The sequence below is a fragment of the Nyctibius grandis genome, chromosome 11 (genome assembly GCF_013368605.1).
Source record: "Nyctibius grandis isolate bNycGra1 chromosome 11, bNycGra1.pri, whole genome shotgun sequence".
Lineage (NCBI taxonomy): Eukaryota > Metazoa > Chordata > Aves > Nyctibiiformes > Nyctibiidae > Nyctibius > Nyctibius grandis.
In genome coordinates this window covers 15913421-15984563 of record NC_090668.1, presented here as the reverse complement: position 1 = coordinate 15984563, position 71143 = coordinate 15913421, and the positions used below count along the sequence as shown (strand labels likewise).

At 35.4% G+C, this 71143-nt stretch overlaps 2 protein-coding genes across 7 annotated transcripts; both read right to left on the bottom strand.

The window, feature by feature from the left end:
• Positions 1-230: 230 nt before the first annotated feature.
• DTWD1 (DTW domain containing 1) lies at positions 231-16299 on the bottom strand. 3 transcript variants are annotated; one of them, XM_068410499.1, is made up of 6 exons: positions 16217-16299; positions 13486-13767; positions 12236-12379; positions 10677-10953; positions 6033-6274; positions 231-2052 (listed from the first exon to the last, which is right to left on the bottom strand). In XM_068410499.1, the coding sequence occupies exons 2-5, from the start codon at positions 13759-13761 to the stop codon at positions 6048-6050; spliced, it is 924 nt and encodes a 307-aa protein (XP_068266600.1). In that variant the 5' UTR covers positions 13762-13767; positions 16217-16299; the 3' UTR covers positions 231-2052; positions 6033-6047. The 3 variants fall into 3 exon arrangements, with proteins under 3 accessions (XP_068266600.1, XP_068266601.1, XP_068266599.1); XM_068410500.1 differs by having other exon boundaries at positions 13486-13790; positions 16217-16284; XM_068410498.1 differs by lacking the exon at positions 16217-16299 and adding an exon at positions 15958-16042.
• A 17624-nt stretch (positions 16300-33923) lies between these two features.
• On the bottom strand, positions 33924-64447 carry FGF7 (fibroblast growth factor 7). Of its 4 annotated transcripts, none has more exons than XM_068410583.1 (4): positions 64251-64447; positions 63147-63385; positions 35354-35457; positions 33924-34960 (listed from the first exon to the last, which is right to left on the bottom strand). In XM_068410583.1, the coding sequence occupies exons 1-4, from the start codon at positions 64313-64315 to the stop codon at positions 34766-34768; spliced, it is 603 nt and encodes a 200-aa protein (XP_068266684.1). In that variant the 5' UTR covers positions 64316-64447; the 3' UTR covers positions 33924-34765. The 4 variants fall into 4 exon arrangements, with proteins under 4 accessions (XP_068266684.1, XP_068266687.1, XP_068266685.1 ...); XM_068410586.1 differs by having other exon boundaries at positions 63147-63341; XM_068410584.1 differs by having other exon boundaries at positions 63147-63731; positions 64251-64330.
• Positions 64448-71143: the final 6696 nt, after the last annotated feature.

Here is a 71143-nt window from a genome sequence, read left to right as displayed (position 1 = left end):
GTAATTCAATTTTTAATTGAGTAGAAGTAAGGTTTTCCATATGGAAACCAGCCTAATTCATTATGATGAAAGCCTCAAGAGCCCTGAAGTATGTTTAAAACCAGGACTTGTAGACATTAACAGATATAGACATTAACATGACTATAGCGATTACATCCAATTACTGTTGATAGAAGTCTGTTGAAGATGATACGGAGACATAAAATGTCACAAAAAATGAAGAGTCCATGTTATTTACCTCACAGACAACTTGTTTTATTACAGTTGTATGTTATTCCAGACTATAAGCACAAAAATGTATTTTCAGAGTAAAGGCCAGGTCTTATCTCAGTTTGGTAGAACAGAAGGTATATCATACAATTTACAGTTATGTTAATAGGCTTACATGCTGCTGTTTGTAATAAAATTACATTGAAATAGAGTAAATACTAGCATAAACCAAGGAATTTTTTATAAACTAATTGCATAGTATTAATAAAAAAAAAAAAAACAAAACATCAGAGAATCACTAACTCTGGGTTGATTATTTTGTTCTCCAGTAAGTAACCAAAACACAGCAAAGAAAACATCACATTGCATTATACATAATATGAATTTTCTGTTAATGGTCATATATGTGTGTGTTCACTGTAGGTGTTCATGCATGTGATTACTTAAGGCAAATGCATTTTCCTTCACACCAGGGCGGGTGCGCTCTTGCTCCTTTCTCCTCTTGTCTGCTAAACAAACAGCAGAGCATGATCCATGGCATTTCCTCTGTGCAGGTGAGTCAGAATTTCTGTGTAGTTCAACATTCTCTAAATTTTTCTTTGCAGTTTGACTCTTTTAATTGTTTTAGAATAACCTGTTTACCCCTTTGGTGTGTTTTGGCATGCCCGGTTAAGCCTGGATGGATGTGCACATCCACAGGGACAGGGAGCTGGTTTTGCAGCAGTGGGTAGCGCTTTTTTTTTTTTTAACAAATCTAGTACTTTGGTGCTGCTTGGAGATGCAAAGAAAACATGGTACTTCATGAGACAAGAGTAGGGAACTACACTAGACTCAGCAGCGATATTCAGAATAGTGAAAAGGTATGAAATATTATTTTTTCTAGTCTATTATTTCGAGGGATAATACTGTACTTGTGCTGGATAATGCATCCAAACTTAACAAATGAGTTCCTAGTCAAACTACTGATCTGTGTACATGAACAGGCTCAGCTATATGTCTGTACCTGAAGTATACATTTGCTCTGTACGTTAAACAGGTTATTCTTTAATTTTGTAAACTCTGATACTACACTTGATTGTCTTTGTTCCCTAAGACAGAAAGAACATAGGAGAAAATCTTTGGCTTGTGTCCTAATGCATTTATTGCTAGGAGGGAGGCTCCGAGGTGACCGTATTGCAGTCTACAACTACCTGAAGGGAGGTTGTAGTGAAGTGGGAGTTGGCCTCTTCTCCCGGGCAACTAGCGATAGGACAAGAGGGCACAGCCTCAAGCTTCACCAGGGGAGGTTCAGGTTGGACATCAGGAAGAATTTCTTTACAGAAAGGGTTATTAGACATTGGAATAGGCTGCCCAGGGAGGTGGTGGAGTTACCATCTCTGGATGTGTTTAAGAAAAGACTGGACATGGCACTTAGTGCCATGGTCTAGTTGACAGGGTGGTGTAAGGGCAACGGTTGGACTCGATGATCCCTGAGGTCTCTTCCAACCTGGCTGATTCTGTGATTCTGTGTGATTCTGTATTCATATTTACATGTGTACACATACTTCCGTATAGCTCTTCTATCCCTGCTGTTGGAAAAGCAGAAGTTTTACTATCAGAACCTTTGACATAATAATACTCAGCCTTTAGATTTCATGCTGAGTTCAACTGGCTTATGGACCCAGCTTCGTATGTAGAGACATGTTATTCAGAGGCAGAAATTAACTTCACAGGTAAGGAAAGCGAAGCGCACAGCATCACAGGTCAAGTAGGACTCAGTCTTGGGTATACTGGTGTGGAGCGTTCTCTTCTGTTCACTCCTCTGTGGTATGTTTCTAAACATTCTATTGCAACACCAGTGGTCTGAAAAGTCAGCAGTAAAATCATAGGTGATTTGAATGTGGTAACAGCACCAGTATTGCTAAAGTTAGACAGAAATTTCCATTTTCAGTGAAGTGAAAATACAGAGTCTGTTTTGTGTTAGAGAAGTAGTTCCCACCTCTTGCTGTGGGACTACAACTACTTGATTTTTTTTTTTTCTGGCAGGTAGTGGTAAAGAAACCATGCCACTGAGTGTGTTTAAAGTTATACGCTACTTTCAAAATTCTACAGCATCCGATTTCTCTTCAGAATCAAGCACTTGAGCAAAATACTAAAACTCAGTGCAAGAGAAAAGCAAGAACAGATCACTACATCACTCTGCAATTGGACCTGAAGAAGCCTATGTGGAAAACCAGATGGACTCAAACTGAAAAAAAATTGCAAGAAGCAGTAGCAAAGGATTTTAATCAGGTGATATTACAACTTCTGCTGTAGATTCCAAGTTGCCATCTCTTTTCAGTCTTGATGTATCTTTACCCCATGCACTGACATAACCCTTTATTTAACCTAGGCTTGGATGACTTTTGTGCTGCCTTCCAGGAAAGGAATTGTTTCTTGCAGCTCCCTCTCTTATTCATTTTGAGAAAAGGATCAAATCCTCCCTCTGACCAAGCATCCAGGCATGCTAAAGTGAAGCCACTTCATGCTTCTGGCCAAACAAAGAATAAAAATACCCACAATAAGCAAAAGCAGATGGCTTCAGTGGCAGGAAATGAATGAGCCAGACTGCAGGTAAAATGGTTCTCTGAACACATCTCCGAGGTCTGTAATGACAGGTTCTTTGTTATCTGGGGCCTCCCCACAGGAGGCCAGCTGTCTTCTGTTGTGAAAGCAGATAGATAGAGATGCTCTTCCTTTTCCTCCCCCTTTAACTTATGGCTGTTTAAGTTACTGCTAATGGAAGTGGAAGCCTGTTTTTCCCCCTTGCTCTCTGATGTTTTTGGAAACAGAAAAGGTAGTTAGTGAAGGGGTATTCTGATATGAAAGAAAAGGCCCAGAACTGGCCTTTACCTCCCCATGACCCTCATTTTAAAGTGCTGCTAATTGCACTTGAAAGGATTAACCACTTGATCACTTTCATTTGGTGGAACAAAACTATTCTCAATCTCAAAGCTGGAAAAATGGATTGGAGGTATTGAGACATTTTCAGTATGAGGTGGATGACTTGGTTGGTTTGGCTTCTTATACCAGTACTGAAATTAAATAGAGGATTTAAATATTTTTTACAGAGGGGAGAGCAGGAGATGCGAGAGAAGGGAGAACTACATCTGCTGTTCAGACAGATTTGCAGCAGAAGTGACAATAACCTCCTTCCTGTCCTTATAAAAGGTTATCCCAGGAAAATCAACAGACCATAATTAATTATGAATATTAGATGTGCCTCTGTCACTTGGTATAAGAATGACTCTTGCATTACACTGAGGTTGTACTGTAAGAAAAAGAATCTGAACCCAACTCCTGGACACAGTGTTCCAGATTTAAAATCTTTTCTGTACATTGATTTCACCTGAGAATTAAAATTAATTTACTTTTGGAATAGGTTCTTAATTTCCATTGTTCAAATAAAGTGAGGTACACAAAACTTAAATTTGGAAACCATTTTTAACCTTATGAAACTATTTTCCAAAAGTAACAAAGAACAGCTTATATAAGCTTTTATCTGTCCTCTGCTGCTTAAATAAAAAAACATGTTTTCAGGGAAATATGTCTTAGAACTAACTCCCCCTTCCCCCCCCACCCCGATTTTTCTCTCTGGTTCTTGTAAAACATTAGGTCAGTGGGTTCATTTTATTTTTGTTTGTTTAAAGTGGGTGAAAGTTTCCTTCTAAACTATTATACTTGTGATTTTTTTTTTTTTTTAAATATTGCAGCAATCTTTGTTTAAGAAATAAAAGAACAGATGGAAATGTCAAAAGACTATCAAAATTCATACCAAAGGAAATAGCATTAATCATTGTAAAAAGCCAAAATAACCTCTCAATAGCAATAAGAACCAAATGAATAAAAATGTGTTGTTTCAATAGCACTGAGACATGACTGCTGATTTTTCTCATTGCCTTGCACATGAACTCACAATATACTTAACAGCTGTGCCATTATGTATGTATGTTTAAAACCAATTCTGACTTCAAGATTGTTTCTTGTGGTGCTGTTGCAGTTCATGCACACTTCATGTGCACTCATGTAACTTAACTAGCATTTCTTTTTGCAAATGGAGATGTTTTGGTTGTCCAATAAAGTGCATTTTTGTATGCATTCACTTGTGCAGATAAGCATACAAATCTGAAGATAAGTATGACCTGCAGAGAGTGTATTTGTGTCTTGTGTTTTAAGCAATATTAACTTTGATTTCAATATCTTGAAGCATTAAAAAAAACGTAGTACAAATCAGTTGTTTGAGCCTGTATGGATTGCTGTGTAAGCATCAGAACGTTTTCTTGAAGTATTTTTCAAGGCACTATTTCTGTGTTCACCAGGGTGTGAGTGTGCCCTCCTGGAGAATATGCTACAGGTGATAATTTAGCCAGATTTGTTGAGGAAAATATACAACAAAAACTTCAGAGCTTTTGTTTAAAAAATTATCTATTATAATTTTTCAATCTGTGTCATTTCAACAAGATTTAGTTTTTTCTTAAGTAACACACTTCTGAGCGTATTTGGACATATGTATCCATCTTATATAATGCTTCTAGTGAAACATTTTTTTTTCTACCTTAAGACTATAATTTTCACCAATGTGAATTTTTATGGCAGAACATTCTAGTATTTGTATAACTTTGCTTGTAAAGATACAGCTTAGGTCTATTACCTGTGCCAGCATTAGCTGTACTGGTATAGCTTGGCAAAGACACAGTTGTATAATTACATTCACATGTGATGACTCTGTGAGCAGTGCTACACATACCAGCAAAAACTTCATCAGCATAGACAAAATCTTGTTTATGCTGTTCAAATTTGCACTATTACTGCAAAAGAAAAAACATAGCACATTCACAGTCTGCCTAATTTAAGGAAGTCTTGTCAGAAATGTTGTGGTCAGAACCACCATCTGCCCTATTTCTTGTCTCCGCAAATCACTTTGTCTTGGGTCCTGCAAAAAGATCTTCCTTTTCTGACAACTCCTACAGTGCAGTAAGCCCTTTCTGCTGCTTAGAATACATGTAGGTGGTGTCTACAAAATTCTACTGTCTATGGTATGCCATAGTGATATTTCTTAAGTTAGTGTTCCCAAAAATAATAATGATGTTATAATAATAAACACAACTAAATTAATTTGTTTGGAAAAGTGTAAAATTATCCAAGAAGTTGAGAATAATCTTAATATAACAGTCTGTGAATGGTACTATAAAATCCTGCACTGTATAGTGATGTCTAGAGATTTCTCTTTTCTATTACTAGGACAATTTTACAGAATTAATCTTGAAAGTACGTAATTTATATTCTATTCATGTAACATCGGTCTTTCATATTGTATGGTACCCCCTCCATTAAATACTATCCTAATAATTTCACTGGTTTTGATGTCATAAAAGTGAAATCAGTATTACTGGGTAAAACACAAAGAAAACACCTGAAACAAAGAATTAATAATAAAAAGCTAGCATGCTCATTCCTTTTTACAGTTAGAGAGATCACTCCTTATGGCAAGAGAGGCCAAGTCCTCCTATCCTCACCTCAGGAAATTGTCTTATTGTGATAAGCATACCAGGTCTGTAGGTTCAAACACAGCAATATTTAGCAAAGCATAACTGTTTTCAAATAGATAATTCTAATGAGACTGCACATCTGAGTAGTTCTACCACCTCAACAGTGCAGGACATGGCATCTGCAGCTTACTTTTGGACAAACACTATAGCCATTATTAAGAGTACAATCTATTTCCAGATTTCAGTTAGATAAAAATAGTTAATGTTTGTGCAGTTTATTACAAAAGAAACAAAATACAATGTAGTGTTACTTACTTGTAGACAGACGTCTTATTCTTTTTCTGCACATTTGACATTTTTAATCAATGTGTACATAAATGAAAAGAAAAAAAGCAGATTATCATATTGTCCTTTATAGTTTTCTCGTAAAATCTCCTGATGATAGTCCACAAGGAAATAATAAATTGCTTCTATTGTGGAAAGGTATGTATCTGGCTTTCCCTTCTGATGACGCCAAAAGCAAGTTTTCCTTGTCTTCAACTCAATTTGCAGCAACCCTGTCGAGAAAAAAGCTGACATAGATTAGGCAACGTGGATTGGTGGATGGGGATGCCAAACAAGCCTTTAGTTTTGTTTTCTGACTTTGCTGCTAGCCTGCTTGATGCCTGCATGCAAATAATTTCTGTTGCTGTACCTGCATTTTTCATCTGTAAAATGGAAGCAATAATTTTATCCTCCTTTGTGGACCACTTTGAAATTTGATGAAAAAAGTGCTGTAAGTTCTAGATTACAATCCCTAGATTTGCAATTAAAACTTCATAGGTTATCCTTTCATTCATACAGCCTCATAGCCCTCAGTAAACTGCAGGGTCTGTTGCGGTGGGAAGAGTGAAACCCATACCTACAAAGACTCGTCAATGTTCATAACATGATTAATAAACTTCATCTTTTGAGAAGCTAATAATTTTTCAAGTCTAAAACAGAATCCCTCAGACTGTTAGTTTTGCTGAACTCTGACAAGTATTTGCTAAGAGCCAGACACTTTGTTTATGCTTGTTAAGAAACTGTAATCTTGCTGCATTACTCAGGAGTAAGCATGACAGAACCTGGTCATTAATTTTATTAGAAACTAAAAGCATTCTCACTTGAGATGAAAGAAAGAAATTTGGTCTCTTTATGGCACATGAAAACACTTTATTGACTATGGTCTCTGTACCTTTTATTATTCAGATGAATGTCAAACATGTATCTTGATTTTTATGTTCCTTAGGATGCACAAACTACTCAAAATTAAAACCACCTTAATGTGTAATCACTTTGTAAACATGATGGACAGTTGGATTATAAAGAATAGCATATACACCTGTCAATAATACCAGGTTCAGGTTGTACCTTTTTCGAAATGTTAAAATCAGATACTAAGTGTGTGTCATGGGATAGTTTTAGTACAAGTAATAGTATAAATAACAACATGGTTTAAGAATTGCTTAGAAGTTATGGACAGAAAAGTTTGGACAGAGAAGTTTCAGTAAGGTCCAAATTCAGGAGTGCAAACTGGCCTATAGCCCAGCACTTGTAGTTCTATACTTCTCACCTTTGAACTACATTTAATTCTTTCTACTGTAATTGCAAGATAGATTTAGTTGTTTGCTTTGCAGTTAATGTATGATATCTTGCATGGTAAAAGAAATCTCTCTTACAGAGTTTTTTTTTAAAAAAAAAATGAACAACAAGAGCTTCCATCAATGAATTTACATGTTATTGTTGGCATTTTGGAACTAAAAATTCAAAATAACTGCATTAAGCTTGTTTCCCTCAAGAGATTTCAATACTTGAATTCTCAGCCATAACTGAAGTGAAAACTTTCATGAAATTCAGAGATGTTTCCACCCTAACAGCAGTGAACTAGATTTAGGGGATGATTCCTCCAATGTAAACTCCCACCTATTTGTGGTTTGAGTACAAACAAAAGTTCATTGAAGGCAAGACCAGTGACACTACTGAGCTTACCACAAATGCAGGATCAGTTAATTTCAACACAGAATTTTAGGAATTGCTTAACAAAAAAAAATTAGAGGGGGTTAAGGGTTACAATTTAGTGAGCATGTTTCTATCACATGTACTGTATCTACACAGCCAAAGGCAATGGTTTATTACAAATACTGGTTGTTCGTATGAAAGCTTACAATACTAAGGAAATCAATGTTTTTGATTTTTTAGTATCTACATACTTTGAGCTCATTAGAAATAAGTGTTTCTATGAATGTGAGATGAAGCAAAATGGAAATACAACTACCTTTGAATCTGCTTGAGTAATGTAACCAAATTTTCCTTACAAAGTTATTCTCCTGTATATGTGTCTTATGGCAGACAATACCTTTCAGAGAGATCTGCCACCTTTCCTTAAGCCTCCATTTTTTTCCTGATATGCTACATCCTCTTATCACAGCATAGTCCCTGTGCTCCCTCCACTATAATAACTGAATGCTCAAACCTGTGGCATCCTATGTTAATCATGTTTGGTCACTGAGGTTACATCTAAAAGAGATTTTAAGTTCTTACCAACAAGATGTATGTAAGTATGAGAAGAGGACAAGCGATTTATCAGAAAAAGATGAGGGGAGTTTACATAAGAGAACATCAACTTACTGCTCTCAAATATCCTAGCTGTGCATAGGCAAAGGCTACCATTTTCTTGTGGAAACGAAAGCAAGGACAGAAACTTAAAAAAACCCAAACCAGTACAGCAGACGTATGATCCAGCCTTGTACAACAGAATGTGTAAGCTAATAAAATAAGACATTTGGCTAATATAAAGTGGATCAAACTTACAGGAAAAAATACCAAAGCAATCTGTTTCTTTAACAACCATGTTGATGTTGCCAATAAGCTTCATCACTCATATGAGAAAGTAATCATTAACGTTACATGCAACTGTTTCCTTTCTGATCCTAGTGATCACTTTTAATGAAGTAATCAATCCTAGACATCACCAACTTTCAAATATTTCCTGTCTTTAACACAACTGATTTAGTTTTGCCTTCTAAAGATATATTACACCATTTTTTCCAGATATAGAAGTATTTTTTTCCCCCAAGTTTTCTAGGCTGTTTTTTTAAGATTGATGTACTCATTTGCTTTCTCTTGTAGTACAATTACCTAGATTTACTCTCTATATAAATGCAGGCTTACAAAACACAAGGCTTTTCTTTACATTTTCTTGGCTTCATTAATGTTTCCATTTAGTATTTCTTGTAACAATCTTTCTGAATAAGTACTGCAATTACTTTTTATTTGGAATGATGAACACTCCTTTTGGAACTTTAACATAGGACTATTTTGTTGGATGATGACTTCATTTGTAGTTGAACTGAAAAATGACAACAGTTCTCTGTTTTTCATGTGTGTACAACATAAAAATTTTATCAGTTTATGCCTACAGAAACTCTGCCCCATTTATCTTGGAAGGTAAAATGGCAATCTCTAAAAGAAGTATTAATGCAACTTATGTCCTTCATGGCAGGCACTAAGGAAAGCAATGAATGCATGGGTTGTGCACGCTGTTACACCTGCTGTATAGAGGGTAAAATTCTCCCCTAGGTGTGGAGAAGAAAGACACACTTGCATGACACTAGTCACACCTTATAGTAATCCTGAAAGGTGCTCAGGGAAACAGAGGACTGGAATACAGCTGGAACAGAGATGAAGTTCTAGAAAGGGGGGAAGAGTCCACCAGATTAGCACTCACATGGGATAACTGGACACCATTCTTTAAGAGCTCTGAAGTAACAACAGTCACAAATTTTTGACTGATATACAGCATAAACTTCCATGGAAATCTTCAGTTCCCCTGGCTGCCTATTACTTTTCTTAAACTAATCCTTTTAAAGTAAGTTCCAAATGCTTTACAGTAACTTGCAAGATGCAATTACTCTAATCTTCACAGTAATACTTCAATTTATTTGATAGATTATGGTTTGTGTTAAACTAAATACTTAGTAACAGGATTTTAATTAGTCAATGCATTATACTAACATGTGGGATTCTTTAATAAACTGACTAGTCAGCAAGGCAACATTAATCTCGCATGTTAGAAGTCTGTGAAATTCCTTGTAGGGTCCAGTGCAAAGCAGGCACTAGTAAGCAGTTATATATATTACATATAAACTTGATAGCCTGCCTCCCAGCTAAGTGCACCTTTTTCACTAATGAAAGTATTTTTAAACTCCTATTTATCTCAAAGGAAATGGAATGCTATTGCTAAATTGCTTTATCTTTTGTGGTTTTATTTATAATACTTAGCTGTAAACTTCTTGTAATGAACCTAAGACAAAAAACCTTTGCAGAATTACCAGTTTTTGCTTTCAGAGTTGGGAGGGTGTGGAGAGCAAGCAGGCATTCCCCTTTTGTCTGGAAAGTAGTGAGGTCATTGAAATGACCATGAAACAAAGAACTTTACTAGAAAAAGAAACCAACCCATGACACACTTGTGCTGTGTCTCCTAGATCCCTCTTTCACCTTATACTGGCCTGTCTGCCACTAGTGTGTACAAAAATTCTCCCCTGGGTCTCCTGAAAAAGCAGATAGCCACCTGCAAAGGAAATCTTGCTGGCTTCCTTCAGAGGTCATTCAAACAACTGTTCTTCTGCTGTCTAACATGACAGCTTTCGTGAGACTGAGGAAATTTGTTCCAATAGAGAAGTGGAAGAAATAAATGTAAATGCTTTCTTAATACTAGTCTTATTATTTTGCAAAACAAATTATATGACATGAAAAGTAACAGAGTCTTTGGCTCAAGAAGTCGTCTACAGCACTGAAACAGGCTGTTGAATCTGTCATGTATACTCAGATATAGGGTTAGGTATACACTTATGTCATGCTCTGGTCTGTTATATAGACATATATTTCCCTTAATCATTTCTGTAGCAATAACATCTCAATATAAACTTTTTTTTTTACCTTGAAGTCGTTCATCAGTTATTATTTTGTTAGTTTGATTCCAGGTACTGTCAATAAATATTATTTTCTTCAGTCTAGTGCCTTCACTCCTGTTGCTTGAGATGCATTCATTTTGATTTTTTTCTTCTTCTTTAGGTTCTATTTTTGCTTGCTTAAGAAATGGTTCTCTGGAACAGTCATTGTCATTATCACAAACACCCTTCTCAGTGCATTTTTGAAGATGGAAAGCAATATCTTTTACTGAAGCTGAATTGGGGCCAGGAAATATAAGTGCTATCTAAATGAAGAAAAGAAAGGAATCTGAGTGTCAACAAAATCTAATAAAGCACCAGGAATTGTTTCATTAAAGAACAGAAATTTTCTATCCCCACCCACAAACATTTAAGCCAGGGGAAGATGGAACAGTATCTCTTAAAAAATATGCTATTGTCTAAAAGGATAAAAGACTATGTTAAAATAATGAATAAAGATACTTATTAGAGATTTTGAATTAAATGTCACCTCCATGCCTCTACTACTGACTCAAATACTTCTGTAAATTTTTTTTTTACAGACAAGACAATGGTGTCAGCCCTGAGGAAGTTCAAATTTCACTTGTCGTTGCAGTATATGGGGCAGGAAGGCCATAAAGAATAGTTTCTAATTTCATTCACAAATTTTAGATCAGAAGAAATAATCTCTTCTGCCCTTCTGTCTATTGCAGGTCCCACTAATATCTTGCATAGAGAAGACCAGTGATGGCCTTACACAGTATTTTTCCAGTAGCTTACTGCAGCATTCAGAGTCTGTGACTCGGGAAGCCTGGACAATACAAAGTCACTGCAATCTCTTCCCACTTTTGCCTGCCTTCCCCATTGCTCTTTCTGCTTTTTTTTTCAGATTCCTGCCTCTTTGCCACCTATTCTTTCCTTGATGGCTCGTTCCTTGAAGAAAATAATATCTCTGAGATACGTCGTATATTATCCTCCTCTTCATGTAGTTAAACCTTAATGGAAGTGTTAATTACGACATTGAATGTGTAAATATTAGATTTCAGATTAATCACGCCATTTAAATCAGCATATAAATCCAAGTTCATAGCTCACTTTTTTCAGGCTCTGTGCTGTGATCGACGATAGCTGTATTTCAGGAGGTTTTCTTTGTAATAGTGAATGTTAAAAAATTTTAAGGAAGCTTAAACACTGCAGCTGCTGGATATGATGAGCACAACACCTAACTGCTGTTTAACTTGCTGTTAAGTTTAATCCTTTCATGTGTTTGGGCAAAATACTTATGGTACACAATGGGTTAAATTATCCATTATCTAAGGTGGCGAAAAATAGGAAATTCAAGGTGGTTATACAGCACTACAGTTTTTCCAAGCTCTGGAGGACAGTCCATAACCACTGTATGATTGTAGGCCCAGGCTTTGAAAGAGCGCACGATGGAGTGGATTAATAGAATAGCGTTTTCCTCCCGCTTCCTCCCAACAGAGTGCAGTACTACTGCAGGAGACAATACAGATGATACCTCTGCATCTCCCCAGCACAAAGCCCTGCTATCTGTATAGAATTTCTTACTTCATGTCTTTTTTCTTTGTATTCTGGAATGCAAGGGTATTTATAAATTGTAACATCATCAGGTGCCAGGAGCTTAGCATGCACAGCAGTGCTTTTGCCATCTGTTTCATTTGGGTGTTTAATAATGTCGATCTTCAAAGGTAACTACAGTAACCAAAAAAAAAAAAAAAAAAAGAAAAGAAAGAAGCAATATTTATGATCATATATACAGGTACAAAAATCTGTACAAAAAATTTATGCAAAACCCAGAAGAAATCCCTGTGGGCATGTAATTAAGATATATTTGACAACTTTTGATGATGTTTTTGTTTTGACAGGTTTAGAACTAAACTAGAGACAAGTGACAAGAAGCACCTGTTATATTCTCTCAGTTCATGTAAATACCTAAGTATGCAATGAATGCAACTTGGAATGCTGAAGTAGTTGTGCGGTAAAACCTCTAGAAATAGTATCAATAAGGTAAATAAGATGTGGGTTTAATTTGAGCAATATAATGCTCCTAAATATGAATACTTATTTGCATGAGGTATTCACCCTGTTACAAAAAAGGCCATTTCAATGAAAATACACCTAAGTCCCCTAGGTCAAATTTCCGAAGTATTTCTAAAGTATTTTCATGATGCTTTCAAAGTACAGAGTGTCTGCAAAACGCGTTTTCATTCCTAGGTGATTTTGCAAAATGTCTCTCCGTCATCTTTGATGGTTTCTCTGAGTATTTTGGCTGAAGAGCATTACACTTTTTATTCTTTATTTATATTTTAAGAGTGGTTATCTGAATTATACGACCATGACATTCTGGAATGTGTTTTAGCTCCCATTTTATGTAAAATTCACTCTTGGTTATGAACAAATCATATTTTTTGTTCACAATATACTCCGTTCTGGCCAGAGTTCTTAGAAACTGAAGAATGAAGGTTAAGAGCACTGTAAAGAAACTTATAAGAACTAAGTGAAAACATAGTCATTTGTATGAGAAGCTGAGTGACTTCAGCTGATCTTCTCAACTAGTAGATACATAAATGTTTATGTGAGGACTGGAACATTGTCAGTTCCATTGTGCATGTAATTCCTCAGATAAGAACAATAATTTTATGTAACTGTAGTTTATTCATACTTATAGCTGTGTTAAAGATGAATGTCCATAAAGAATGAATCAGAAAAGAAACGGTCACAGACAGACTGTCTGTTCTCTGTCCCCAGTAACTAAAAGGCACAAGAATGTTATTAAAAAATCCATAAGAAATATTAACCTTCACAGTTGGAATTTCTTTGGTAGGGACAGTTTCAACAGGAACAAAGCAGGTATAACAATAAAACATCCTTGAACTACTGCATCGGGGGCATTTTGATCTCCCACTCTTTTTTGCCTTTTCAAGTACTTCCTGTGATGCTAACTGTAAGCGTTGAAGTGGGTTATCTTGAAGCGATGATGGAGTCTGCAATTCTAGACTTTCCAAACATTCAGTATTTCTTTTTGGTCCTTGAGAGTTTTCTTCATGTAAAAGTGTAGATGAATTTAACGACATGGTTAGCTGAAACAGACAATATGTTGTAGCTGTTAAATAAAAATCCAATATACTATGAATTAATTTATTGGAAATTATTCTGTATGATCCTATTTAGCAAAAAAATACTCAACAAAGAAGGTACTTCCTATAACAGAAAGAATAATGAAATCATTTGATTCAGTTTTTATAGTACCAAGAACTTCAAACAGATTTCAGAAGAGCAAGAGATAAACAGCTAGAAAGAACTTGAGATTTGTATCCTTAATGCACATATATGCACATTCATCATTTTGCTAAGATAAGTTATCCCACTCACTTAACTTGTGCAGAATTATATTTTTTTCTGTTGGTAGGATTAGTGTTTAAAAGCTTGTGAAAACACTGGTAGACACTATTTACCTGGATGAGCAGTCCTGGTAGTCTTTAACATGACTATTGACAATGAATTAAATGTCTACAGGACAGAAATCCATAAAAGTTAATTGTACAAGTTTAGATCTCTATCCTGAAATTTATTGTGTGTGTGCAAGCCAAACTACCTGAATGAAATCCCCGTTGACAGAACTTTGTGAGATAAAAGAAATCTTCCAGGAGTAAGGCTTGAGGCTAAAAATTAGTCTCAAGAACAAAAACATGGCTTTGGTGCTCCATATACCAGACAGTAAGTGCTGACACAGCCTAGAGTCATTCTACAAGTTTGTATTTATTTAATAATATTGATGGATTTTTTTTTCAGGCTTTCTTCAGGACAGATGTTGTCTCACCCTCGGCAGCTGGCAGAAAATTTTCACTGTGTACTATGAGTAATGTATCAGAAACATGACTGTATGTCCATACCCGATCCAGACGGAATTAATATTGCTGTGTGCAGAGGTTCACAATCACAGTTTTAGTGCAACCCTTCTGACTAGATCTCTCAGGGTACTCTCAGGTCTTCAAAGTAGCCCACAGTCAGGAGCCTGCACAGCCTGCAGTAGTTATAAACTGTCTTTTGCACTCTGTGCTGCATCACTTAAAATGAAAAAAGTAATTCTCAGTATTTACTTTCAGCTAATTTAGGTTTACTTTGTCACATCAGGGATCATGCTTGTGAAATGATGTAACAAAACAGTCATGTTTAACAAAAACAAACAATAATTCCTGAGATGTGATCCACAATTAAGTGTTCAAATAAAACCACGTGTAATTTAATTGAAAAATAACAAACCCAAGATACTCGGCTAACTTTCCAATAAAAAATTAAAATTAATCCCAGAAAAATTAGTTGTTATTTTCTGGTAAAATTAAATACACATGCATGCTATGATACCTTCCCCTCCCCCACCGCCAAGCTCTAACTTTTGAAAGGTCAGGGATGTCCATTCAAACAAGCACAAAATCCAACACGCACACAAATGTTATAGTGCAATTTGCCTTTAAATATCTCTGAGATAAAGCAAACATACCCTACATCTTGGACTAACCCGTACTATTATCAAGTTTCCTCAAGAAGTGAAGAGGGTGAGAGGCCCTGTAATTTGACATGCATTCCCCGCCTGCAAACTGATTCTTTTCAGTATAATGTCTTATGGCACTGCGGTGTTCAACTATGACACCATGAAGCACTTTCGTTATTGATACTGACAAGAAATATGCTGCTCTCACAGCAGAGGAAAACCTTTGTGGTCTCAAAATAATAGCTGTTCACAAAGTTACAGCAGTATGCATATAGTGTACTTTAAAAAAAAAAAAAAAAGGCAGCAATAGAGTTCACACAACTTGTGAGATCCAAATCTCGATTCGGACAGGAAATTTTAGGGCTGTAAATTAACAATTCCATCTACACTTAACCTCCAAAACCCAGATGGATCACTGCCGCTGCAGGGTACCCTCCGCATTCCAACTGCAATTCTAAGACAACTCACATCTCCGTCAGGACACAGGGGTTTTGTGTCAAGTTCAGCAAGGGCCAGAGAGCACGCTCATCCCCGGTACTGCCGTGCTCTCGCTCGCCTCTGCTCACGGACGCCCGCCGAGAGCTGCGGGAGCAGCACGGCGAGGTCCCCGCTCGCAGCGATCGCAGCTGCCCAGGACGCAGCACACCCCCTCAGCCGCGGCTGCGGGGCAGCGCGCGGCCTGGCCAGTTACAGGACTGGGGCGTTCTGTGGCAAGAAGGGCCTCGGGCAGCACAGAGCCTGCTGCAGGAAACGCCACGGAACTCTGGGGGGCACAGACCTTTGCTGCTGCGATGTCTCGCGGCAAATAACAGCAGTTCTCCTGCCTCGGCATGACTGAACGGCCCCGTCGCCGCAGGGACACCAAGGCCTCTGGGGGCGGAAAGCCACCTCCCACCGCTGGCAGGCCTAGCCGGCGGACACGGTGGCGGCCTGAGGCCGCCCCCAACAGCGGAGCGAGCTGCCAAGCCGCCCCACGCACGGCCCCGAGGCCCCTCCAGCCCCTCACGGGCTCCGCACCGCACCGCACCCCTCCTCACCCGCTCCCTCGGCTCCAGCCCCTCCGCGGGCCGGCGCTCGCCGCAGAGGGCCGCTCGGCTCGTCTGCGGCCCTCACAGGCCCCGGAACGAAAGTGTCGGGCTCGGCCGCCGCGGGGGAGGAGGGCGCCGGAAGAGCGAGGCCGGAGAGAGCTTTTCGGCGGGCAACGGTTGCTAGGGGCCCCTAGTGACGGTACGCGCGAGGCGCCCGCGGCAGCTGAGGCGCCGCGTGACAGCCCCACGCGACTGAGGGACGGACGGTTTGTGTCACAGAAACGCGCTTTCCCGCGTTTTGTGCCACAAAATCCTGCGCAGAAACCAGACCCTGTTCCCTGCAGCGGAGTCCGCCCTTCCCGGGGGTTTCCGTCCCGTGTGAAATGTCCCCTGGCTGTACGCTCCTGGGGGTGTTTTCTCCGTGGGAGGTGGTGCCGCCCTGCGGGGTCCGGCCGCTCGGTAGCAGCACCTGGGAACCGTGGCTTGTGGCGGGAGGCTGGTGGGTTTGTTTCACCCCCTTGCTAACTCCAGGAAAGCTACATCACTGAGATTTTTTTAGCTGTGTTTTTTTTTCCCCACCTAGTAGTATCCTTGCTGCATGCTCACGGTTGACACCAAGGGCTGGAAGAATTGTGTTGCTGTATTCCTTTCTCGTTGTTGTGCATGTCTCTCTGAATAGGACATGGGGTCTTTTCTGTGGAATTCCTTGGCCTGGTTGAGGATGCTGCTCTACAGTAGCATTTACCCAATATTCAGTGTTCAGAAACTGCATTTTTAGGTTGAAGTGACAGCTAAAACAGTAATTTTGGCATAGCGAATATTTCTCTCGACTCAGTGAAATAAAGTCTGTGGTATATTAGTTGTAATAGCCTGAGGGCAAATAGTTGACATTGTAGGCAGATTTTATGCCAGACTTTGATCTCAGTTACACCCCAAAACCTCACTGACTTCAGTGGTATTACATTCAGTGGCGGAGGATTTCTACCAGCATTCTGTTGTTATTTGTTTCGTTTTGACTTGGTCCGTTTTTCATGCTAGCAGTATGTAATGGATTGCAGTAGTAAGAAATAAGGGGCTACATTTCACCATCTATATTTTTTTATCTCCTTATGCTGTGGCAATACGTCTTGATGTGCAGCAGTTGATTATGCTGAAATAAAAAAATGTTTATTGGGCACAAACAAGACTTTTATAGTAGTTTCTAAAATTCCTTCTTACCAAACTTAATTACAGTAGGTTTTATGAAGTGTACCATTTCTTACTTTGTTTGAATGATTTCTTTGGGTACTTAATCCAGAACTTGCTGTTTGGGAACAAACAAAGCCTGCTCATAGTTTAAAAGCAGGTTCTGATATCTGAATTACTCCTTTGTATACTTTTATTCTGTACAGTTATTAGCACAAAAGCTGTGATATTAAAACCATTTTTAGGAATGGTTGCCATATCATTTTCTGTGGGATTCTTAATTTCACAATTTTATAAAAAGATATTTTTTTTCAAACCGGTATTTCTCACACTTGGTTTCTGCTCAGAAGGAACAGTGGTAAAGTTTGAGGTTTTAATTATACTGAACTCAAAAGATACCAGCTGATTGATTTCAGTAAGACTTCTGCTAATCTGCAACCCTCACATTTCTTCCAACTTCTAAACGAAAATGGAATATGTAAGAACAGAGCAGATTTTTCCAGGTGACCGATCATTCATTTTTTCTTCAGTATGTGTTTTAGAAATACATAAATAATAATAGTATAAATATTTTGTATGGAGGTATTGAGAAGAATATGGAAGTTCTGCCTTTATGATTGAGTGTCCTTACATATCTTTCACATTTTTATCATGTTTCTCGACATCTAAGAATGTGTAGTATTCTTCTGTTTATTGGAAGAAATTACAATGAACATGCTCTAGATAGGCTATAGTGGTACCTTTGACTGTCAGTTTTAGTTATCTAAAGTTTAAATATTCGCTTATATATGTTATCTTAGTTTTTTTTAAGGCAGTTTGGTGAGATCACTTCTTACTGTATGCCAGCAGAAAACGCAAAAGCCTCCTTTTAGTTTTGAAGAATTCTTACGGTTTCAAGATTTGGTTGAGTCCAACTGCTTATTATTTTAACTACCCATGTGTATGGTGAAGTGAACACGCAGGAGTCGGGTACTGAGCAAAGCCATATGAATGTAAATATTGAGTTTGAGCATAGATTGTATTTCCAAGACCCTCAGGCACTGGAAACTAAGAGGTTTGTAGAAATGGCAAACCTTTAAGAGAGCAGCCTCTCTGTTGTTAACTTCCCTTTTTCTCAAAGCTAAACCATGGAGGAAAATTTTTGTCTGCTGTACAGCAATTTTCTATTGTTGGAAGCATGCTTGAGTGATGACACTGAATCAAGCTTTGTTTAAAATATTTGATCAGTCCACAGCATTACTAACATAACAGAGAGTCCTGAACCCTCAGGCGAAAAGTTCTGATGAGTATGAAAAGAGGAATAGCTAGTTTTCCTTTTTAATGAGCTTTCCTTCACTTCTTGTACTGATAAGACTGCCAGGGAAATCTTTGAATATGTCTTTGTATTTTGTTGAAGAATTTAATATAATGTGGTTACTAGCTATTCGTCGAATTATATTCTTTTTGGAGGAAACAGACCATTCCTTTTGACCTGCCTACATTATTTGCAAGTATTGATTCACTCAGAGCCTTTAACTACAGAACTGTGAGAAAAATTGCTCTTTTGATTTCAACCAGAACTTTTTCTCTCATGGGAGCAAAGAAACAAAAAAAGTTTAAAAGTATTTTGATAGGAGGAACATTTCATTATAAAATTTAATTTTTTCTTTAAAAGGTATATTTTTAAGAGGAGCAATCTGACACACAAATGGAAACATTTAAATATGGGATAATGTCAGAACAAAATATTAATATATTTTAATCTTCTAATTGGTTTTACTCACCTTTTCCCTTTTTACCCTAAAATGAACATATGTATATTAATAGCTTGCATTTCATTTGATTTTTTTTTAAAGAAATATTTTGTCTTGCTGTCCTGCTAGTAAGATAGAACATGTCATTCTCTTTCAGCTATACTAGAGGGTTTAAAACCACATTGATTACTCTGTATTTACACTTACAAAGTTATTTCAGGAAAGTGACCAATTTGATGATTAACTTCAAATGACTACCGTTGGTTTCAACAGTTTGCTCAAATATTTAAGCTGCTAGTTTAAATTCTTTGCTAGATGGAGGAACAGAGTTTCCTCCTATGCTTCCAAGGCTGTTCTCAACAGATGGAAGGCATTACTGTCCTTTCCGAGAATCTAAATTGCACATGATTTTATTTGTCTTTTAGAAACATAATAACCCTTTTTTTCTTGAGTTATCTCCTTCTCTAACTAAAAAGTTATAGTCTTTTTAATTACCCTGTGTATACTATAATGGGCCTCCCTGGCCTATTTCTCGTTTTCTGTCTTTTTGAGATGATGTAATCATGTCTGAATGCAGTACATGGGAGAGGAGGAAATCACAGCCTATGTTAACAATGTTGCCAAAATTAGAGATTCGTAGAAGGTATATGTAAAATGCATTTAGGCTGGTATTACAATTCTTTATGCAAAATGAAGTTCCCAGATTACCTAATTTAATTTTGCATTTGTATAATTTTCAGAAATAACTATTTTTGCTATGTAGTGATTGCAAAAAGAGTGACCAAGTTGTATCTCTCCCAATGAGCCTTTGGTGGATAAGTTACAAAAAGATTATTCCTTCAATGCTATATGTAAATATCTGTATGAACATGTTCCATTGAATGTCAGTCCACTCTCAGATTTGGAGAAGAGAATAAACACGTGTATCACTGAACTAGAGAAATATGCTGAAAAAATATTTTCATTACAAGTGGACCAGCATATCTAGAGGAATATCTTACTGCCTTTGAACAGTCACTGACAGACATTGGCCCAGATAAGTGTTTACAGCTTTTCCTCAGTTTACAAGTGTGAAATGTCAAGTTTATAATTTAAAAAATTCTAATAAGCTAAAGTCCTAGTTCTGCCTGGGTTTTAGGAACATTTTGTTTCAGGCCTAAACAAAGGGCAGTCAATAGTCTGAAAACATGTTGTTCTCCACAGATCTTGGTGTTATAAAGGAAAGATGAGACATATAGAAGACCAAAATGGTGATTTTTATGCCTTCCAATCATTCCAATGATGCAGTAGGACTACACAGTGTGTTAAGTTTTGTGCATGTACACATCTAGATATATTAAAAGTCTTTGCCTGATTTAAACAATAAAATTATCAATCCAGGCTCTATTTCTAGCTAAAGTTTGCTAATACTTTTAAGACATTGCTACTGAGCAAATTGGTGCAGAGGAAGTTCTAACTCAGACAAGTGAGATGGGGAAAGCAAAGGTATATTACATATTTTTAATTCTTTTTCTAGATTAGACAAGAAAGACTAAATTTTCGAGTTTTTCCCTTGGATCCAGAAGTGGAAGTACATCTATGTCTATACGTTTGTTGGGGAAAAAAACCCCCACAACTTGAAAAAGTCCTTTTTTTTTTTTCTTATATCTCCAAAGGTATTTTGTAGTCACTTAAAGTCTCAATTTTAGACCATTGCTCCTTATCTGATGTATATTCACAGTTCATAGTGTGAATTGTCTTAGCTGAAAATATTTTTTTTATATCATTGTGTGAAATAGCATTCATTATTAATTACCTATTTAAACATTTTCCAGGCTGCCAAATACATCGCCGAGGACTCAAAGTGTAGAAGTGTAGAGGTGAGCTTTTTTACACTACATGTAAAAAAGTACACAGCATTCTGTCTTATGAATATGCTTTGAATTGAAAGTCAAATAAATACCTCTGATACCAAACCAAGGGAAAGAAAAGTTTTGACATTCACTTATTCAAGAGTCAGTCAATTTGTCTAAGACTACATGAATTTAGATATATTGGGTAATGAAAATTCCAAATACAGTGTAGATATGATGATTAGTTTTATTCACCTGGCGTATTGTGGTCATATCTTTGGAGACTCGTGTCTGGGACTTTCCAATGTGCTAGATAACAGCCTTGAAGGAGAACAAATGTGTCTCTGGTAGTTTGGAATGTCTTGATCCTGGTATTTCTTGAATGTTGGTTAGATTTCAGGCATAACCAGGCATGAACAGGTTCTTTGTTTGAAATATTAATGTGAATACTGATGAAACTAGGCCCTAAATTATTAATAACGCATAGAGTTAATATGTTAAGTGATTCAAAATTTTTAACATAAGGCCATATAATATTTGTAATTTGCCTTATTAAAGGTCAATTAAAGTTTCTATCAAAGAAAATACTGAGATATGTAAAAATTAAAAAATCCTTTGTTAGATTCTTCTGAGACGTCTCAGAAATTTGGCGTGGGTTTAGTCATTTTCTGATAGAAAAGAAATTTTTGAGAAAGAAGAAACTCACGAGAAACAAACCTCATCAAAGACTGAAGTGGTCATTTCATGTAGTTTGACAGACTTTTAAGGGTAATAAAAGAAAGCAACTGCTAAAGAAAGTATTTTTGTAAAATGAGGTCACCAGCAAGTGAACACCTCTATTCTAGAATATTTTTTAAATTTTACTTTAGAAAAAAATTTGTTGTATGTTTGAAATAGTATTATCTCATTGGAGCAGCTATTTAACACAAAGGGAACATAATAATTAGCTTAGTTGCTAAATGTTTTTCTTTTCTTTTTAGAGCTATAACTACTCTGTTTTCAAGATAAAATAACTTTGAGAATTACCAAGACATTTGGAAGCTCCAAAACTTTGTGACTTAGTTATAAAAGCTGAGCATTTCCAGATATGTACTCTTTCTTCCAGTATCCTAAAGAGAAGCTGCTGATACGGAGTATTGAAAATATTTTGACGCATTCTTCTTTGCGTTTCATTTTCATACACCTTTTAGTATCACTATTAGCATTTCCTGAAGCCACAAAATTGAGAAGTCTAGTAGTCATTTATTGTTAGGAGCCATTATTGTTGAAGGATTCCTCTTGCTGCCCTGTCCTTATGTCCCAGAGCTGACCAAGTGTTTTACTGATTAAGCTCAACTGCATCAAGTGTAGGCCCAAGACTAATTTTTCACGTAACTTTAAAGAGCAGTAGTTGAACACATGAAGAACTAATTTAGTTAGCAGGTTTATACCATGAAGCTTAAAATAAACCTTCAGATCAAATTGACTGTTTATTTTACTTTGCTTACTTTGTGTAATGGTGCTAGGATTTATAAAAGGTATGAGTTTGGAATATTTAGGTTAAGAACATAAATCAAAAGTGTATGGATTCTGTTACCTCAGGTGATCACTGTGTTCTTTATTAGGAAGAGAAGGAAAATATTCATGTGGCAGGAGACTGTGATTATGTACACTGGCTTTGATTCAGTACAGCACTTAGATTCCACCTTAATTGTTGGCTGATAGACTTAACATATGCTTCAAATAATGTGTGTTCTTAAGTGCTATTCTGAATCAGGAACTACTGCAATATACTAAAAAAAAATCTGTTAATACATTTAGAAGAACAACATATTGGAGTAAGAGGTGGAACTAATTTAAGCATATGTGTTTCAGTGGTATTCCTTTGTGTTGTCAATGCTTCACATCATAGGATAGATAAACATGAGCTTTAATCATGTCATGCATCAGTATATTAACACACAACTATATCTGAATTTATGCTGATACGTTTTTCCTGATTTTTTCCCCTTTGAAGCCTAACCAAAAAGGTGAAGACCACGTGTTTGACAGAATTGCAGATTTTCTTCTTGTTCCCAGGGATGCTAAAGATGCTTTTTTTCAGGTAACAGTACAATTAGCATTTTCAGTGATATATGAGTGGATGCTGTATTTCAGCTCATAAAGGTATTAGCATGTCACATAAACCAATTTATATTTATCCAGATTGGCAGCATTTTGTTCCAAAAGAGCGCTGGAAGTACATGCATGTAAGTTCCAGAGAGAGCACAATCAGAAATGGTGAGGAAAAGCTAGAAATTGGGCAATCAGAAGTGAATGTTTTGGATTATATAATGTGTGAATAGTAAAATTTAATTATAATATTAAAAGATGTGATTTTTAAAAAATATGTTGTTTTTCATTAAATATGATTACTTAAATATTAACAAATAATACATTATTCTGCATCCTAATTTTAATCCTGAATGACTTGTTCAAAGTACGTAACTTCTTGAAATCAGTATCCTCCAGTTCAGGCTTAACTGGGATCTTTGACTTACACATTGATTAAGCAAATTCTTGAGAAGTGAGTTCCCCTATTTTTGATACAGTTGCCTAATGTTTCACACAAATAATAAAAGGTTGTACATTTTTTTTTAGCAGAATGGCTTTGCAATTACTACAGTTCACTTGAATATTTTTACATTAACTAAGAAAATTATAATATAAACTCTCTTTTGTTGCCTTTTTAGATACAGTTTTATTCTTATTTTGGCACGTATATCCTGATTGTTTGTCACAAGTCATTTATGTTGCTTTCTATGAAGCATTTACTGAATCCATTAAATGTTTTTATGATGTTTTTAAGGATGGATTGGTAGACTTAATTTTTCAGTGGATATCTGGTACTGGTAGGTTTTTCTCCTTCTCCCTGAGGCATATTTTGTCCAGACCACCAGGTCTGCATTTCAGTGAGAATCTATTGCTTTTTCCCCTAGTAATTATATACATATATATACACACATAGACAATTCAATACTAGAAATACTGTTGTCAAAGGTGGCTTCCTCTGCTCAAGTGTAATAATAATGATGATATCTTAATTCTGATTGTTGGTATATAAATATGGATAAATAGTTTTAAACCCTGGCCTAGAAAGGAGACAAAGCATCTGAGCTGACTATCCATGGCATTATTTCTCTTTAAAGAAAAATAGAACTGGATCGGACATTTCAAAATGTTTTTGGCAAAAGCACGTCAAGCACAGTACGTAACCTGCTTTAATTGTTAAACTGTGCTGTATAAATCTGTCCTGACAAATCTGTGTAGTATCCCACAGCTGACACAGTGGAGGCATACTGCATTCTAATTATTCATTTGTGTAGCAAGATTAGCTGGACTGGACCTCCCAGTGTTCAATAATAGTAAAGTCTTACTGCAAATATGAGACATTTCTGACAACCTGCTTGTGTTTCTGTCTTTCTATCCTGATACATGTTAGATCCGGGTTTGGAACTGTTCTTGTGTAAGATGACTGATGATGAAGCTAGACTGGCATTTTTCAGTTGAATTTAATTAAATATTTTTCCCCGTTAAATTAAGCTTTGATGTCACTCGGTGTTTAAAAGCTTATATGTCTCAGAGTTTGAGTGCATGGGAACTGATAATCTCTTTAGAGTTGGTATCAGGATGATACTGAAAAGAAAGTGTTGTATTTTTAAGGTTATGTATAGACTCTAATCCAGTCCAGTCATTGCCTTATTGCAGTGACTCTGCTCTGTAGTAGCTCTTTTAGCTGTAAAAGTACTTAACTATTGCAGAATTAGCCAGCAAGGATATAATCATACCCAGAGACATAACTTATAATTGAACTTATGAATGCAGATTTCATTTCACTGCTTTCTGCGTGATACTGTGTAGGAGATGTTTTCTGGAAGAATATATGGTGAGCACATAAATACAGTCAGGAAGGAAGCCTTAAAATTCAAGCCCTAAGCAAAACTATACTAATTCCTGGAAAAGCTGCTGAACATAGTGAGGATTTTTTTTTTTTGTTAAAACAGACGACTAGGAGATCTTCCCCAGTAACTATTTGTAGGTGGCCTTGAAGGTATCTCTCTATAAAAATGGTCACTTTGTATAAATATTCTTGCAGGATTCAGACTATACCTGTCCTAGAAGTTTCTGTTTGAAGTAGTATTATATTACCATTAAATATCTGCATGTTTTAACAGTAACAGTTTATGATTTTTAGATTGCATGTCATTTAATATTCATTCCAAAACTTAGATTTAGAGCAGATTTCTATCTTTACTGCTTATTTATTTAGATTTCATGACAATGTGGATTTCATTATCTTGTATGTTGAAGCCGATTGACAAATGCAATAGAAATATGTTTTTGAAGTAGATATAAAATAGAGAAATATTTTCTCAAAACCTTTCTCTGTGTCAGTCACTGTTTGTTGAGCAGAATTTTCTTTTTAGTTACAGACAGAGAAAATTGTATGTAGAAAAAGATCACCCTGAAAAATTTAATTTAGAGAACGTTTACATACTTCACAGTTATGTATGCACCAAACTCCAAATGGGTCTTTAACTTGGAAGAGCTTACTAAGCCCACAGTATACTCTGCAGTGTGTAACCACTATAAATATATAATGGATAGAATTAACTGAAATTTAGTCAGACCAGAAAAAAAATCCCAAGAAACTAGCAGACCACTGCTATGGCATAGATTCTGTATCTGCATGAAATGTACAGTGTGGGAGCTGTGCAAAATTCTACTGGAATAAATATCGAAAACCACTGAATAAAGTAAATTATATATTGCTGCCAGAATAACTCAACAAAATATATGCAAATGTATTCAATTACCAGAACTGGAACAACCACAAAGTAAGGATATTCACCCATGTGCAAAACCAAGCAGAAGCAGAAGGGAGATAGCAAAAACTGTCCTGGTTGACTTTAAGTATATGAACATAATTATTTCAGTTAACAGGCTTAGATCCCAAGCCTAAAGTTGACCATGGGCATAAAAATTTGCACACTGGAGACAGGAAATAAAGCAATTTTAATTTCATTTGGGAATATTCATGGGGTGATTTTCAAAATTACCATAAACATTTTTCTAAATTAAATTTTTGATTTTCAGGTCTAAAACCAAGGAAATGTGCATGGAAGAAATGGAATCTCAAAAGCTTTAAGGCTGCCACAGTAAATCATGCTAGTAAAGATGCTACTGCTAGCATACAAGCTAGTGCATCTGCCAGTTCTACAGCAGCCGGTAAGCCTTGTAAATATTTTAAAACACATAATCCACATTACTTATGATTTTGGATTGAAACTTATAGTACATTGCAAAATCTAATTGTCAACATAAATTATTAGTAATATTTTCAGTTTGTTTTGCACAAAATCAAAATGTTATTGCGATTAAAAATTAATTGTGAATTTTGATTGATTCTAAACATATATACCCCCAATATACTGATACTTCCATTTGATTAAGGTGTAAACAATATTACAAGGTATTTAAAGAAGCTGCTGATATTCCATCTAGGAAAATCTGATGGTTTTGATTTGTCAGTTCCTCTAATACTAGTGACAGCTACTCTTTTTTCTACTCCTTTCTCTGGCACCTGGCTCCCATTTTCAGTATGCCTTGCATTCTAGCCTCTAACTTCTACGCCTTTGTCTTCCCTGTCCTGATGCATCAGATCTTGACTTTTATTCTTTCATATTAGCCTGCTGTTCTTTCTCATTGCCACTATTTTAACATCTTCTCTCAAGCTTTTTGTGCTGATGTTGCTTATAGCTTGCTCCCTTTCTGAACGTTATCTAGCATTTTGTTTCTTCAAGCTAGCTAGCTTCTTTGCTCTTTCCCCTGCCTGAAATTGCTGTTTTCCTTCTAACAACTACAGCCATGATTTTATGCTACCAATATTCTCCTACTCCTTTGTATCTTCCTTCTGCCCCAACCATAACCAAACAACTTTGCCCGTCCTTGCCTTTTTTTTCCCCATCCTTTTTTCCATGGGTTCATATGCTTTTTCTGGATTTAGATCATTTCCCAGTCACCATATTTTTGTTGCAAAGTAATTCAGAAGAAAATACCTGGGAGAAAACTCATAAATTTGCATCGTAGGTGTCATTTAAGGCAGTGAAGTCTGTGATTCTTTGATTCTCCATTTTCTCATGTATAATTGGCTATATAATATAGGGATATTCATTGCCAGTCTTAACGATAAGCTGAAGAATGGTTTTAGAAATTCTTTAGTGATGGAATTTACCTGAATGGGAAAAGAGATCTCTGTGCAAATTTTCAAGGCTACTAACCCCTCTCTGTTAGGAGAGAAGGTTTGGAACATGCTGTACTCAGGAAATCCTGAATTAGTGAAATACTGCAGGCATGTCAGAGAAAGGGAAGTGTTCTGGCATGTGCCAGGGTTCCCACAAAGCTTCCTTTTGTAATGTAGATGTAAGAGAACTGTGTGGGTTTTCCCAGTGGAACAGGCTATCTAAGCAAAGAGGAGAGTTGATCTTGAGACCTAGCTGAAGGATTTGTTTTGTAGAATCTTTGTATGGATTGGCTATGCACATCTGTGGCTTAATAAAATGAACTATCTTACTGTCCTTATGTATTGCCTGTTAGCTTTCCTGAATAATTGTCCTTTTTCACTTTAGTATTTCTCAATTAAAAAAATGAAATGTGGTTTCTTTAAAGTTGAAAGTCAGTGTTACTCTCATCAAGTTACAGTCTTGAAAGGAAATTCTTGTTTACAGGATCCATTTTTTGTGTGTTGCTCAGTTTGCAGTACAGTTTTTAGAAACAGTAATGTATCTATGTTTTTGAAAAGAGGAATGTTTGGGTTTAAAAAATAATATGCTTTTGCAAAACCTAAAACCAGTGGAAACATTTGCATGCTTTGTATAAATTCCAATGGTTTTGTTCTGGTATAATCATATTTCCTTTTGGATCTTGGTCATTGTAGTACTTTACTAGTACTTTCTTATGAAAATAAGAATATGAAACCCAGTAGAAAGTGATTATTTGTGAAGCGGGTTCAGTAAATCCCCTCAGCTGTAGATTATGACACTTCTGACTGTTTTAATGACAGTAATTTCTGAAACCACTGAAGCTATTGTTATCTTGACGTTTCTCTCCAAAATATAATGACTTGTTCTTTCCTACTGGTTGGGTGTGGTAGAAACAGCTACATCTCCTCTGCTCACCTGTGCCCTGTTGTGATTAGTCTGGTAATTTAAAGCTAGTGTGGGAGTATGTTTAATGTTTTAGCAGCACGTATCGGACTCAAACTTCTTTTTCTTACTTATTGAATAGGACGTGGAAAGTGGCTTGCTTAAAGTTATGTAAGAAATCTATAGCAGAACCAGATTTCAAAGGCTAGTAAATGAACCATGAAAACTCAGCAGTCACTAGGTGATGACATGATTCTTGTCCATCAAAACTGGTGCTGTCCAAGGTAATAGTAAATTGTGTTTATGCTTAGACAGCAGTTGTAATTGTAAAGGGAGTCGGTCCTGAATTCTGATTAGAATTATACTACATAACATTATTATTATAAAAACATTTCTAGTGGTAGTAAAGATATTACTGAATTAGTTGGAAGAATAGGGGAGTGATTCTTCCCCTCTACTCAGCACTGGTGATGCCACACCTGGAGTACTGTGTTCAGTTCTGGGCTCCTTAGTACAAGAGAGACATGGACATACTGGAGACAGGCCAATGAATGGCCATGAAAGTTAAGGGACTGATGCATCTCTCCTGTGAGGAAAGGCTGAGAGACCTGGGACTGTTTAGCCTGGAGAAGAGAAGGCTCAGGGGAATCTTATCAATGTGTATAAATACCGGAAGGGAGGGTGCAAAGAGGACTGAGCCAGGCTCTTCCCAGTGGTGCCCAGTGACAGGACAAGAGGCAGTGGGCACAAACTGAAAGACAGAAGGTTCCACCTGAACATCAGGAAACACTTTTTTACTGTGACGGTGACTGAGCACTGGCACAGGTTGTGCAAAGACTTGTTGTGGCATCTCTCTCCTGGGAGATACTAAAAAAACCATCTGGACATGGTCCTGGGTAACTGGCTCCAGGTGGCCCTGCTTGAGCATGGGGGTTGGACCAGATGACATTCAGAGGTCCCTTCCAACCTCAACCGTTCTGTGATTCTGTGAATAAAGTGAGACAGAGATTCTTTTAAATAAAGGTGGGACAATGAAACATCATCAGTTGGGATGATCCCAAAGTTTCCCTTTGGGAAAAGGGTTATAGGCTAGAAGTAGTGCTTCCACTGCTGTATAAAGCCAGAAATATATGAATAAGACATTACATAAGGATTTTCATGAATTGTTCAGTTAACATCACACCATAGATATGTCAGTCCATTGTTGGCACATGGTCAGAAAACAGAGGTACAAACCAATGAAGACTAGTCTGTAGAATGAGCTGTTTTCAGTGTTTACCTTGCAAAGCTAGAAAAATATTTTTTTGTGTTTTAGTCTTAGGAAATTCTGAACATCCAAGTGACACAAATGCTTCCTAATTTCACAGACTGTTAGCTCCAGAAAGAGCTTGGTCTGCAGAGGACTGAGCCCTTAAATTGACCACTCTAACTCCTCAAAGATGGGGAAGCTGATGATATATGTGAAGTGAACTTGTAATGAGTTTCACAAAGCTGTTGGGCTACTAGGTAAGGCAGACACTTTCGTAATGTAGCTGAGCACACGAGGTATCTACTTCCTATTGAAATCTGTTGAACTTTGGCAACCTACTTAACCTGACACCTTCAAGTTCTCAGTAGGTACCAATATCCACCTTTTAGGTACCTGGTATCCTTTAAGATCTGTACTTCGTTGAAGAATGCTCAGTGTTCAGATCTGTAACCATCTTCACTGAAACACTATTTTAGAAATTATCTTAAAAGTAAGGATTCTTATGATGATATTGGACTTCAGTCTGAAAACACTGTAACCTTTATGTGACAAGTTTATGCATCTTCATTGGAATTCCTCTGCTTTTCTGGTTAGCACTGAAGGAAAATAGTTTATTCTCATGAGGAAGTAATTTCCTCCGAACCGAGTTCTTTTTTTCTCTCTGTGTTAAGAGTCAATCTTTTCAAGTGCCAGGCCTCTAAATAAAAGAATTTTCTTAATGAAACAACCAATCTTGGTAAGCTAAGGTCTGCCTTCTAAACGGAACTGAAGAAAATCTCCCTTTTTAGGACTGGAGTGAAAGCAGTTATAGAATCTCAGTGTCTGGAATGATTGAGATTTACAAGCTGGCTTTCCTCAGCCAGGTATTGTGAAGTTATTTACAGATACAAGTTTTAACACTTGGTAGGTTTAAACACTATATGATTTTACAAATTTTTATTATTAAATTCTGCAGTTTTACGTAAGACTATCAATTTGTGTATGGTGTTTAAAAGCTTTTTTAGAGATTTTGCTATGTGAATATCATTACAGTTAATATAAATGTCATGTTAACCACCTCATGCAACTCCTTGAATATTTTCCCATCTGAGTTTCTGCTTTAAAGACAGTCCTAATCTTCAAAATTATTCGACTAACAGCACAAACAAGTTAGCTTTTTTCTGCTAATAAAATCACCTTCTGCCCTGTTTTAAGTAAACATGTGATTTAAATAACTGTTGCCTTTTAAAACTTATCCAGTGATGTAAACAGTTGATTTTCTTGTGTTTTTTGTTATTAAATGTTAGTTTTTAAAAAAGTGTAATATTAATTCTAAGTATGGATCTCAACTCAACTCTGATGATGACTGTTTCCCTGATTTGGGGAAAATCATCTAACTTGTCACTTTCATTTTCTACATATGTTAGATGTTATGAAATTATTATTTTTTTTAAAAGTTAGTATTGAGGAGTTAGATTGCATAGGCTTAGAAGGTATTTAGACTACTCAGATACTGGTCGTTGAGTGCAGTGAAATACTGTTGTTCTCTTATTACTTTATTGATTTAACGTTAAGTTACATTTTGCTTCAGCTCATTCAAAAAGAATATACATCTTTTCTTCAAAAAGTAATTTAAAACACAGACAAGTGTATTTAATAATTATTCAATTGATTAATCAGTTTAGTAATCTGATTATTACAGATGCTGTGCACAGTGGTGTTTTAAAGTACTTGCAGCAGAACTAAAAGTGAGACCATATTGTACCATATCATGTCTTTTAAAGGTCCTGGCAATTGTCCAATTGTCATTTTTTATTGTGTTATGGATTGTATTTACACCATTTTGCATACCTTCAATGACATACAAGTTATTAAAGATAAACTGTGAGGCAAATGTGTAGTTATCCTCCTAACATGGAAAATGTGTTTTGTGTGGTTGTTCAAAGAAGTTGAACTGCACTCTAAATGGCTGGTTTAAGAAAAATAACTTTCATATGGAATCATAGACTCATTTGGGATGGAAGAGTGCTGCAGGTCTCTTGTCCAATCTCCTGCTCAATCTCCTGCCCACACTGATTTTAGACTAATTTGCATAGGGCTTTGTCCAGTCAGGTCTTGAAAACCTCCGAGAATGGAGATTCTGCAGTCTTCTACGAGATTCCCCAGATGAAATTAGCTCATTTCTGTGTCACAGAGTATTTATCAGCACTCGTACAAAAGATACGTAAGTAGAACCTTGTTAATTAAATTTAAAGAGCCTGCGTAATGGAGCAGTTTCTGGGAAATGTGAATGGTTATTGAAGGTGGCTAAATAGAATGTCTGTTTAAACCACAGGAGCTTATATTTCAGTTCGAAACCACAGTCTATTTACACTTTGTAGCATCTGTGGTAAACAAAGAAAAAAGCTAGATGAAAGCCAATGCATCTGAAGGAAAAACAAAGAAATTACAATTGAGAGTGCCTTTTATAGCCCACTTTGTTTGGATTTTCTTGAACTTTTAGTATTATAAAGGGTAGTAATGAGCCATGTCCAGACAGGTATATCTGTTTCTTTTCATACAAAACTGTTTTCCTCCCACGTGGTATATTGCACGATTGATGTTAAGATTGGATTGTGATGTAATTGATATAAAAGGCTTTTGTGAGGAGTTCTGACATCTATTTGAATAATACCTGTTAAAATCTAATAGATTCTCTTTTTTTTTATCCTTTTAATAGTTTGCTACTGTAGATCATCACTATAAACTTTCTGATTATTGTTCTCTGTTTTTGGCACTAAACTGATTTTTTGGAGACAGCTGAAAAGAAATATATTTTCTAAGTTAAAGATACGTTGCAAATTGCTCAACTGGGTTGATCCGATCTTGCCTTTCTGTTCACCTTTTCCATTATGTACTGGAATAGAACAACCCAGGATATGTTCTAACCTTTAAGTCTGTTTGAATATTAAAATGTCAGAAAAAATGAAAGAGGAAGCATAAAAGAAAGCCAAAATACTGATTTTTCTCAAATATGGCCCCTCCTCTACTAAGTCCACATAAGGAAAGTATTGCAACATGTAAGGCCATATGACTGTGCTACTGAAGGATTGTATTGTTTGCACTCAAGTGTCTTTTTGCAAACCATTCACTCATAGGATGCATTTCAGATACGACAGCTGTAAACCATAAAGCAGCCTTGGCTTACCTAATAATGATGGTAATATAGTGATCCGTTAGATAAAGCATATAGCAGTAAGGGCTAATTACCATTGGGGTTCAGGGGTTGTTTGACTGTATTCCTGTATTCTTAAATACATAATCAAAAGATCTTTAGAAGAGCTTGTCTGTATCTGGATTTAACTTTAAGGTTTTTTGGCATATGCATTCATATATTAATGTGCATATTCACAATTTAATTCAACCTTCAGTAAAGCTTTTAAGCACAATGAGATTTGTTCTTTTAATTTTTATTTCAAAGCTTCAACTAACCTAGTTTAGGTCTAGAAACTTTTGCTAGTATGTTAATGTTGATCATGAGTGTGAACTTTGTTTCAGTGTTTATATATACACAGACAGTTCTGCAGACAGTTATCAGCAGAAAAGTTTCTTTGATACTAGTCTGTTGTGTTCCGTGAACAATAAACTAGCAAAAGCACAGTGAAGGTTTACTTATCTAGCTGTATTGACAATTTTTTCTGCATAGTCCCATTTATACCTACACTTTATTGTTTGATATTAGCAAGTCAAAAATCGTGATTTCCAAGTGATAGTATTTGTTAAACAAATATTTTTTTAAAAAAGAGCATTATTGCTGTTTTCTCTGACTGCTGTTATAAAGTGTCTCATGTAGGAAAAAATGGTTGACTCTAGACACTTGTAATGAAAGGTAGAGCATTTAAGACCATTGGTAATTAACTTGGCTCCCAGTCATCTAGCAGCTGTTTGAGCTAATTTTTTGTGATCTTTATCTAAGCACAGTTATCACAATACCGAGAAAACTCGTAGGCAAACTGAACAGAATGAAATACAATGTATTAGTTGTGTAGGGCTTAGTTGAACACTTTAATAGCTAGAAAATTAAGATGTCTTTTCTTCATCAGGTCACACTGATTTTGGCTGAAGTTTCAAACTAGTCATATAAGCTCTTACATCCTTCTGTATCTGTGAGTGTAGGTTCTACCATCTGAGGATTAGTTCCAGTACCTGCTGGAACTGTAACCTTCTTTTACCTGGTGTAACTCTGAGCATGCTATTAAATTCAATTAGCAAGAGTATGTGGCAAAGATTTTTTACATTTTTACATTGTTTCTTTTGAGATGTCCATTGTGCGCTTTGCTGCAGGCTGTCATTTTTGTCTGCCATCCAATGTATGTTGGCAAGAGAGTTGTGTACTAGTCTTTGTGTCTGGTCACAGAAAAAAATTCATGCATCTCAGCCAGACCATTTTGTTATTCCCTTAGAATTAAAAGCATATGAAACAGATGCAGCTTAACAAGTATTTTTTTTTATAAATAACATTTAAATAACTTAGAACAATAAAGTTCAAATACAACTTAAAATAAAGTTTAATGCTGTAACAACAGAAAAAGCATGTATAAGGATGGAAAAACAATACTGAAAGCTGTATGCCCTAACAGGAATTACACAAAAGATAGGATATGTTACATAAAAAACCTTAATATGTCTGAATTTTTGCTTCATCGTTATATAAAATGTTAATTTGTGAAAAGTGAGATGAAGTACATTATTTATTCCTATTCTTATTTTACATACACTATTTGAAACATCTTTTAGAGCAGCATTAGGTATTTGTTTCATTAATAGATAGGAACATTTTGTAGTAGAGTAAACTTAATTTTTCCAAACTAACTCTTTTATCTGAATACAACAATAAACATTTACAAGATTATATATTTTTTTTTCTGATCATATAGTTTATGTATAGGATATCAGTTTCTTGGGGGAAGTATTTAAAATACTGCTCAGCCTCCACATTTACCATTGACTTGATAATCTGACAACTCATTCCAGCAGCCTTAAAGTCTGACATATTTTACACAACATTATCATCTGCTTATAATTATTATAGCAGCCATGTTTAAGAAGCAGATAGTTTTTTTTAAATAAAATATTATCAGATAATCAAGTCATGACTTATTCTTCAGGGTAAATTAATTTAAGAAGCTACCCAGTTACAATGACTAAGATAATGATTGTACAACTCTTTAGAATTTTTTACAACTTTTAGTTAGTAAATCTGGTTTTGTGTATATTTTCAAATCTTTTTCATGTAGTCTCTTAAAAATAAACATAAATGCGCAAGTCCAGCTTGTTCAGTTTCTCAGTAGTATTCCAGCCGCTCTTGATACCTTGTCAAATAGTCTTCTTAAAAATAATCTTCCTGCTGGAACCAGTTCTTTATAGATCGTTTGTGATTACGATATTGCCAGAGGAAGAAAGTGGGATGCTCTATGTTCTTTCTTTGTTTTTTTACCTTTCATGGGGACCCCTTTGTGGTTTAATGTAACAAACATCTCCTTTCCTTTGTGTGTCCATTTTGCAGAAGCATATGTATTATAGTGGTTTTCTTCAATCAGTTCTATGAAGTTGCAGTCCTCATTGCATACTTTCTGTTGAGAGGAAATAATAAAATAAACTAAGGACAAGTGTTTTTTTAAATACTTAGATTAGGAAAGATGGGGGAAAAATATGCATTATAAACCCTACATATTATTGATATTTTTAATAAATAAATTTGACTTCTGAAATCTGAGCATTGACTATTTTAGCTTTGTCTATTCCCCCTTAGTATTCCACATTTTTAAAAAGTATATAAGCTTTAATCACTGAATTTATTAAATGGACATAAAAGTCTAGTATGTGGTGTATGGGATAAGTACAGGATACATTTTAATTTGTTAGAAATCTATTTTATACAAACTATACAGATGCTACATCTAAAAATATGTATCTTTAAGATTGTATGTGATGATTGTACACACAAGAGAAGTTTGCATCCATACCTTTCCATAGAGTCTTCCTGACTTGTTCATTGCCAGAAAGTATTCACTTTCCACTCCTTTGATTGCCACGATTCCAACTGCTACTGTTCGGATTTCTAGAATACCTGCAAAGGCACACAGTAAGAGCAGAAAAATGGTTGTTTGTTCTCCAGTCAACTTAGAAGGCTTAGTTAAACTAATATTCTGTAATAGTTCCAATGTATTGAAAATCTGCAGCAATCGTTCTTAGAAAACAGAGAAATTGTGTATTTATTCATGTGAAGAAAGGGGTAGACTTTAAAAATCATCTGTATGTGATCATGTCTGCACACAGCCACTTGAAAAAATATATGGTGATAATTTTTAAGTATATAACAAAGTTGTGATTACTTAGTATAAGTAATTTTTCTATTTTCAAAGAATCAGCGTATCTTAGAATTTATCAGGCTCAGGGTTTCATTTGGAAGAATTATTTACATAGCCATCAAGGTTCACAGAATTTGTGTAAAGCCTTTATTTTGAAGACTTGTGTAGCAGTATCATCTCCTTGAAAGAGTGTAAACTTTAGAACTTGCAACTGATAGAAAACAGACCACAGTGTCTTAAATAAGATAAAGTATTTGCTTGACCTTTGTATGCTTTTATGACTGATTGGAGCTGTAAAGATACGTGTATTTGCAAATCATTAAAAGCTGCTCTGAGAACTTATTTGTTCAAAACCAGAAAACATTTAGAGTTTTTTACTAAAAATTCGTTTATTTTTGTCTCGCTGATGTGTATCTGCAATAGATTTCCGTAGTCACTATGATACGTTTAAGTTACACGCAACATAAAAAATATTCTTATGTTAATAAAAAGAAAAACCACTGAGCAAAGGCAGGAGGATGGTGCAAGTTATTAGGGAACATCAGGTTGTTTTCAAGCTTAAATATTATTATTGTTGTTTTAAGCAATAGTTTAGAGTTATACTTCTGAGTTTGAGCCGTTTTCTTCCATATTGAGCCACTTACAGAACTGTGTGCAGTAGCATCTGTACTGTGACTTGTTCTCCAAAATCGGATCTTTCAAAGCCAGCCAACTCTAGGCAAATTCCAATAGCTAAGCATGGGGGAGAGAAGGGAGGGAGGGGGCGAGAGAGGCTTGTGTTAGATTGTCACCTGAAAGATGACCTTCCTCTTGAACAAAACATACCCAAGTTTCTATCGACTCTTCACAGCCGCCACACGTGATAATAATTTTTTATCTATGATGTTATTTCTCCTTCCCTATACTTTTTTTTTATATCCTGATGTCCTTTGCTTTCTTTACGGTTCTGTTTTGCTTTCTTCCTTGATATTACTGATGTATCAGTCCTAGCCTGTTATTGCTTACTCCTTTTTTCCTGTTTTCCCTACCACTAGCTCAGTTACCTCTTCTCTTGGTGTGTGCCCTGCTGGGCGTTCATCTCTGAACACTCATACTTCTGTACTTCTCTATAATGCTAAGCCAATTTCAACTAAAGCTTTCAGAATTCTTTGACAACTTCCACTCTGCTGCAGGCCTAGCAACAATTCTTACAAAGGGTAATTTCTAACCGAAACTTACAAAAATTATATTAACTTTCATTTAAATTTCACTTTAGAAAAACCACAGTGAGGCTGAAAAACAGATGAACATCTGCATCTAGCCAAACAAAGAACATAACTGTGGAAGGGATCTCTGGGTCATCAAGTCCAGTGCTCTGCTAGCCTGGGAATTGCGTCAGATAATTCTCTTTTCATAAACTTTGCCAATACTAAATTGGAGTTGTTATTTCTTTGCCCCCAGTGTTTCCGCCGAAGGCTGTTATAGAGTTTGATTTATTTTAATGGCTAAAGACTCTGTAGTAATTTGCAATCTGCATTTTTTCAGCAACAGCTTATATCCATTTGTTCTTTTGCCTGTGCTGGCCATTAACCTAGGGAGAGGTTTTTTTTAAAAAATCTATGTCTGAGTTTTCTATTTATACAGAATTAAAAAATGAAAGATTCAAAAATACTTTTTAAAACAAATACGAATTGAGATTTCCTTGAGTAAGCTGATGTTGGCTGAAGTTACAGTAGTAAGAAATACTACTACTTTTAAAAAGGAAATGCCAAAAGCTTTTGTCCAAAGCAATATTATTATTAGAATTTTTACTTTTTTTTTAGCTTTCTTTTTTTCTGAAGTAGATGGTGACATTCATACTAACTTGTAGGAATTATTTTATTTTGATTTGGGGTACTTGCTTTATTCTCAGTTGAGACATAAATGTCTTTCATGTGGAAACTTTACATTATCCGTATAGAATTTGGCATAGGATAGAAATTGGGGATGTAAAAATATTTTATAAGCCTCCTGTATAGCAAATCTGAATAGCAAAATAAAATGTTATCTATCAAAGTTATATTCTGCTTATAGTTTACAAGGGCACTATGTGTGATAGTTTCATTGTATTCAGCTCTTTATATGGCTTTTCATCTTATTTAGTGAAATCCCATTGTTCATAAAAAGCAATGCATTTTAATTAAAGACGGATAATTTGAGATTCATAAATTGTTATGCATATTCAGTACTATTTGCTATATTATTATGTGCTTTTCACAATTTTAAGCAATTATGTGCCCCCAGAATTAGGGCAAGCTCTCATGTAGATAACATGTGACATTATGTCTCAGAGGTGAAATGAAATCTAAAGAATGTTTTAGGTCTTTGAATGGCACTTTTCTAGACATACTCTGTCCGTGCATCTCTCCATAAAGTGTAGTGGGGGAACACCACATGAACTCTCCAATAACTATGTCACGTTAAAAATGTTGTAATATTAGCAATGTTAAACAGAAAAAAAAAAAAGACCACGGAGTTCAGTGGAAATGTGCTTGCTTTTCTGTTCCCAGTTCTAGATCATGTCTCATCTGTTCTGATGTGTCTTAATGAAACCCTGAAGGAGAAACAAAGCATGAATTTTTCCTTTTTCAGCAAAGCATTTATGTGATTTAGGTCTCTGAGGCAGCATCTCACATGCACGTTTGGATTTGATGTACAAGTGAATGATCACTGAGTTCCTCTCTCTATTTCAAGGTGTTCCTTAAGCAATAAGACAGCATACTGTAAGCTCGCTTTACTTCTGGAGGCTGTGTCTCAGTAATTCTTCTGTTCATTTCAGAAATGTAGTATTGCTGCAATTCATTGCATTTTTTCCCTTTAAATTAAATAAATTATATAGGAAATGGAAACATGATTTTTAGCAAACTGGGAAAAATAAGACATTACTATGTAGTTAGAACTGTGGTAGCTGATTTTTGCTGAGCATTTGATTTATGATCTTTCAGTGCATAATCTTTTGTATGGAACTCATTTGTCTTGTTAATTACAAAATATCATGTACGTACATGAATTTTAAATTTCTTCTTTTATATACAGAAACTCTGGAAAGAGACTTTTAAGGTTGAGAAGTCATAAACCGAAAGTTTATTAGTTTATCAGTTTCAGCATTGCAATAGTATCACATGCTTAAATTTAGTATCTGATATCAGAGGTCTCTCACAGACCAGGAAGAATGATTTTTGAGTAATATTCAATTTAATACAGAGAGAGATTTCAGTACCTTAACTGTTTTACAAGGTGCTTCTGAACATACAAGATTTATAAGGTGACCAGCTTTTTCCTGCACACCTATTATGGACTGCATAATTCTCAAAGCACAAGTTCTTTGATGGACTAGTTAACCGAATCTTTAGCACTTATAAACAACATAATCTCACTGTGAAAACTTCTAAACTACTTTTCTATTTTTTTGATACTCAGCTTGATACATAAACACTCAACACAAACTTTGAGGTTAAAGAGACGTGGATGATGGAAATCACTGTCTCTTCCAATTATAATTTTGTAACATATTTAAATATTAAAATGAGCTTTTATATTATATCATAATTATAGCACCAAAGCAGGAAATTCCTAAAGGATATACCAAAGAATAAAATATTAAATCCATAAAATAAAGTAAATTATATTTTTCCCTCTTTGTTTCATTTCCTTTCAGTTTCTCTATTAAGGCAAGATACCACATTATATTACACTATCTATCTGGCATCATAGTCATATTGGTCTGTCTTTATTTTGTATGTGTTCCTGGTACTCAATCACTGTAAGAGAAATTACATAATGGTAAATAGACACTAGGATGTGTTGTTGCAGATAGGAACCTAATCCATCAGTAGGTGTCAAGAGGTATAAAACTGTTCAATCAGAATTTTGGCCAACTGCAGATATTTCCTGTTCCTTCTATACTTTCTGTAATCATCTGCTACTGGTGATTCTTGCCAATAGGATGTTGGGCTAAATTAAATTTGGATCTGAGCTGATACGGTTATCCTTATGCTCTTACTATATATGGTTTGTTATACAGTCGTGACTGTTACATTTGGCCAAATCTGTGAATGTGATCTTTTTTAGTTAGTTTTTTTTTTTAAAAAAAACACCTATTCTTTTTTCTTTTCTCTTTTGTTTTGAAATTCTGCATCATTGCAATGTCTGTAATAAGACTAGCCAGGAACAATGTTTAGTGTGCTGGAAAGTAACCCAGTAATCTCATTTTTCTATAAATGCAGGAAGAGCTTTGCTTCTGAGTAATTGATGGTATTAAAATCAACAACAAAAACAGTAGTATACTCTAAAAATTAGCTTTATAAGGATGGTAACCTGAATTAAGCAAAACTCACCAAAGCCAAAAGGTGTCTTTTCTAGTACACCATTTTTGACTGCCTTTAAGACATGAACTGAATTAAAATGTATTAGTTTCATTGCTCCTCTACTGTGACCTCAGTGTAGCTGAGCTTCAGTCTTCATGCTAATTCATGTTAGCAGATTCATTGGAAAGAGGTAAATATCTGTATCCGTAGAAAAATGGTAATAGAAGTAAACCTACTATGTTGTGTTATGTTTATAGGCCATTTTATACATAAAAGCAAAAATTCTGTTCTCATTAAAGTGAATAGTAAGATTTCAGCTAACTTGGTAGAGCCAGGATTTTATCCATAAGGTAGTTCCTTCAGTGAGGCAGGAGACATATAATAAGCTAAAATCTTGTCAGAAAAAAACCCACGTAGAAATAGAGAAAAATGCTGAACAGGCATACATGTGAGATTTGTCTGTGCCAGTTTCTAAGTGTTAGTTTATGTAGCACCAGATACTGCAGAGAAATGATAAAAGAACTAAAATCTACAGTCAGAAATTCTACTAAGGAAAACCTCTTCTCAGTCTAATTCTTTGTCTTATCTTAGCAAGTCCATTCTTATGTGCTTCCTTTTGAAGTAACAAGTTTTAATCTTTCAATCTCTATTCATGAAAAGGAAAAAGTCAGCAAGATAGGATGGGAAAGAATAAAATCTTATACGTAGATTGTTTCATTTAAATACTCTTTTAGTACTCTAACAACTTCAAAATTACTTTAAAGGCATGCTTAAATTGATAAGATGCTGATGATGATAAGTTCAGAAGGACAAACTTCCACAAGGTCTTTAATATCCTTGGTTTAAAAATGAAAATGTAAACTATATTTTTCAGTTACTTTATCTAAAGCATCCACATAAAAGTTCAGAAGAGGTTTAAGAGAAGACTTGAATATACCACAAAGTAACTGGGAAAGAAATCAGATTAAAGCCAGAAAGAGAAAAAAAAACCCTGAAAATGGGCATACAGAATTGAAAACAACTGTAATTTCTATAAAATCAGCATGAAATTCCAAACAATTTTATATGGTTACATGGTCAGTGTATCAAATGTACCTTAAAATTCCTGTAGTGAATGAATTTTCCTACAGGGCGGAAATTCTATCTGGTGTACGTAAAAGACAGTCAGCTGAGATGGGCTATAGTTTCTCTTTTAGAAGAAGATGACTACAGATGCTGGCAGCAATCTTTTTAACCACTTGGTGCAAATTAAATAACAGACAGTTGATATCAAATGCAGTAGAAAAAAACCCAAAGAAATGAAACAACCCTTTAGGCTGACACAATAGTTTTAGTGGGTGAAATATATATATTGGTTTTTGGAGACAATTTACATAATAAACGAGGTGAGTTTCCTGGCATTCTGGTCTAGAATGACAGTTGCTCAGTACTTTACAAGTAGACACTTTTATGGCTGGACTTATTCCATGACCCTGTCCTGGAAGGCAGGACAGTACCTCGGGCTGGAAATTTGTGTAGAAAAATTGGCATTTAGCTACATCATTGTTACAAAATTGAGCATTCTCATGTGAGATAATTCTTTCCTGGCGAGTGGTATTTGATAATTTTGTTTTTAATCATCTGATATTAAGTATCTTTTTCTGATTTAATTAATATTTTCACATTAACATTTTCATCTTCTTTTTATTTGTTAAACTTTTTTTTGCTTTTACAACACAATAATACTGTAACATTTTATTTATTTTAACAGATCTTTACTTTTATTGCTACACAATCTGATTACAGATTATATTAAGCTAATTTCTAACTGTATGCAGCCATAGCTGCCAAGTTTCTTTGTATTTGCCCATAATATTTCTCAAATAACAATATCCTATCTATTCCAGAGTAGTGAGAGCCTTGTGATTTAGCAGAACCGGGGCATTTTGTCTTTAATCATGTTGCAGCCAAGAGGCTGAGAGAGCAATTGCAATTCTGAGAGCTTCTGAGAGCTGTAAGGAAACCATTAAGTGCATCACATTACTGAAGATCCAGCAGGTGGTAACAACCTGTCCAGTGGGTCTTTGGAAGAGAAGAGAGAGCAGAACCATTGAGCTAGATACCTTTTCACATGCTAGGGAACCGCCCCAATATGTCAGGTGATAAGATTGTTCAGGAAGATTTCAGAAGAGGTTTTAAAGTACACATTGTGTTCAGTCCCTCATCAGCTGGCTCTTTTTCCAAAGATTTCACATGTCGCTGATATTGCCTCAATATCTATCTCATAATGTCACTGCTCCTCGATTTGTTAGTATCAGAGTCTCTGTAGACATTAATTCAAAGAAATTTTGGCATCCATTACATTTTTCATCAAGGCCAGCAACAATTTCATCCCAGTATTTTTCTGTTCTGTCAGGTACATATGTTATGAGAAAATGTTTAAGGGTAAGATGGAAACTGCTAAGAAAACTTCTGTAGTCTTCTAAATGCTAGAAAGAAGGGAAGAAGAAAAGGAAAAGTATGTTTTCTAGGGAAAGAAAAACAAAAGCAGATGTCCAGAAGCTAATTATTATTTTACATTCTAATTATTTCCTTTTAAAAAATATATAACAGATAATATATCTAATGCTAATTTTAAAAATATTATAAATGCTTTACAATACCAAATTTTGGGTGATATTTACTGCACTTTATTTCTTGTGACCTCTCTGTGTGCTGAAGTTGAAAAAAACAGCCTGTTGCTGATTTTTAGGGGTAAGGGATGTTGACAGTTAAGCACTTCTGAGGAATGTGTTTGTGAAACACCCTTTCCTAGGCAGAATTGTCTTAAGATAAAGTATGTGGAATCTCAAATAGGGAAAGAGGGGGCAGAAAAGACTTGGAAGGATAATAAATCAAAACAAAAAGAAACTTCTGAATTTCACTAACTTGTGTTTCTAATTAATTAAATTTGGAGCACATATTTATGGATTCAAGTGACCTTTGCAGATTATTCAAGGCCAAGAAAAATGCTCTTGTCATTGCTTACAAGACAGTGTTTAATGGTATTTAACGCAATTTGTTCTTTTGTTCTGGGATTTAATAAGTTAATGTTTGTGCCTCTTAAAGCAAGAAAGTACCAATCACGATGGTCAATCATATAGTATTTTGGAAAACTTTCATGGTGTTATTAGTGGGTGTGTGCATTCAGTGAGCCAGCACAGTAAATACATTCATTAGCTGGCTTATTACACTTGAAATGTTTTTCCAGAGGAGTCTATCAGTATTTGTTTTCTTAAAGTAAATGTGTACTTTCACTGGATAGTTTTTTAAGTCATTGGTTTCAGGAAACATTACCCCTTTCTATCTCTTTTTAAAAAATAGTGTATATATTGTGAAGTATTTGTTTGTGCTTAAGTTATTTTGATTCTTATTAATATTTTTAAATGGATGCATCTTAAAGTTCATTTTTAGGTAGAGCAATTTGTGTGTTCATTCTCTCTCAAATATAAAATCTAATGGTAAAAAATTTACTGCAAATAAAGGTATTATTTTAAGAGATATTGTAATACGATTTAATTATTTTTTTACCCTTCCCCATTATTAAATTACAATTGATAGAATGTAGAATTTGCATTTGTATTTTGTACTCTCCTTAGCAAGAGAGTGAAAAAGTTTCCCAGACGGTACCTCATAGAACTTATGTTCATAAGCTTTGTAAGTAGAAGTAGCTGTACAAGTATATCATAGAATCATTTAGGTTGGAAAAGACCTTTAAGATTATTAAGTCCAACCGTTATAATTGTTTTCAAAGCAGAGATGAAATTGTCTCCACCCCAGGAATTTTCTGCTTATGAATATGATTTTAATAAACAATTAATGATGGTAACAGAAAACAAGCTGGTACATACATTCACTATTACTTTGTTTTTTTAACTGTCATATATTTGTTTCTCCTTATGGTACTCAGAATTTGGATATATGGCATAAACACATATAAAATATGTTATTTATGGCATGGACCAATATGAAAGGCTAAAAAAGCTTTTATATAGAGGCTTTGTGCTGTATCCATGCATGCATTTGCTGTGCATGTTCAGACTATCCGAAGCACTCTGGAGATGAATATGACTGTAAAAATGATCTGTACATAAACAATGGATCTGTCAGGGATTTTCAGTAGAACAGTTGAAGCTACTGCTTCAGTGAGTTGCCAGACATCTGGATATCATGGACAAATATTCAAAGCACTCAAGACTCCTGGTTTTGTCCCGTGTGTAATTTCCAAGCAGGAAAAATTGTAGTTGTCTGAGGAACCATTATTAATGATAGAGAGATATTCCTTGAGGACTTGATGCAGTATGTTGTTCAAGCATCCTGAAGTAGCAGAATTTGCTTATAAGATTTAGTCCATGTGCAGAACATGTTTGATTAAGCATAACTGGCTGATGTTTAATTAACTTTTTGCAATTCATTGGGCATAGAAACAGTAGGCGTACTGTATTAAAAAAAGTCAAGTAATTGCTAAACAGAAGTCCATCAAAGTATTTTTTGTACTTTGGTGGTTTTCCATTTACTGATAATTTTAAAGATTCCTTACTTGACGTTACATTATCCATACATTTCTCCACTGTTTGCCAATCCTACAAACTGACTAATACATGCATTGCTAGATAGAACAACTTTAAAATAAACCATTCTCCTGATGGTATTCAACTGTTGACAGATAAGTTAGTTATGGAATTTGAGCCACGTCAAGGTTTCTGAAAGAAACTGCTAACTTAATAACTCTGTGAAGACAGTATAAAAATTGCAAGATGAGAACCAAACAGAAGAGAGAATATACAACAGGGAAATAAAATGACTGTTTAGAAATGCTGTTATTTTACTTCCAAGACCTGTTCTTTGAATGTGTACTTGAATTTGTGGGTGTTTACCTTTATGACAGAAAAGGAAGGATAAGCTCAGTTCCACTTTCGCTCTGCATTGTTCAAAGTATTGACACAGTTTCACATGCATCATCAAAGGTATAATCCGGCCTTCTGAATATGTATTACTGGTACCACAGCATGAAAAGAAGAGTCTGGTTTGAACTTCCAGATTGGTGTTTAGGAAATACAGCTTCCTTTTTACTTACAAATGTACCACATTTGATCTGCAGTGGGAAATATTAAAAGCCGTAATACCTTTTCTAGTTACTTTTCAAAGTGAATAAATGTAAAGCAGTGCTGATCAGTTTACAACAGTCAGTAAAGCTTACCTCCACTAATTACTGTACTGAGGATTTCAGTGACCATATTGCAAAGAATTATTGCTGAAGAGAAATAGCTTAGAATTTCTGAGTATTTTTCCGTATTGTACAACCTGCTTGGCCTCAGTTTTATATTAACTCTCTGCTAATGTTGGTGAGTTAGACACGTTTATAAATCAAATGTTTCATTCTTCATTATAAATGGTAGCGTAATAAGAATTGATCTAGGATATTCTGACTCTAAACTGCCTTCTCTCCTTCTGTGTATTTCTCTTTGGAACATTAGCACTTTGGACCACTGTCTTTCCAATATTTCTTTTGATTTGATCTTCAAAACAAAAAGGGTGTGACATTTTTCACTGAAGTAGATTGTAAAACTATGGAACTTTTCAATTTAGAGGTCTGTATAGCACTGTATAGTATCAACTGAATAACACGCTGCCTCAAGCAGTCATTCACTTGTGAATTTCTCATAAATTTATTAGAACCCTTTACTTTGCTGATCTCCACTGTGCATTTCATATAAATATTTTCTTGATCAGCCTCTTATACAGCACATAGTCATTTCTCATTTTTTGCAGGAAACTACATTTCCCTCCAATAAAAATTGCCTTGGAGCTAAACATAAGGTTATAATGAAAAATAATATTATTTTTTAGAATTAATAGTGTCATGTAAAATCCAAGTCTTAATCCCCAGTATGAAAAAGTACTCTCTTATTACAGCACTAATAATTTACTGATATTAAAAATGGAAGAAAAGGGTGGAATGACAGTTTACAAAATAGAATTGTTTCCAAGCAGTAAGAAAATTAATGATTTAATAATTTAGAGCTAAACTTGTACAACAAATACTTTCCCTACAGCTCAGATGAAGGATGTTTCTAGTATTCAAATGTTTTGTGCCAATTTCACTAGAATAAATGATCTTTTAAATCTTTGCAGACTTTTAGAATCTAGCTTTAAAATAGCAAAAGTAAATGTAAAACACTGCTAATTAACCTTTTCACAGCAAAAAGAGATACATCCATTTAGTGATGCAAAACTTCACAAATATAGAGTTTCAGTGCCTACAGCTATTTTGATTATCTGAAACTTGGAAAATTCCATATAGGACCAGAGCCTCCTGTCTCTCCAAACTCTTCCATAATGCACAAGTCTTTAAATATATTAATTTCTTCTTTGATATTTGTTCCTATGCTATTTTGTGTTTTCATTTAGTAAAGGGCTGGTGTCTTGCCCCAGCATCATTATTAAATGATTAAATTTCCTTCCCCCTTTCCTGGGTAGAATTAGTAATCGTAGTTAACATAAAATTAATCATGTCTTCTTCTATGGAAGACTTTTTCTTCTGTTTTTCTAAGGAAAATGGGAGTGCATATTTATACCTTTCCTGTGTATAAGAAATTGAATGGTTCATTATCTGAATTCTGTTCTGAAGAACTTCAGTTCCAGGTGCATTTCACGTGCCATTATCGCTTACCACCTGTGTAAGCTGGCTGCAAGCAGTTGCAAAGATGGCATAAATATAACATGGTACTGTGTGCTGGACTTATTCAGTGAAAGGGGGCAAAAATACATCTAAGACAGAACATGTCCTTTTTCATACGAAGCATTCCCTCACCCTCAAGGTTTAGCTATTTTGTTCTGCATATTGTACTGTCTCCAACCATTCCTGTGGCAGCTTTTCTGGTCCCTGAAACAGGCTTGACAGAAGGAATGGCAGAGCTGTATTCTGGGGACAAACTGAATCTAATAACTACCTTCCTGTTCTTTCAGGATAACTTAGAATTATACATTGTTGACAAATATTACTAAAAGCTATTATTAAATGCTCATAGAATGATCATAATGACATTCTCAGTGCTGGAAACTGTATTATCAGTTTAAATATAAAGTAAAATGCATTTTTAATAGTGAAAATGTTCCCAGATGTAGCTAATAATGGAATTATTTAAAATAAGTAAAATTCACAAAGTAGACGCATAAGAGAGAAGGTGGCTGCATGATTCCAGATCTTGAACGTATACTTAGAGGCCTCTGGCATAGGAGCAAATGGTTTTAAATGGTTTGAAATTTTGGAAAGTAAAATTTTATTTCACACAGTTAAAAGAGCATTTCATTTATACACACTGCAATCCCTATTACGAGAGCTAGACCTCTTTTCCCACTCTAAGCAGCTATGTAAAATGTAGGGCAAGCACTACCCAACTGAATAGGTTTTAGTTTGATTTCCAAGTCAGATCTGCTACTTGGTGCAGGAACAGCTGAAGCCAGGGATCTAAATATATCAATTACCGTGTCTACAAGAACACAACCAGGCAGTATGTAATTCCTTTCAAGGTACAAAATGCAAGAAGCTGCTAAGAATATCATACTAACCCCTTGCTGCACCACAGAGTGGGAATTGATAGAAACCATCTGGCTCACTCTCTCTGCCTTCAAAACACTACTGGATATATATTTATACGATATGGTCTCTCAAATTGTTCTGGTTTGCTGCCGACAAATAATTTAGATTTAGTTGAACTTTCAAAATCTATATTAGACCAAACACTGAAATATAAACTAATAGAAGAAGAAAATTAAAAAACCCTCAAAATCAAAACCAATCTAATAATTTAATCCAATTCTGATAAATATAGTAGAATTTTTGTGTCTGATGTTTCTCCTGTCTTGCTCAGTATATGGATCAAAATGCATGTCAATTATCCAACAATCTTTTTTTTTTTAATAGCTTAATCATTCCTTGTCTTAATTTTGCCTCATGCCATTAATTTACTTCTAGTTACACACTGTTTTTACCAGTCTAAAAATGTTGTCTAAGATTAAAGCCTGACTTTAGGGAAATCAGTAGAATATTTGCCATTACACACTGGCAGCACTTTGAAACCTCTCTCTTTGTTTACATGATCAGATATTTATAAATGTGTTCGTGTCATCCAGTTAATCTTTAGTTGTTTTCTAGCCTCACAATTCCATATCAAAACTGGGAAAAAGAGCAGCATCACCAGCAGTGGAGAAAATTGTTCCTCTGATTCAGGACCAAGTGCTGTTACCAGAAAAAAAATACTTTGGGAGCTGCAGCCCAATTTGTCTTTTATTTTGTATTTATTTGTGTGATTTTTAATCTGCCTTTTTAAATTCAGCTGAATTATCCAGTTTGAAAATCAGGGGGTTTTTTTCAGTTTTGACTTCAAATGCTAGGATGTGGAGGAAATCAGGTGTTAACAATTTTGAGTTTAATGATACAAATATTCGTGCACACACTTAGTTTTGCCCATGTGCATACTGTCAGGAAGTCAGTGAGAAAACTACTGCATCTAGTGTCATGTAAATACCTTCTACAGTCCACAGCCTTTCTCTTCTCAACTGTTACATAAAAAGTGTGTCCTAGCTTTTTAGTGAAAGTTAGTTGTATCCTAAAAGTAGAAAGAAGGACTCTAGAACTAAGGGCTGCACACATTCCAGTGTTTTGTGATAGAGTAATACGATGTTATCTTCCGAAGAGAAGTTATTGGTCATAGCTAAAATGTAAAAAGCCCTGGAATAAAGGTAATAATACTGAACAGTTAACAGAGCATAGGATTAGTCAAATTATCTGAAAAGTTTCTTTAAACTTTTTCATTAACATTAACACATTTTTATTATTTGTTACTGGTTTGTACACAACCCAGTTTCCCATTGCTTTTGTTCTAATTTTTATATCCCCGTGTGTGAATCAGTGCAGTTATGTTTATTTCAATTAAATTATTATTGTTTATATCAGCTAAAGATATATAAAGGGGACATATAAAAGGGAAACTATGAAGTTAGAAAGCTGCCTTGGGTTGTTATGCACTGTTCCTTTGCATTATCACCAATAACTTCACCTACAGGATAGTTTAAAAGGAGGATTTTCATATCTATCTAATGCTGCTTAACTCCACCTCTAGTTACTGAAACATTCTTAAAAACCTAGGCGTTAGAGACTTAGAAGATCAAGTCTCTTAAAAAGATTCTTTAAACATTTCGATGGAAATTGCCCTAAAACAATTAAATTGAATTAAAAAAAAATCAAACGTTCATAAAATCGGTATGCTATAACAGTCAATTAACAAGAGGAAAGTATTTCAAATGTGATAGAAACTACTTCACTTTCTTTACCAACTGAGGAAAGTTTCTTGTGGCCCTGAACTGCAGGAGGAAGGATGTGAGCTCTCATGTGCCTGTAAACTGCAGTAGTTATCTTGGCTCTCAGAGCACGCAGGTACTACTGTATCACTATATGGTGACTGTTTCTAATAAAGTTATCTGTGACCAGTCTGTTAAAGTATTTAATATCTTAAATTCAGATCCATCCTGGCAGCCATATTATTATATTGGCAGAATACCAAATTTCCATCTCTGACAATCATCGAACAACCTGTTTGATAGACTACAGTGCAGTGCACTGGCATAAGCATAAAGATATACTTTTGATCGTGGGACAAATGGAAGTTTTCATACCACTCGAGCATTTGGTAACAGCTTCAGGCAGGGGCCTTTGGGAATGCTTCACTTTTCCGTTTCTCTGCTACAATTCACATAATTCTTATTTTGCCTTTATATGTATTGATGTCATGAAGTTTTGATGAGCTCCATAGAAGTAATGCATAAGCAACCTGTAGCAGAATATATGGACCCTTTTAAAATCTGGAAAACAGCTGGTCTATGATTTGTAGATGTCTGAAAACATGCATTTCAGCTAATGGGCTTAAACAAGGATGTTCTTCAAGCAGGGAAGAGTAAAATGTTCTCTGTAAGGAAGCAGAGTAACATGGTAGAGGTTTTTTCCATAGGTTTATAGGGCTAGAGGACTCAGCTGAAGATTAGTGTTTTTTTTAATATTAGACTATTGCTGGGTAGCAGAAGCTATATGTAAAAATAAAGGGTTTGCAGCACTTGTATTTTTATTTTGTGGAGGATTTGCATTAAGCTTGTATGATTTTGTGATTGGCAGACTCGGTTTGCAGCTCTTTTTTGATTCTGCATTGTATTTATGATCATTTCTACTCTTTATGGTACTGTTCTCTCCTAGAGTTTGTAACATAAAAGTAAAAGAAAAGTTGCTCTAACATTGAGCTCAGCAGGAAATTTTAGAACTGCCTTGAAGACCATGGAGTTACACCAGCACAGAGCTTGGCTGTACCCATAGTGGTACGTTCTAAAATATATACAAAAAAACCTGTTCTTGGTAAATAATTTGCTATGCTTTTTGCTGTGACTGAAACAACTATGGCTATTCCAAGCACTTAAAGGGGTGAAGAAACCTTTTCTTTCTTTTCATAAAATATTTGTGACTACAACTGTATTGCAACAAGGAGCTGGAGAAAAAGTACCAAAGTTGACTGTGAAGATGATGATTGTTTTTTACCACACAAAATGAAACAAAGTGCTTCTGCTGTTCTTAACTTGGTCTTTTTGTGCCACCTTAATTCCTCCATGGCTATCGATGTATTCTTGATTCATATGTGAATGCAAATGTTAGAAACGGTAGAAAGAATTTTACAAAAATATGTTGTATTTCTACTCTTAAATATATATTCAATATAAATAATGCAATCAGTTTCTACTCAGTATACATATGTGGATCTGTGGTTTTAATATAGCTCCAAAAGACTTAGAATAAGCCTCCATTTATATCTTTCATACAGAAATATAAATTTGCACATATATTTGAAAAGTAATAGCTAACTATTATTCAAGTTGAATATCCTAAATTGGGTATATTCTAGTGTATTTTGCTCTTAAGCCCATATCTTGAGTAGAATAAATGGAGATAGCAACATTACTCCTAGATGGATGTTGGTAAGATACAGATAAATCATTCTGACTTGGAAGTCAGGAAGAAATTAATGGTGGAACAGGAATTTCATTTTTCTTTATGCCCAGTCTGTATTACCAGTGTTATGAAACCAAATCTTAAAGTAAAAGCACATGGATTGGCAGAGGCAATAGTTGTTATTTGGCATATTTTTAAATAGATAAGCATCAGTAACAAAACTCTTACTGATTTCAGTAGAGCCAGACTTTTACAAATGGCATATATTTCTCTCTTTCCTAATATGGGTCTTTCAACTCTTGAGCAAACTTTTCCTAATGAATCACAGGGTTAGATAGCTTTTCCACTAGTCAGTAACTTAACTCCTGCACAGCTGTGCAATATTTTTTTACTTTCAACAGCAACTATTTAGACTATTAGTGATACTTCTCTATATATCATCAGTAAGTCAGTATGAATAGAACAGCCGTATTTTGACTGTATGTTGAAAAGAGAGCTAATGCTGTACTTCTCAACAATTACTTTCTCATGTTGATTACATCTCTGTGCTGTTAGGAACGTATTTCAATCAAATACCATGCACACAGAGAAGGAAATTTTTTTCTTGTAGAAATCTATGTTAATGAAATAAATATGGTACAGTCTGACAGGGGTCAAATCAGACCTTTTTGTACAATACCACCTGTGAGGTAAATTGCAGCACATGTGATTACAATAGATGATGCATATATAATTCTTTAGGGATCCACTAACAGAGGCTAGATTGGGATGCAGCTGCCAGAGAGCTGTTAAGAGGAAAACAAAGAAAGGAACCATCCCACTGTGATGGGTCTGGAGCTGGAAAAGAGTAAACTTGTGAAATGGGAGCTATAACTAGCAATTCTACTTTGCTAAGCTGAGTTCAACTGAAAGTTTCCATAACTGCATTGTTGAAGTATGAATGAGAAGACAATATAGTAAGTTGTGATCCAAAATCTTCAATATTTACAGTGCTGTATACAGGCAGAATTATCCTGCATTTTCCTGCATCAACTACAAAGGGGTGATCACCTACATTCTAGTTTTGGAACTCACATAGTTAATTGTCTGGGCAAATAAGCATCATCACTTTCATGTGCAATTTGTACAAAACTACTGTATGTTAAATTTTGTCATGTATGGATGAGGGTACCCCAAACAACATGGTGTCACAGACAGAAAAAAGTGAACAGCTAATGCAAAGAGGGAGAAAGGGGAAAAAAGATTTTTGTAATGGCAGTCATACATTTTAATCTAGAGCTAGCAGGAAAAACAATTGTGTATCTTATTGGTACAATAAGATAGAGGATCACTTGCAAGTGATTAGGAGAAAGTCTGGAAATATGGATTCAATTATCTATTTTGTCTCACACGGTTGCATAACAGTGGCCACTTGCCCACTTCTGCAAATATCATCTGAAGTGATTTAGAAATGTAAGTACCATATATATGCTATGAGGTTTAGGCTTCAAGTATTGTTTTTTTATATGTAACTTGAAATGTCCCTTGAGTACTTGTCAGCACTTTCAGAAAAATGTCTCTGGGATGTCTGCAGATCCTATCTGAAAAGGACAGTGTACAGAATACCTACTTGTGTTTATGAAATGTTTTGTTATATAAGAAGAAAAAGTGGGATTAGTATTTAGTCTTACTTTGGCTAAGATATGTATTTATTGCATTCCAAATATTAAACAATTTTGAATAATTTCTCCAATAATTTCTCACATTAGTTATGATAAATATATCTTCTATCAGTAGATCATTTTCTGCTTAAATGATATAGCCATTGTAACTCACCACATTCTCTTGAATAATCTGGTTGGATCAGAGCTAGGCTGTTCACCACCTTACTAAATTAGGGGGTTTATGCTTCATATGTTATAAATCACCTGAGAAATTCTTTTGGTCTGGTTTGGTCTAATGATAGTTTTATGATTTTTGTATAGACTGGTTTTACTTCCGGTGTTCCTTCTGGATGAAAGTGCCATTTCAGAAATTCTCATTAAATCATTCTGAATGTGTCCTAGAATAATATGATTAAAATAGATTAATTCAAATTCAAAACACTGGATTGCTTAGCTAAAAAAGTTAACAGAGCATGAATTCCTTGAAAGATGTGGTAATAGTTTCCTAGAAAGATGTGGTAATCTTTTTTTTTTCTCCTTTAATTTTGTTGCATGACAGTTATGTTCAGTAATATAGACTGAATTTCCAAAGTCACACAAAGGTATAGTCAGAAATGAAGGCATATTAAGTAATTTTCATTTGGTATTTATAATCAAGTAGCCTGAGCACCAGTTTGCTAATTTGAACATTCTGATTGAACTTGGTATATAATAATTTAAAAGAATGGTTTTATTAATAGCTGCATTATTTTCATTGCTCAGCTTAAGAGGTATTTAAAGGTACAAGTGTTAAGTGGCCTAGGATTCTTGACATTTACTTTTTGAGCAGCCTCTCCTAAGGCTGCTTTCAAAATTCATGTAACATTTGGTTTCCTTTGAACTAATAAGTATTAACTACAAACTCCAATACCTATTCACCCAAATACATGGCGGTTACACTGTTAGTAAGGTAGGAAAACATGCCAGCCTGTTTGTCTTTCAAAATGTCAGTAAGAAAACTTCCTTCCTGACTGCTGAAACAGATGCTTGGCAGAATGCTCAGCGCTCTAAAACATAGTACCAGTACTGTAGGGCTGGCAGGGTGTAAAAGAGAAGAGGCTCAACACACCTGTGTAGTTGATTACATTAGTAAGTGGGAGGAAGGAGAGCATAACTAGTTCCTTTGTAGCTGGCCAGCAGTGAGAAGATTCCTTACAGGGAAGAAGCTCTCCACATTTTCTTCTCATTTCTTATGTTGTCTCTTACCTGATGAGGTAGGTGGTAGTATTTGTTTCCTGAGTGGATGAATGGTCTTTTTGGAATCATAATTTGGACATAAGGTATAAGAAAGTTTCTTTCTTTTTTCTGACTTGGATAGTGTTTTAGAGTGCTCTAAAGCAGAACTTGCTTGCCCTGGAAATTATGTACCTTTTTATTTGGTTTTGGTTTTCAGTCTTTGTTGGAAATACTGAGCAGGATCTCCATGCTTAGTAAAAAATGTAAAAGGTTCCCGTAAAAAAAAAAAGAGCTTACTTTAATTGGAAGAATGGCTTTTTGTCACCAGTTAGTTTGAAAATAGCCTCTTGAAGTTGCATCCAATTTAGTTTTTGATTAGTAACAACATTTACAGGCAGAGTACTGTCTGAGTATTTGTCATGCTTGCAGTTCATATGTGGTCAGAGATGTATTTGTACATGGCAGAGATTTCTTTTTGTAATACGTTATAGCATGGTATTGGTAAGATGGGGCTAAACTAATACAAGCAACAGTGCTGGGTGGGGAATTCAATTGAGATGAATCTCGCGTTGGGCACAGGTATTTTGTATTGGTCCTTATGTAAAGGTAGTATTACAATTTTTTGCTGTAGCATTGGGAAGTGATAAGGCTGTGATGACTTCAAGGCTTCTCAGGTGCAGTTTCCTCACATGAGCAAACATTAAAGGCTGCTGAGGAAGATCTTGTACTGGCTTTTCCCATGGTGTAAACCTGTCTCTTGTTGCAAGGTGGCCCTAACAAGCAAGTCTTGTTATTTGAATCATTATGTGCTGGACTGATGTAGCTAGTTCCCTAAATCCTTGTAAAATCTCACCAATCTCTTGAGTGCTACTCAAGAACTGCTTGGATTTCTTTGTATAATCTTGCATATTATGAGCAGTCCCTAAGCTGCATATGCTATTCCAAAGGAAAAAAATTAACATGGTAGAATTGAAGTTGATTTTGCTGGTGACGGCTGCACTTTCCAATTATACCAGTACTGGCTGCACTCTCTAGGATTCAGTTCTCCTTTCTATTTTACTCCCAGAGTTTCAGGGTGTAGAACTCCTGTTTTCACAAGGTCTTTGCTGCAGAAGCTACACAAGCACTGGATGGAATCAGTCTATTCCCCACTGCCTTCTTCCCTTGACTTAGATCTGCATTTTCTCCCAAATCCATCTGCTTTCTGGCTAGCTAGAGAGCCTAAACATTACCACCCTTAGAGTTCATGTAGACTACTCAAAGGGCAAATCTATCATCATAGTGCAATGTTGTGCATATGTTATGCAAGAAGCCAGAAAGCTCTTGTAGTGAGCATTTCCACACACCTGACAAGCATCTAAAACTTCACATTTGCCACTACATTGCTTACAGCTGTGTATACAAACAGCCCACAGAACTATGGCACCTGTTCACCTGAGCAGCTCTGGGACTTCAGCACAGATTCACATGCAATCTTTTCAAAATTTGATATTGATTGTGATTTTTTTTTTTTTCCCCCTATATCTTCAGCTTTAGATAATATGTATGTTCATCTATAATAATTTCTGTTCTTAACAATCATTAAGTTATCTACACTTTTTTTTTGCTGTAAACTGTTACTTATGATTGAAATATCAAATCCCACTTGACATTTGAAGGTCATAAATAAGCCTTATAAAATTAGCACAGGCTATTAATGAAAATATGCTTCTTGTTAGCAGGTGGGTTTTTTTCTGTTTTGAAATACATTATCTTGTAGTTAGACAAATACCAAAATTCCAAGGTATCAAAATTGCCAAGTCCAATAAGCTTCTTTTTATAGTCTATAGCACCTCCCAGTGTCTCTTAACATGTTTAAAAGAAAGCAAGCCAGCTTACCAAAAATGGAAGTAAGGAAAGGCATGTATGCTATTAAAGGTTGAAGTACTAATGCTAGGAAACTCTTTCCAAAAACCCACAAGTAATGGGGGTATTCAAAAAGTGTTTTGATAGAAGTGATGGAGATGAGTGGTGTTTTAACTCCCTATTGAAGTTACTGTGGTTATAAATGCTATGAAATGGTCATGTTTTCTGTGTTTTCGTTTATAGTTTTGCATTGATCTATCAATGTTCTGGCTGTGCTCTAATTTTGAAAGACTGCACTGAAGGAAAATGTCAGTGTTTTTAACAGAATATCTAGACTTTTTAATAATTTCATCCTGTTTTTGAATTGTCAGATTCCCACTATAATTTTAAAAGAGCAAATGCTTAGTTGGAATAAATTGATATAGCTTTGCTGATGTTAACTAGGATTTACCTGTCTGATTCAACCTGTTTAGAATATTGTAGTATTCTGTTGATAAACTGTGCAGGTACTAGATTCATGTCATAGGCAGTATGTGAATACTGTAAAAGAAATTCCGTTACAATTTAATCCTCATTTTGTTCTTTGTTTCAAAGGCTAAATAATAGTCAAGAGAGTGTATTGATTGCATTGGTATTTTCATTGCTTTTTTGGTGTGTTTTCATGAAGTTGTGGGCCACATCTGTGAATATCCACTTCCAACTTTTCAGCACCAATTGTTACAAAGAATTTTTTCCATTTGTATAAATGATGTCATGTGTTATGAAAGTTTTAAAGTGTGACAATTCAGTGATATGATTGTTAACTTCTATTATGTTATTGCCATAGGAATTTTCACTGTTAACATTTTCTTAATAATGTTTCTAAATTACATACATCAGAAGGCTAACTTGACCTTTCCGTCAGCTCATATCCAGAATTAAAAATAAAGTCAAAGGTCAAAAAAGACAACTGAAATACAGTTGCTAAATATAGTCATAGACAGTCAATTGTGCAATGAAAGCAGTGTGCCACCCAAGAAGAGTAACAGCCTTCGTTTGCCTAAACTTATTCTGTTTTGATGAGGAAAGTGTTCCAAAATATACCACTAGTTGATACATCTTGTAGTGTGGAACTGTATAATTATATGCTTTAAGATATCTTGGTCTTCCTGAGCTTTAAGGAAGATAGAGGGGAAAACCAGCTTTGTTCTGTACTCCAGGATCCTAGAAATCTAAAATATCACTTTCAGATACTCCAACAATACAGAAAGATGGAAGCTGTGAAGTGAGATATCTGGATTTTGGTTTTGTTTTGCAAGCCTGACTGTATAAGGAATTTTCTACCAAATTCTATTTCCCTGTATGGAAAATTACTTCCTTAAGATTCATCTGAGCTCTGGGTTTTTCTGTCTAGCTACTGACTTCAATTATTTTAGTTAATATCCTAGTAGTCAATTAATATGCTATAATAAAAGTATTTAATATCTATAACATTAACAGACAATTCTTTTCTAGTAATTTTTAAAGCTTTTTACACAGAGGTGAATAATTCTTTTTCATAGAGGCACAAAGGGTTTGAAGAATTTTCCCAAAGTCTGTAAGCAAATTGCTTAAAAGTGTGGATTAGCCTCAAGTCTCTTGAGTCTCAGGTCAGGGCCGCTTCAGCACATTTTCTTCAGGATGGAGCAATAATATGCTTAATGATACAATACCGAATTTTTTGTACATTCAGAAGTTGTAAACAATGGGGAAAAAAAACTATGGGGGGAGGAAAGGGTCTGCAATTTATCTTTTTTAATTTATCCTGTAACTGCTTCTCCAGTCAGCTGCTAAACCTTATTGGTGGTTCCATAAAAATGTAACATTTCTCATTTCTGATAAATCTCAATATTGAGATTCAGAAAAACTGCCAAGTCACAGCTGAATTACAAAGGTGTATCAAGGTCAAATGAATCAGTTTAAGCACAATGTGTATAGATTCAGCTCAGATGTTTTTCACCGCTTTTACTGATTTTAGCTCATACCCCAGTTTTGAAGCACACACAGGCAGACATAGCCCTGTAGGTGTATGTTAGCTTGTGAAACTGCTGCCTGTGCCTCAGCCCAGAAGTTTGATTCTCCCCTCACACAGCTTATGCAATCATTTTGTGTTAGAGTTAGAAGTGAGTATAAACTGCTACTGTTCTGAATTTACACATATTTTTCAGCTGGCAAATACCATTGAATAGACAAGGTGATGAAGGTTCAGGAGGTAAACTCAGAAGTGATGAACTGTTTTAATTATTTTTTGTGGCACCCCTGTCATACTGTGTCAGTTGAGCACTGATCTGGACTTTGCTCCCTCCTTTCTTCTCCTCTTCTCCCAAAGGGTACTCTTATAGAAAAAGTCATTAGAAGCTGTAAGACAGGCATAAATCAGCTGCTTCTGTTATCTGCATATTTGCTAAAACCCGTCTTCATCAGCAGTTGATGGTGAAAAGCTGGGATTTGTGATAAGGTATAGGCAATGATTCTCTTCTGCTATTTGAAACTTGAGCGGTGGTATCTACCACCAGTGCTAGACAAAGAGCTAGAGAGGGAGCAGGGGAATCTGTTATATTTAGATCTGATTAATCACCATAGGAGAGAAAGTCATCCTTGGCACTGTAGGCTAAGTTTTGAGAGGATGCACATATATTGCCATTTGAATTAAATCTCTTTCTGTTATAATTGAAAAGATTAGCAGAGTGCTAATGTGAAACAAAAGCACTTTCACATAAGGCAAAGGTTTGTCTTCTCCTGACGCCAATGTATTGGCTGAACTAACAACCTCTTGAAAAATCAAGAATGCAGGTGCAAAGACAGACTTTCTGTTTGGTTGGAACACACATAACCCTTAACTGAATCTGCTGTATCAATACCTGCCTTGAAATATCTGATTTTCAGATACTGAATCTTCTTTGTCCTCTATGTAATATGTATTTAAGCAACAGAAATAAAATTTATATAGTGGCACAGCATACATAGTCCAACATTTGTTTTACCCTAAGAAGCATATATAAATGCTATTGGAAATAATTTTGATTTCTAAGCAAGTTTGAGTATTTAACCACTAAGATGCATATAAAGTGTATTTTGTCATCAGTTAGGCTTTAGGTTAGGACAAAACTGAGTTGGAGTTCATTTAATATTGCTGAAAACTAGGACTTGTTGGATTTTGATCAAAATAGAAGTAGTTTTCCAAGATAAAAATTTTAATCAAGGTTTCAGCCATTTTGTGCCAAGATCTCACTAGAAAGTGTTTTCTGGGTTTTGGTTTGGGTTTTTTTTTGTGGGTTGTTTGGGGTTTGTTTTTTTTTTTTACTGTTTTTGGTTGGCTTTATCCACTGAAAAGAAGAGGAAATAGGCACTTTCTGGGTTTAGAGCACACATGGAATATGATAGGATCTGACATCTCAGGATTCAGGTTCCGGGAAGGCTTTTCTAGCAACTAAGGGAGCCTTTGAAGTCTTTAAAATGAGATTCCAAAGGCAACAGAGCGTGGAAAGTCCTAAAGCATCATCCAGTTGTAGTTGTAAATCCTCTTGGATAGACTCAAAATAAACTCTGATTTTTGCTGCCTTTTTTGCTGAACAAAATCAAATAAAATCTGGCAAAATTTGTAAACAAACTGAAATGAAAGGAGGAGTAAGCAGTAATAAGGGGAGATTTATTTTCTATCAAAGATAACAAGTTAACAAATTGCCATATTATCGCCAAGATTTGTTCAGTCACTCTTGCTTTTTACAATCATGAATTCAAAAAGTCTGTTTTGTGTGCCCACTGAGATTATTTTGCATGAACAAGATACAAAATTTTTTAATAAAAAGCATATAGTTTAGGCTTGGACAAGGTATAATAAGTGATTGTCAAAGAGAAAATATTTTACAAATGATGACAGATTTTTCTGGGTGACCTCATCTCTTGGCTGCTTCCTAATTCTGGCTTTACTTTTTAAGTATGTGACTCTTGGTTCTCACTTTGCCTTTTAGTTTTCAGAATGAAAGCAAAGCTGTCAGGTGCAAAGTGATTTCCTCTGCTTAGTGGAGATCACTGTCCTCTGATTTGCTTAGTTCACTCTTGAGTTATCGCCTTTATGTCCACCGGAAGGCTCTACTGCTTCCCAAAATGTGCACAGAATAACATTCTTCAGGTACCTAACAAGGTCATCACTGTTGTAAGCAGGACTCAACAACTTGCTTTCACTGAAACAGTACACACATTATTTCTTGGACTAAACAGTTAACCTCTAATGTGTTTTGAAACAAGTGAATGATAAATACAGATTAATTACAATTGGTGAGTGAGGATTTGGTATTTGATTTTGTCACGGAATTTCAATCCATGTACATTTAATACAGTGGCTTTTGAATTAAAATCTTGGGAAACTTTAATGCGTTCATTATTTTTGCTGTTACTTTCATAGGATGTGTATATATATTTTATTCTGTAACTTACTAGAGGAGTTTGAAATACAAAGACCCTAATTCCTCACCATCTTGGCACTCTTACACTTATAGTCTCGACTGATGAGAGAAGCTCTGTGCATTTTGGCACTTGCCAAAGTTATGATGAATTTCTCATTCTACAGATGTTTCTTTATGTGAAGATTGCTCTTCACATTATTCATGCTTCACAGTTCGTGGGCTGAAAACAAGTAGTTGACTCTGTCTGCGAAACTGTCAATGCAGCTTCCTTTGTAAAGCCAAGTTATGATAGTTAAAAATAGGAATTTTTTCTTGTTTTCATTTTAGTAGCACATGTTAGTGATTCAAAAGGGAAAAGGATTCCTTTTATTTATTATGTGACTGGAAAATTAGGATAAAATAAGATGATGCTTTTCAGAGCAACACTTTTCATACCTATTGATTAATTTGACTGCAACAGTTCTGAGATTCCATCCTGAGAAACAGCTCTGATTTACCTTTTACTAACTTTCAGAACCGGAAATCACAGAATAAGAATATTTGAACACCCAGATTAATACTTCTTTGTAATGGGTACGACTTTAAAATGATGCTTTTCAGAGACCCTGGATAAAAATAGCCTGTTTAGTCTTTCAATGTTAAAAATTTTGCTTAGGGAAAGTGTATTAGTCCAGGTGGGGTTTTTTGGGGTTTTGTTTTGCTTTTTTCCTCTCATATGATATTATTTTCCTTATGGGTATTTTAGTATAGAGCCATAAGCACATCTTCAAAAAGGCTTCTTACATATTCTGTTGAATAGAGGGTATGACAAAAAAGTTTTTCACAATACTGATTTTTTTAGTTTCTCAGAAAATCCAGGTTGTCAGCATTCACATTTTTCCCAGTCCTCTTTGTCTATATTTCCCTATTCTACTTGTCAGACCAAAGCATTTGGATATTATTTCCTAGTATACAACAGATAAATTACAGCAAGAGACTTAAGATGGTGGGAAACTTCCCACATACTTTAGTTAAATTTAGTGGAGATAGTTCATCATAGCACGTATAAGTTACCAGATGAACCATTCAAGTATTGATTGTTTTTCCTCCTGATACTCATTGCATTTACTAGAAAAAGAATTCAAAAATTTTTTCACTCTAATATAAATGTAAGGATTTAACAACTCGAGGTTGCCTTTTTGTAATAGTTACCATCACTAAATATTCATAAAGTGTTCAGAAAACTACAAGAAAATGGATTGCATTTAGCACAAGATTATCTGATATTCTCTAATGGTTTGACTACAGAACATTTTGGAGTGTCATTAGTGTGCTTCAGCAGCATGGGATCTTGCAGAGAATTGAGAGCCTTCACTTGAATTTGAAATAATGCTAAATTACTAACAAAGTTTTTACTTAAGCAGCGTGGAACTAAAAAAAGCAAATTTATATAATTATTCAGCTCTGTATGCTATCATAATCTCTTTAAGGTGTTTGTAAATAATAACAGAAAAAATTGGGTACAGTGGATATTCATTTATTGCAAAAATTTGGAAGAAACTATTTCAACAGAAAGTAACAGATTTTACCAGTGATTTTTTATGGGAGCAACATTTTACTTTGAAACTAGCCCTATGGATCTCTATTGTAGCAATGTCCTCCTGAAACTCAATGGGAGTCATCTTGAATATGGACCAAATAATTTATTTGGCTGCTGGCCATGTGTTGTCTTTCAGAGGAATATGGTTGTTCACTACGTAATAGCGTAAGAAGAAAGGAGACATATGGAAACAAATTTTAAAAGAAACAGTAACATTAGTCAATGAAGTTTTAACCACGCAAGTTGCCAAGCACTTAATGTAGTCATGAAGTAAAGAAATAAATTATGAAGCCCACTAGCCACGCGCTTAGCATGCAAAAGTGCTGTTCTCACAGAAAATAAGCTGTCAACTTCAGTTGAAAGCTGAATCCCACTAACAATTCTTGAAGTTTGATTTATTAATTTCTTTTGCTGCTGTTGTTATAAAAAGCACAATAATATGTACAACCTACATTAAAACTGTATTTAATAACATCCTTGGAAATATATATGTCTGTTCAGTTGACTATAAGCACTAGACTAGCATGTCTCTGGCCCCTTTTCTTTATAATTTTGTTTTGAAATAGGTGATATAATCCTATGCGTTTTCCTGTTGTATCTTAATAAAGTAATGTCTTTTCAAGTAGATGTCATATTTCTCTAAATAAACAATATATTTGTAATAACATGAATGCCAAAGTGGCAAAAATAGTGACTGTAAAATGATGCCTTTAAGTGTAAATGGAAGATATATAGGTATTTGTGTGAAAAATACAGATTAGTACAACAATTCTTTTGCCAGTTCAAAAATTGTATGTGGTACAGCTTTGCAAAATACTCTGTGTCCATTCTCTCTAGATGAGTCATGTTTTTGGAAGAAAGTGGAGAGAATATTTTTTCAGCATCATGATCATTGTAATAATGAACTGCAGAAACTATAATAGATTTTGTTCCTGGCTTGGAGAAGTATCTAAAAGATTTTGCAAGAGAGTTTACATAATTCTTTCCATTGAACTTTCTAGTATTGCATATGTTTTAATTGTTAACTCAAACACACCGAACTTTTAGGTAGTTTGTGGACTATATAAATGTGGTTTAATGTTTCAGAAGTATTTTATGAGCAGAGATTGTGGTTATACATTTTCATACTTACAACCTTAATTCACTTGTTAAAATAGGCTCTCTGTTTGCTAATAGTTACCAGCTGTAACTAATACATTAGCAGATCTACAATGTAGTATTAAAATGACGCATTTTAAAATCAATAACAAATGTCCTGCTGTAGGATTAACTGAAAAACTTGTCTTATACAATGGTCAGTACACTATACAAAATTGTTTTGAAATTACTATAAATCAAGGAATAGGAAACAATGGTGTGTAAATTTCTAAAGACTTAGAAATAGGAAAAGCAAAAATATTACTTACTGTAGTTGTTGTTTGCTTCTCTTGTCCCCTTTACTTTGCCTCGCTTATCAATCCTCATATACCACTGAGTTCGACAGAAAAGTCTTCTCACTCTTACATCCCCCCCTTCCATATAATCATAGCTTCTGGTATGTCGCTCAGGGCTGGAACAGTTCACATTTGTAGCCATTTGCTCTGGAGTCATGTCATTGCAAGCTAAAGATATAGTGCCCATTAGAAAGATAATGTAAAAGTATGATCTGTAGAGCAAAATTGGCAGGATCCATGTCAGTATCCATTTGTGCATTATAGTGCAGTGTTCTGGGTGTTCATGAACAACATAATGAAAATTAAATCTCAAGTAGGCTGTTGCTCTTAGGTCACCGACCTGCCTTCTGTCTTTACGAGTTACAGAGTCATTTAAATGAGATTGTTCCCTCTTCTAGAATTCTGATCGTTATTCCTTAATAGTTAATGGTGAAATAGAAGAGCTTCTTAAATATCTCTTCAGTCAGAATATCCTTTAAAGACACAAGTTATAAAAACCTTTGTTGTCGTGACCTTCTGTACTACTTGAATTTGCTGCTTGCACTGAAAGTAAAAGATCTGTGAGAAAAGGTGCATGTATAAGTCTTTATGCTCAGTTATTACAAATGTGCAAGGATACATTATGCTACTGAAAAGTACTATACATAAATGTATGACATGCTAAGCTGATTTTTAAAAATATGCGAATATATATACAATAGATATCTATCACTCAGCTTTTTACATAAACAGACATTTAAACTGATTGTAAACATAGTTCTGTCTTCAGTTTTAAGCCCTTCCAAAAATCTCTTATTGATTCAAGTGAACTACTTTTTCATGCATGGTTAAATTCTGCTGATTACTTCATACCTATATATTCACTGTTAGCACAATCTATCAGATAACTTTTCTCTAGTTCAAATTTAAAAACAGACCTCATAGTCTTAGCCCTGTATTTTTATTCCTACCCATTTCAGTTTATTAATAGAAATAGTTTTCTTAAGGCTTTTTTAGCATCTAGCATATACAAATGAAGATAAAAGTTATTAGCTGTTAGAAACTGTTGAATGTTCGTGTAAAGGACAGATAACTTACTTGTTCCTGTTGTTAAGAGCTGGATACCCAAGTATTCCATTTCTGTTGTCCGCTTTTTGCAACATGAGACACTCTACTGTAGCTACAAACTTTCTCAGCTCAGAAAGACTCCACCAGAATTATAATTGTTTCCATAAATCAACACGCTGGAGAGATGGTGTGTATGTGCTTATGCGTGCGCGTGCATGTGTGTGTTGAGCCTGTTGTTCGGTCCTTTTCGATAAATACCTTTGCTGACCTCACTTGGAAGCAATTAGAATTTAACCAGTCAGCTGTCAGTTGAATGCACGAACAAAAATAAAAGGAGACTTGCATTGTATCGTGTCCAATGGTCATCAGAGGGAGCTATGTACATAGTTTATGCTTTAAATCTCCAAGAAACTACTTTCTAAAAACATATATTCTGTGGTGTATGGGTAGAATTGCTTCGCATGCTAGCTAGGGTTTCTGTGCTTTGATTTAGGTCAGTATTTTTTTGTCCTTAAAAAAAATTCCTCCTTCTCTCTTTTGTACTCGCACACTTATCTCAGTTTGTTTTCAAATCTCTTCTGCAGTTTGGTGGATTCATAGTCTGCTTAGTGCCTTTCTGATGGATATATCAAACGTGGGTCCTTTATGTATTGTGGAGAAGGGTGTGCTGTGGCCATTATAAATCATGCAGTATATTTATATCATGGACTTGAAAAGAGGAACAACTGCAGAGGAGATCACTGAGATTTTTATTTGCTCAGCCACTAGGTGAAAATGAGAATGTATTTGGGTATTTCAAAGTCTGGCATTCAAACACAACCTTTATCAGCTTGAAGGAAATATTACTACTAGGGAACAGCCTTCCTTAGTGCACTTAGTTATAAGTTCTTGAAACTCACAACATGAGAATGAAAAGTGGCAGCAATGCAAGAAAACCCCTTGTACTGCATACCAACCAATGGGTGACCAGCAGTCTTAAAATACAGAGAATCAAAATAATGGGTAGATATGCCTGGCTTTCCGCTTCTGTATGCTTATTTCCATCTTTGGCACCAGTCTGCTATCCGAAGTCCACGTTCCATTTCACCCTTAAACTCTGTTGAGTTTCTGGTGAATGTATTTGTAAAACATACTAAAGTTAAGTTTTCAGTAGCTCCTTATCCTCTTTAATTTCCACACTGTTGATGTGAATATACCTCATACCCTTTAGTAAATAATAGTAACAAGGAAAGTTTGGAATTAATCCACATATTAAGAGTAGTTTACTTACCTTTAGTTGTTTGTACTTGATGATAGAATGCAGTTTATCATTCCCTGCTTTTATCCCACCCTCACTCCTTCCTCTCTGTAAAAATGGGTAACACTTAGAAATGAAGTAAACTGTAGAGGCAGTTAAAAAGCATAGGGAGTACATATGTGCCACCTTGTGGTGAGGGGGACAGAAGTAAACTGGGGTTTTTCACTGGAGTGATCCAAAATGAGCATAAAGGTGTATGACACCAGGCAACCTTGTGTTACTCAGCCTTTCCTATACAGAACACAGAGAATGAGTAATTTCCTTCCTTAAAATCCTCAGCTTCCTTCTCAGCCCTCACTTGAAATAATCCCATTTGTCACTCACTTTGCGTTCTTTTTTTAACCATTTTCACTTGAAGTCCAAAGTTAGTCAACTTTTCTTGTCATTATTTCCATTTCAGCATATTGGGCTGTTCCCCATAATCTGTGGATCAGCCTCATTTTCCTAATTCAGCAAAAGGCTCAATATATGCACCTTTACGATATGAAAGGTATGGCACTCAGGGCTTTCAAAGGCTGGATGCCTGCAGCAGATACACAAAGAAGTGGCTTTCATTAAGTTAACCCTTGTAAACTGTGATTACAGCTATTTCCAGTTTGACTTGTATCTTGTCAACCCATGACCCCCATTCTGACAAGAAGTGGGGACTGAAGCGATTTATCCCAGTTGCGGTTTTTGCCAGTACATTTGCTGGATTTATACCAGTATGTTCTCTGATCCATTCCACCGTCTGAATTCAGAATGATAGCAATGAAAAAAATTTGTGGTATTCAAAAAGCTTATCTGTTGTGTATTATAAAGAAAGCAAGCAAGGATAAAAGGTAATCTCTGTTTTACTCAGTAAAGGAGGATGCAAGTAGAAATGAGTCTTTTATTTGCAATACCAACTTTTACTTTCAGATCCATACTGGTTTTAATTTTTCTTTTTCCTTACTAACTTATTGTTTCTGACAGTTAGTAACAGGAGAAAAAATACATGCATGAGGTTTCAGTTCCAGAAAGCTGGAGCCACTCATGGTCCAGGCATAGGCATGGCTCTGAAAAAATAAATCACTTGCTGTGTTTTTTTTTAAGTGGTGCTTCAGTTCAGATCTTTATGAAGTTTTGTATTTAGAATAAATGAAAAGCAGTTTAAGTAAGGCACTAGCTCTAAGTTTAGTCAGTGAACAGTGCAGTTAATCTTTAATTACTGCTGATACCATTCATATCCTCACATTTTTTAGTTATAGAATAACTTTTTTCCACGATGCTTTAACTGCAGTTTTATTTAATCACACAGTTTTATGTCTTGCTATACAAGTACAACTGCATATTTTTTAATGAAATGATGCCATCTTGATCTGCCTATGCAAGTCAAGATTCTTCGCATAAATCTCTGATCCCTTGAATGATCCAACACACTTCTGTTTAAACCAAGCATAACTCGTATCTCTCTCAAATGGAACTGGTTTCGTTTTATGGCAGATTTAGCTTGACTGGCACTTCTTCCTCTGTCTTCTTACAAATGTGCATGCCCACGACTTTGCAAATCCAATCCCAAGCAAGTCCTTAATGATGTATAGAAATTGTCCACCTAAAATGCTAATGATTTTGTGTTTCTTTGGCAAGATTGTATTTGAAGAAATGTGTTACAGTATCAGGACCACATGAAACATGAAAATGTGCAAAATACACATGCTGTAAGCCGTCCTTTAATATTTAAACCTGCCCCCTTTATGTTAACCCATGCGTTGGTTCCTGCTTCCTAGCTGATAGACAGTTGTCCACAGCATTGCTACAGTGGAGGTGCTGAAAAGAAAAAAAGTGGAAATGAATTGCAAGTGCTTTGCTTCCAATGATGAAGATTGTGCACAGGCCTCCAGTTCAGCTAGAAACAGCTTAATAAAGTCTATCCCCTTTTCCCTCACATAGGAAATTACTTTTTGTCCTTTTAGATGAAAACATGACTATAGAGATCCATGCTTTCTTCATCTCCAGGCTGGCCTGTTGTAATATGTACCGCCCAGGTTTGGCACTGGGTCATGAATGTGACTTTTTAAAAAAACCCTCCATTTTGTCCAGCTTGCCCTCAGGGCAACACATACCTGCTAAGAAACTGTCATTCTGCTGCTCCTTGTTCCCTGATCCATTTCAAATTTGCTTTAGAACATCTTCCAGTACTTTCAGAATTTAAGAAGTAGGAAGATAAAAATCTCTTTATCAGACTTTAAATCTAAGATGTTGGGTTTTAATGCCCTGCAGCAATAGCTAAAATGGGATTGGAAGGTCCTATGGAAAAAATTCCGCAGATGCGAAGGTGCTAAATGTTCTCGTGGTTAAATCTTTATCCTTAGTTCCCTGATCTCAGAAATCAGGATTAGATCAAGGTTGACTTTTGCTACGTGCAAAAGATATAGGAAAAGTGCTACTGTTTGTGCAAATCTTCCGTCAATATTGATATCTGAAAAACACTGCAACATGCATGGAAAATAAACTTGTTTAACAAGGCAGTAAAAACAAAAGAGATGAGGAATATGGCACTTCAGTTTGGATTTATCTTTTCAGGTTGTAAACTTAAGATTAAAAACTGTTATGAATCCTTTGTCTGCCTGACTATAACAATGTTGTTTTGGTAACTGGTATGGGTTATTAAAATCATATTGAAAAGACAACAATAAATTTTTCCTAAAACCAAACTATCAAATAGTTGACAACTATAAAACAACTTCCTTTTTTGTTAATTAGCTACAGCAAATGTTTTTTATATACCTTATTGTAGCTATACAATGTATAGCAGATTGTAGCTATACATAGGTATGAATATTGCGTATAATTCAAGACTGCATTATGCAAATTACTTCTTTTCTTTTCAAGTGGTCAAACAACTTAGCCATTTTTAAACCTTCACATAGGTCCATATATAGCATAAAAATTATTGTAATTTATTTGGTGGTTAAAAGTTTTATGGACCATATGTATATAGATATATACCTGTACATAACAAAAGGACTTGCAATATCACTTAGTAGTAGGTAACCTTACATGTATACATATACGTGTAAGGTAGTGTATAACTCATCTGAAAGTGAGCTGCCTGTGCAAAGAGAAGAGAGAGAAATTGGTCAGAATCTGGGGGAAAATGCTTTGGGTGGGATAGCACTAGGATTTAATTAGGAGATTGGGATTGGGCACTTCCAGGAATGTGCGGAGGAAGGGAGAGGCCAGCACTGAAGAGAGAAAGTGCAGAAAGGGAACTGGGGAAAGCTGAGGAAGGGACAGGGACTTAAGTATGGAGGTTGCAAGTCAGTAGACAAAATAAACCAAGAACGTTTCCAAAATCCTAAAGTGAAACGAAGCTTTAGAGAGAAGCAATTTCTTCAGCTGCCCGTGGGCCTACATTGCAAATCTTTTGGCATGACCCAAAATATTAGGTGCCTCTGTGTGCTTACAGCTGCCTTCTACATCTGTGAGTTTCCCCAATTAAATAGGCATGATGGATCCAATACGTACTGCCCCTATTGCATACTGTAGGTGTAAAAATGCTCCTGTGATGGAATTCTAAAAACCTAGGCTCACACGTATACACACTTTACATTGAAACACTACTAAGGCTGTGAAGTAAAATACTCAAAAGGCACAAAATGCTAGTTATCTATCTCATGCGTTAGATCAGGGAGGGAACTTGTGAAGATAAGAATGATGATAAAATGATGATAAAAATTAAAGTCTGTATCATAGTACATACTTACAGAGACAATGTTATCAAACCAATGTTATCAAAGTAAGCTCTTGGCATCTCCATATACTCACAGGATTTCACCTGAGGTTTAACATGGATTCCTTCTTTGATTCTGTTATTTGCAAGTGTCTTAAGTCTTGAGATTTAACTAGACATTTTTTCAGTGGCTTACTCTTTTCTATACAAAGTAGGCAAAAAAGCAGATTGGTATAATCATACAAACAAATGCAAAATATCAAAACATGAGACTATATATGGCAGAAATGCTACTGGATTACTACTGTGTATTTAATATTTGATTTTGGGAAACAGCTGGAGTAAGACCTTTCCTAACCTTCAGCTAATTATATGGCCTGTTATTACACGTGTTCTAAAAGCAAAACATAGTGGGGAAAAAGTGCTCTGTTCCCTTGCAAAGCTGTGCTCTTTGCAGAGTGTTAAAAACTCACCAGTAGATTCAGAACAAGAGCAATTCTCTGTAACGATTGCATTATTTATTACCCATATGTCAGAGACAGGGACACCACTTAGTCACAAAAATGTGAGGTTTTCCAGCTGTTTACCATTTGAATGGTAGATAAGCATTTGCTGAACTGAGGGAATCTAATAAAAGAGTGTCTTTACTAGAGAATCTGTGTTAGTAATTGGTTTACAGTGAGCTCCACCACATTTCCTCACTTTTTCCATTCCCTCACTTACTGATAATGAGATCCATGATATTCTACTAAATCTATGTAAATTCAGGCCAGAATAGTCATTTGATATAATCTAGTGAGGGTGTAAAAGGAGGATGTAAAGTGCTAGGGATCTGAGTGCTGTTCACCGTATCAAGTGCAGGGTTAGAATATGCATGTCAGCATCAACCGTGAGCCATCTAGTGTGGGCATGGACTGGTAAGCCAGTTTTTCTAATTATAAAAAGAAGAAAATAAAATGTCAAGATAGCTTTGCATTCAAAGGAGCAAGGCAAATTGAGACTATGTCAAATCTGCGGAGTTTCTTTTAGAGCTCCCCCAGGAGGGTTAGGCAAGATGGGACACTATTGATTTCAAACTGACTCTAATTTAAAGATGCCTAGACTGAGGATTACCAGATAGTTTATATTGCAAGTAAATAGCACCATCCTGCTCCTCTGTACGTGTAGTTCTGTAGATTGAAGGAGTGATCCCTTCTATCTGTGAACAGCTGTACTCGCAAGAGTTTAAATGTCTCCCGCTGCAGCTGTTGCTCTGTTAGATGGTTATTTGCCTGGCTTGTGGCATCAGAAAGGGTTGAGTTTTGTCAGCAACTGATGAAGGTCAGGCTTTGAAACAGATCTTAATCAGAATTGATGATGTTCTGATCTGCCTTTTTACTCCTGGCTTACTTTGCTTATCATAACTATCACATTACTAAAATAATTCCTACCCTTTTAACATTAATTCCAGTTGCTAGTTTTTCACACTTACTTTTGACAAAGACTGTCCACTGCAACTAAAATATTCTCCACCCAAACATAAATATTACTGTTATATGAAGCTGGAATGCAGAACGCTTAGGAGGTGACAGAGAGAAAGAGAGGGAGGGAAAAAAGCTAGGACTAAGGGATATGTGTATTCCATTCTCCCGCATGGCACGTAACTTTTTAATCCTACAAAAGAGGAGGGAAAACTTGATTCCCTGATAGGAATTTGACTAGTGTAGTGGTAACTTCTCCTTAGCAGCTTTTTATGACATTTTGTTGAGTGCATCTGCAGCATCTGTCTAGTTTGTACCTCTTGCATCTCTGTTGTCTCTGCCGTACTTGACACTGCAACAGAGGCCTTTTCTGTAGTAGGAAACTTTTTTTGACCTGACTTTGTTAGCAGACTCTATGAATACAACCCTTTTGCTTCAAGGACTTAATTGGTACAGATTGCCCTGCCCTGTA

Excerpts from the sequence above, each read along its gene's own strand:
- DTWD1 (XM_068410498.1), bottom strand. The coding sequence starts at position 16,011 with ATGCCGAGGCAGGAGAACTGCTGTTATTTGCCGCGAGACATCGCAGCA. Across the intron at positions 13,768-15,957 it reads GAGACATCGCAGCAGCAAAG|CTAACCATGTCGTTAAATTC; the intron begins GTCTGTGCCCCC and ends TGTCTGTTTCAG. Across the intron at positions 10,954-12,235 it reads ACAAAGAAAAAAGACATGAA|ATAGCACTTATATTTCCTGG; the intron begins GTAAGAAATTCT and ends TTCTTCATTTAG.
- FGF7 (XM_068410583.1), bottom strand. The coding sequence starts at position 64,315 with ATGTTGCAAAAAGCGGACAACAGAAATGGAATACTTGGGTATCCAGCT. Across the intron at positions 35,458-63,146 it reads AGAAGCAAACAACAACTACA|GTATTCTAGAAATCCGAACA; the intron begins GTAAGTAATATT and ends GTGCCTTTGCAG. Across the intron at positions 34,961-35,353 it reads CAGGAAGACTCTATGGAAAG|AAAGTATGCAATGAGGACTG; the intron begins GTATGGATGCAA and ends TCCTCTCAACAG.